The sequence below is a fragment of the Cavia porcellus genome, unplaced genomic scaffold, assembly GCF_034190915.1.
Source record: "Cavia porcellus strain 051 isolate PalLab524CR breed Dunkin Hartley unplaced genomic scaffold, mCavPor4.1 scaffold_19, whole genome shotgun sequence".
Classification (NCBI taxonomy): Eukaryota; Metazoa; Chordata; class Mammalia; order Rodentia; family Caviidae; genus Cavia; species Cavia porcellus.
In genome coordinates, this window is record NW_026947502.1 from 51,625,412 (window position 1) to 51,694,226 (window position 68,815).

The following is a 68,815-nucleotide window of genomic DNA, read 5'->3' on the forward strand; positions in this document are numbered from 1 at the left end:
AGCCCCCATTTTCCAGGTTCAGTGAGAAGTTCAGTCTTAGCCACGCGTGGGAGCTCCTATTCCTGTGACCAGTGTGATGCACCCAGGGTTTGCTCTGGAGCAGCCAAATGCTGAGCAACCACAGGCTCCCTTGGGATAGGGCTCTGCTGCCGGTGTCCCCAGGGTGGCTGACAGGACCTCTGTAGCCCTCCAGCTCTCCAAGATACCCAGGCTCTGCCTCACCCCTGCACAGGGCTTTCCTGTCTCCATCTTCATACTTTCTTCCTTTCTTTCTGATATTCTTGGTACAAATCTTTCAACAAATCTTTGTTTTCACCAGAACAAAAGTCAGCCAGGACCAGGTTTTGCTTTGGCTCAGTACCTGTGCTCTCTGGGTAAGGCTGCAGGGTCCCATTAAAAACAGCAAGAGTTCCACTGATGCAATCAAACATTATCCTTTTTCAGAGGGCTGCTCAGCCCCACATGGAGGATGCAGGGAGAGACCAAGACAAGACATTGATAGCGAAGGAACAGAGTCTTCCTGGGATCTGTGGCCATCAGCTCACCGTGTAGCCTCATTGAGAACTAAAATGGCAATATGGCTTTCCAAGAGCGTGTTATACACTTATCCCCCTTAATGTATCCACCTGAAAGATGGGAAAACTGAGGTCTCAAAAGGTTAGGCAGTGGGTCAACATCTCCTTGGACTCAACTCAGGTTTCTCTGTCTAGAAGCATCAGATCCTGAAGCCAGTATGGGAAGAGATGATGTCACTGAGCAGAATAGAGCAGAAGAAACAGCCAATTCCCTTTGAAAGTGGGAAGTTCCAAAGGCAAAAACACCAGCTCTTAGCCAGAAGATGAGTTCGGGTGAAAGGGCCTGGGGCCTGACTCATCAAGGTGGCTCCAGAAATCTAGAGACCAAACCAGCTTGTTTCTTAACATTGACCTAGCACTGAGCAACCACACCCCTTGGCTTCTATTAATAATCAGTCACAGGAAGCCTCCCACGGATGCACACTTAATGATTAAGCACATGACTTTGGAGAGTCCAGGCCCTCTGAGACCCACGGGGCAGGGAGGAGAGGAATCCACCTGTCTCCTTTTTAGGAGGTGTGTGTGAGCTGCATGGTAAGTAGAACAGGATTCCAGGTCATAAGACCTGAGAGGTATCAGGTAGGGCCAAGTGCACAGTGTATTGGTTCCGGGCATTTCCCTGCCAACACTGCCTGAGAGAATTGTGCTGAGAGCCTTTTGGCACATAGAAGATGTTACTAACCACAGTTCTGGAGAAAGAATGTGGCTTTGGGGTGAGGGATCATCTAGATGTAGCATATTGTAGGGGTGCAAATCGCATTTCTACACCATTATTAGGGTATCTTAAACAAATGATTTAGTTATTTCTTCAGCGTTAGTATTTCTGTTCACAAAGTGGAAATGACAAAAATAGTACCTACCTTTAGAGATAGGTAAAGACTTTTACGTGAAGGCAATTTCCCACCGTCCTCAGTACTCTGTGCTACCCAAGCCCTAATTATTCTCGTTAGCTAAGAACACAGCCCAGCACTTTCCCTGTCTACGGTTCCACATCCCCACCTACACAGTGGCAAATCACACTCCTTCTCCATATTGGGCTGCTGAGTGTAAGCCCATCAGATAGGGCTTCAAGGGTGAGTAAGGTTCAAGCTAAGAGAAGGAGACACAGAAGTGGTGACCACAGAAGGCCAAGACAAGAGAGGGCTGGGAAAAGAAGAGATGGGCATTGACCCATCTTGGTGAGCTTTACTAAAGTGGGCCCTGACCACGGGGAAGGTCTTCCAGAGTGGAATGGTCTCCTATCCTGGATGTGTGTATAAAACAGCAATAGCACCACCATGGGATAAGGAGTGTGCTGCTCCCAGAACATTTCTGGGATAATAATTTTTTCCTCTAGGCACCATTTAATGATAATTGCTCTATATGACCATCTGGAGATGCTGATGGCACTGGCTCGTTCCAAAAAAGGCAAGTTCCTGGGAACCAGCCGAGCTTGTCAGTCTTCTCAGCAGTAAACCCTTGAGCAAATCATCTCGTCTCTCTGACTGTTTTGTTATTGTTAAAATAGGGATCCTAATAGTTGCTTTGCAGAGTTTTTGCTTAAATCAGAAACAAAGTGTGTAAAAAGTGTCTGGCACAATAGTTGGCATATGCTGTATGGTAAACGACCAGTAGCTTTTAAAAAGGGGTCCACAATTCATTTCCACCATCATTACTCTTTCGTTAAGCCTTTGTCAGCAGAGGAATAGGAGGCTTAGAAAAGGGAGAAACTTAGTTCAGAACTCACGGCTCCTGAGTGGGAGAATCAAGGACTTGGCAATCATGCCACTTTTGGTTTTAAGCCTGGCAGCTGAGAAATAGCTCCAGACATTGAGTGGGAACAGGAGGGGTTGGGATGAGATTTTCCCTTCTTAGAGCTAGGACCAGCTCTTGAGATGAGATGTTTTGATAACAGGAGTTCTCAGTTGTAATCCTTAGAGGCCAGGTATAAACATATGAAATCAATGATGTCATTTAGCTTCACCAGCAAAAAACCCTGCAGAGGTTCCAAGACAATGCTGAGATTCTAGCTTTCACCTGTCAGGTGGGCAGGAAACACAGAGGTTGCACAAGCCCTGTGCATGCAGCGGGTCTATTGTGTTTTGGAAGGCAGCTTTCAGCACTGTTTCAGAAGCCTCTAAAGTGTGTCTGCCTTTCCACTCAGAGATTTCCCTTCCATGACCTTAACCAAGGGAGTTCTTGAAACCCATACACAATGGCTATGCGATAAGGGTATTTGCCCCCCTTGCAGAACTGGAACTGCTTGTCTTGTCCAACAATTTGAAATGCATTAAATCAACAGGTGCCTCAGTGTGGCGGAACATACGCTGTGTGTCCTCTGAAAAAACCCTATGGCCTCATGTGCGGTGGTGGAGGGAGTTTCAGTGGTAGTGTTGTACTGCAGGCAGGTGCTATGTGCTTGGATGTTCACTTTATAATTATTCCATTACACTGTACACTGAAGTGTTTTTCACTTTTGTTTTATGTATATTTTATAATAAGAAAGTGCAGGTATATGTTCTCTAAAAATTCAAAGACATTAATCATGTACACTTTTAGAAAAAAAGCATGCTTTACACAAGTCAATATAGAAGGCTATCATCAAAAGATATATTTTAATTCAATGGTATTTTAAGTTTTTAATATATACACATACATGCATACTCACAGGAAGGTGTCTAGAAGGGTAAGCACAAAAAATTAATAAAGATACTTTCTGGGCAGTGGTTTATTTTTCAGATGTATGTTGGTATTCATGTGTCCATGTGAACATTAAATTCTTATTTTGGCTTTCTACTACAGTAATCCTACATGCAGCGTTTTCTATAACTTTTCATATTTATTATGATGAATTTTTATGGCCTTTCCTGGTTTACAGTGTGCTAAGAATCCAATCACTCTTGGTTGGTGCTCTGTGCTCATTTACGGGACCAGGACAAACAGGAATCCTGACCCACAGTGGAGTGGAGAGTGTTTGTTGGCTTTTGGCTGATGGGGTCACTGACTCGGAGCCACCTGCTCCTTGGATGGCACAATGCTTCCCTGGCAGCCCGCTGGGAGGTGCCAGTCCAGGCTCCTCTCCTCTGCCTCTCTCTGGCTTTGCTTCTTCCTGCCTAGACACAGCCATTGACCATATGTCCTCATAAGGCCGATCCCATCACCAAATTCCTGCCCAGCAATTGTGAGGTCTGCAGGTCGTTACTGCCACCTTCTAGGTCTGGTCATAAGCCGGACTTCTCTGTGGCCTTGGTTTCTGCCTCTGTGTACCTTCTGCATAGTCTCTTGGGCAGTGCTTTTAAGGGAGAAGACCAGGTTCCACATCTGCCCCCAGGCAGGGAAACTTTGACCCTGGCTGCTTCAAAGGGAGGGGAGGGTGCACTGGATTCTTCTCTGCATCACCCCCTCTTGCCTGGGAACAGAGCCATTATGCTTTGGTCTGTGTCCTAATGTGAAAACCACATGAACTGCTGTGTGCCCCAGCCACTGCCTCTGGGCTGTACATATTTGTTGTCTGAGTCCTTGAGCTGGGTGACCACTCTGCCCCTGTGGCCTATGCTGCCCCTCCTCTGCCCTTGGTGCTTGTGGGAGTCTAAGGAGCTCTGCTTAGGATGCCCGGATGAGGGGCACCGCACTCTATCCAGAAGAAAGGGGAGCAGTGGTACGTACACAATCACAGTGGTCACCACGCTTTAGGTTAGGAAGCTCCTAGCAAGGGGCGAAGCTAAAAGTCATTTCGAGTTAGCTTCGGAAAGCGTGGCAAGTACAGAAAAGTGGGCACCTTAGACTTGTAACTCCAACAATACCAGGCAGAGCAACTTATTACTGAAAATGAGTTTACCACCAGGTCTAGCACAGGGCCTGAATGTCATAAAACATGAGGCATAAACAGTGGGAGACGTGCGCCCTGCAATCAGGCTGGAAAGGAAGTTTTAGGGTGGCTGTAAACTCTTTCTATACTTCTTGGGCCACGTCCCAGTGATGGTGGGTGGGGAGCCTTCAGCCAGGAACCAGGTGGGAAATCCAGTCCAGAAGGTCTTACTCCTCTGCCAGCAAAGACAACTCTTGTGTCTCTGAAAGTCAGCAAGCACCTCCATGCTACTAAAATGGGCAAAATCAGGGCTAACTCTTGGGAAGCATCAGAGTCATCCTATTTTCTCATCCTGGACCATGAGGGTAATTCTAAGAAGACCATCTGACCTTTTCTCCCTTCTATCCTCCCTTCCTCTTCTTCCTTTTCTCTCTCCTTCCTCCACCTCCTTTCTCTCCCTCATTCCTCTCTTCTTGTACTCCTTTCCTCCCACCTAACCACCATCAGACCACCCTGTGTGAAATGATACATTTCCAAGACGGAGGAGCCATGGCCCCTTGAGAAAGGCTCCATCCTGCAGAGGCCCAAGTCCAGCACAGAGGGATGAGGAGCCAGCCTGAGCTGGTGTCTCAGGCAGGCAGGTTTAACTGGAGTTTTTGGTGGAGGTGGTGGAGGCAGATGACCAGGTAAGGCAAAAAAGAAAGATGAGCAGAGAATAAAGGGCCAGTAATTTACAATGAGTGACTGCCAGTCATAAACAGCCTCCTCAAAGCTTACACAGCCTCTCAAAATAAAAAGAAAGAAAGAAAGAAAGAAAGAAAGAAAGAAAGAAAGAAAGAAAGAAAGAAACTTGCTAGGGCTCTGATTTCCACAGAGATAAAGAATTACCTATTTGACCAAAAATTACTAGACAGCTTTATGATTTTTTTTTTTTTTTTTTTTGTACCAGGGATTGAAATTCACGACCTCACGCTTGCCAGACAGGTGCTTGTGCTGCTGAGCCAAACCCTCAGCTTTATGATTTAATCTAGAAAGAATTTGCCTGAGAAAAAAGCCAATACCCAGTAAAACTGATCGGGAACTGGGGCAATGGAAGCCTGGTCATATAAAGCTTTGGTGGCAGCCATGCCTTGAGCCAACTCTCCTCTGATCTTTACTGGCACACAAACCAATAAACACCACCCTCTCTTTTTTGCTCAAGACATTTGAAGTTATATTTATACCATGTATACACTAAAGAATTCTAACTAATAGAAGAGAAAACAGGCCATGCTGGGGAGGGGAGGAGCTGGCTAGGCCATGCTCAGCCACGCTTACTTATCCACATGTGTCTCTGCATCAAGAATCATTTTTATGGCCAGGCGGGTGGCTCATACCTGTAATCCCTCCTCAGGAGGCTGAGGTGGGAGGATCGTTGTGAGTCCAAGACCAGCCTGGGTTACAAAGTGAGCTTAAGGCCAGCCTGAACTGCATAGCGAGACCTCATCTCAAAAAAAAAGACAAAAATAAGTATCATTTTTATCTGGCGAACTTTCCCCTGGCCCTCCAGAGTAGTTAGATCCTTGGCCATTCAGTCTTCTAAGATCCCTTAATCATACCTTAAAATACTTTCAACAATTAGAGTTGTACTACTTGTTACTTTTTGTGACTTTCACAAGCACACGAAATAGATTTTTTTGTTCATCTTACTATTGCTAGCGCCCCATACAGTGTGTGGTAGGCTGTAAGTTCTCAAAAAGGTGCATCAAAAGTTTTTAAAAGACTCTGGTCATTCACTAGAAGAGTGGGCATCATGTGAGGGCCTAGAGGACTGTGAATCAGAAGTGCTGGACTGTGTTAGGCTCATCTTAGTGCCATAAACCGGGCTCAGCTCGGTGGTTAGAGGGCTTGTCTAGTACGGGCAAGGCGCCCAGTTAAACCCTCAAACTGAAGACATAAATCTTAATCACACATAGCAACAGAGTTATTTCTTCCCTGCCTTAGTAGTTCAGGCTGCTGTAAGGAATCACCATGAGTGGACCAGCTTGCAAGCAACAGAAATGTACTGCTCATATAGCTGGAGGTTGAAAGTCTAAGATCAAGGTCCCAGAAAATGTGATACCTAGTAAGAGCCCAGGCCCTAGACAGCTGTCTTTTGTTGTGAAATCATGTGCTGACTCTCTGTTCTTTTTTAAATAATGTACCAATCCCATAGATACATACGGGGCAAGGTCCATCTGGGGGCTTTGCTGGAATCAGGGCCCTGCACCAACCCCATTCACCTCCAAAGGCCTTGACCCCTTCACATCATCACAGTGGAGACCAGGCTTTGACACATGAATTTGAGGATGGGGATTACCGACATTCAGATGACAGCATTCAGAACTATGTGACATTTCTGTGTCAGCAAGCACTCTACTGTGCCTCCTCCCTCCAGGTCCCGAAGAAGGAGCCTTCACTTTCAGATGCATTGCTAGCCTTTGTGTCAGGATTAAGGAGGAGCAGTGGACTGAGGATGCCTTTGTATGTGGGAGCGACACAGGTCATCCCCATGCACAAGTCAAGCCTGTGTGCCTAATGACTGGGGGCAGAAAGCAGTAGACTCCAAATGGTAGGAATGACTCTTGATGTTTCCCACAGCATGGTGCAGGGCACCAGCAGGACCCCTGGGGAGGGAGGGGACACAGTGTGGTGAAAAGTCAGGATAAACGTGAGAGTGGTATTTTCAAGGAAATCAAGCCCCGAGTAACTCAGTGGCAGGAGCAGACAGTGGGGAGGATGAGAAAAGCTGGGCCCCTGAATGGTGCCCCCAGTGTTACATCAAGGAGGTGGCAGCGACTTTTGCAGGTCACAGGAAATGTAAAAGTTTTGATGAGGCAGGACATAGGATTTAAGTTGCTCAGGGTCACAGCAGCACAGCATACAGTGGCCTGCGGGGGTACAACGCACAGTGGGGCAGTTGTAAGAAGTCCAGCAAGGGCCACTCTAGCCTCCCAAAACAGTACCATCACCAAGGCTCCCCTGACAGGTCACAGAGGAGGTCTCCCTGCAAAGGTACTGCAAGGATTTGCTAAGTTTGTGTTAGCCACGGCTGGGTTGAATGCCCTGTCCAATGTATGTCTACTTAGAACTTCAAAGTGTTACTGAGACTTGAGAATTATTTTTCTTTGCAAACGTAATAAGTGAGTCAAGATAGGGTCACAGAGGATTAGGGAGAGCCCTTACCGTATAGAACAGACAGCGTTTCAACTGGATTCTTCTTACCAGAAGATAAGGACACAGGATAGCACAGGCAGAGCCTGAAGCCCTGCATCTGCAAGCCGAGTGACACCAAGAACTGCCAAGTGGTGCCAGAGACCGGAGGAGGCAGGGTCAGGGTCTTTCTGGAGCCTTTCCTGGGATCAGGGCCCTATGGACTCCTTGATACTGGGCTTCTGGACTCCAGAGCTATGAGAGAATCAAGTCTATGGTTTTTGAGACAGCCAGCATGTAGGACTTTGTCACCGCTGTCCCAGCACATGAATGCAAATCAGGAGTAAGGAGAAACTGATTTCTTTTGGATTAAACATGGCCACCTCTTGGTTCCTGCTCAAAGGATTTTTGCATACTTTGTCTGAGTGTCAGCTCTTGCCTCACTTAAAACTGATCTCCCTCTAGTTTTTCCGTTGCTGGGATCATGTGCATTGGTTGGAATCTTCAGGTGAGAGCTACGGGGAGAGGCCTGAAAGTGGAGCTGGTCATAAAGCAAGCTGAAGGGTTTGTATCCCTACCCACAGGACTGCGTAGGGGACAATTGACAGAGAGAAACGTGCACTGGCTTGTAGCTCAGCCAACACTCCCTGAAGATGATGCACATAATGCTGTACAAGATACCAGAGGGATGGGGTTAAACGCTGCTACTGCCAATGGCCAAGTGGTGGCAGGGGATGGTGATGTGGCATGGACAGTATGGTGGTGAAAGCGGTGCTTTTCTCCTAATGATCCTGTAAGTAGCACTATTATTATGTATGCCTTGTAGATAAGAAGGTCAGGCAAGAAATTAAATAGCTCACGCAGGAACACGGAGACTGCAGGTGGCAGAAGCAAATCACAAGTGGATCTCAGGGAGCTGACAGCGATGCTGTCAGGGGCCAGGCTGGTGGGAGAGTGGGGGCTGAAGGCTGTTGTTTTCCTGACAAGTCTAAGAGGAACTGGCTAAATCTCCTGCAAAGGAAAGGACAGGGGATGAGGAAGTGGGTCTGAGTGTGCAGACACCTGCTCTGAGAAGTTTGGAGGAGAAAGGGTGGGAAGAGAGGGCCATGGTCACTGGAGGGGAGCTAGGCTTCACATAAGGTGATCTAGGATGAGTCGCTCATTGCAGTAAGCACTTTCGAGCCAACTGAAAGGATCTCAAGGAGACAGAGAGATGGATGGTACAGGACAGAGGGGACCCTGAACAGCTGGGTTTGGGAGTTGGACTTTTCAGGAATGGTTCTTCATTTTATCAGGAAGGAAAAGTATGTAAGACTGCGTTAGTTGGGTCACAAATTATAGTCAGAGCTCCTGATGATTTCTTGCACTGATAGCCTTCATGTATAAAGGAGTGTGGTAACTTGCCCAAGGCCCTATATCTCATAAGTGGTGACACTTGGTTTGGGGGCCATAGACCCATGGAACCAAAGTCCACCCCGAGTCTCTCTCAACCCCCTATTACCCACAGATTCCAAAAAAGAGCTACAGAGAGAGGAGTGATAATAGATTATTCCCATGGGTAATTTAAAATCTAAAATGTTACCAAATAGAAATTTCTAGTGGACATTAGTCCAGAAAAGTCTAATCTGTGTTCTGTTGATAGCTTTGCAGCGTATGTGCATTACTGAGCAAATCTAATTCTGCTGACCAGCGAGAAAGAAATAATTTCAACAGCTCATTGTGGCTGCACCCACTTTTAGCTCCAAGAGCTTCTGCTGCCTCAGCTGGAGGGGGCCAGGGACCCGAATGCACAGGCAGTGCTCCGTTCCTGGAGCCGGGGACTCCTTCATGTAGTGAGCAGCCTTCGTCTAGTCCCAGGAGGCATTGCATCCAGTGTGGGTACAAAGTTGGCCTTTTTCCTGTGGCCTCCTTAGGCAGACAAGAGGACTTCTTCATTCAGGGCTCAGTGAAAGCGAAAACAGCAGAGGGACCAGAACTCATGTTTCAAGGTTGAAGGTCATCTAGAAAGTTGACATAAGTAAACCCAGCCTCTCACAGGTGACATCACCAGTTGCAGTGCTGGTCTGTGTACCCTGCTCCTAGGAAGACTTCCCTAGAGGAATAGGAGCTGGCTTCCCCTGGCACTGTGCTTTCTCCAGCCCACATGCTAGGAGCTCTATTTGTAACTGCAGGGAACCATCCTCCTCTATACTTTTGAGCTGAATGTTCTGTATGTTTGACAGTAGCAAACTGTAGGTGCTCAGTATTTGCTGAAAGTCAAAATGAGAGATTATAGAAAAATGAATGCTTATAAGTGGGGTAACAGACTATTAGACCTGGGAAGTCTTTAGATAAATGGGTGGCTCTGAAGGATGCCAATTATTTACTCCCATTTCTCCATGGTGGAGAATGCTGCCCATACATGGTAGATATTGGAGACAACTGTGGAATCAATCAGCTAAAAACCTTGTTGCATGAATGGTGAGACTGAATCATAGAGCTCTACTCTGCTGTGCTCCTGGAAGAAAGGACTTGGCATTTTCAGTCCTTTTCCAGTTGCTGAGCAGAGACTCAGCTCAGCTCAGCTCACAGCAGTTGGTCAATGAATACCCTCGGCATAACAGAAAGGTCAGGGCCTTATGGAAGTAAACAAGATGCAGAGAAAAATGCTGAATCCTTCCCTTGAGGACACCCTGAACTGGTGTGGGAAAAGTCAATAGGACAGGGAGAGCATGTGAGATAGCCCTGGTTTGAGTGGTGAATTGAAGATGAGGGGGTAGCTTTGGGCGACCAGGGGGAGTGTTTCTCTAGTATAGTGGTTCTCTGCATGTCTGCACAATACAGCCAGCCTGGGACATGGGTCCCAGACCCAAATGCCCAGTCTGCACTGTCTGGGAACTGATGGACCTGCTCTAGCATGGGGCCTCCATCTTTTTTAAGCTTCCAGAATATTCACGGCTGCCTTATCTGGTCCTATGAGAACATGGAGGCAGAAGGCAGTTTCACGAAAAACAGCACCAAGGTTGGAAAGGGAGCTCTGTCCAAGTTCTGGAAACCAGAGGAAGCAGGCTGGTGACAACGAAGGGCCACCTTTTTAGTCAGTTCATGCACTCAGAACCAGGAAAACACACAGAACGGCAGCGCAGGTCATGAGCCAGAGAACAGAGTTCCAGAGGAGCACGGACTCCTGCAAAGACATGAGGCCTGTACAAGTTCCTGGAATGAGACTCTAAGGCAGAAGGCAATTGAGCCCGGCTGGGGAGCCCAGACGCTGAGCTGAGGAGTGGGGATGTGTGGGCCTGTGCTAGAGGCTAAGCAGGAGATGCTCCCAAGCAGAGATGAGGGCCACAGGGCACACGGAGACACAAGGACCTGCATGAGCTCTACCAAGAGCGCTCAAATTCACACGCGCAAACATACACACGCTTCTGCGCCCGCTGCGCCCCTGGCGGCCTCGGCCTCCTAGATATTGGCGGGGACAGCAGGGCTGAACCCCAAACCAACTAAGAGGCCCCTCCCCGCCGCGCCCCTACACAGACTTGCGCAACAGGCGGCGGCTCAGGCGGGTGCGGCGCGCCGGGCGGGGGAGCGGGAAGGGGTGTGTCCCTGCTGCGCGGCGGGCGCGGAGGGCCGGGGAGGGGCGAGGCTGGAGGCGGGGCCGCGGCGCTTATAAAGTGGCCCTCCGCGGGGTCATAAACAAAAGTCGCTCGGCTGCCAGCTGGAGCTGCGGAGCGCACGCCCATCCTCTGGGCTCTTCTTGGCTCCCGCAGGCGCTGCCGGCCTCTCTAGCCACCGACTCCTTTTGCATTCTCCCAGTGCTGTAGGTAAGCTCGTCCGACGCGCGACGCGGAGCAGCGGAAAGGGGTCGCCTGTGGGGTGCTGCCCTAGCGCCTGACTCACCCTTTGTGGCCCGGTGGGCTCTAGAAGTGACAGCCCCTCAACCGCCAGTGCGGGAGCCAGACGCTCAGTGGAGGGAGGGAACTTTGGGAAGCCAGCACCGCTGGATGGAGCCTGGGGTTCGAGTGGAGAAAAAGAAAGCGGAAAACAGGTCTCTGTTCATTTTCCTACCGGCTGGAAAGCCGGGCAGGGAGCAGGGGGCGGGACGATGAGCCTGCCCAGGAACACCTGAGGGCGCTTCCAGGCGCGCTCCTCCAGGAGTCACAGGTGGCGCCGCTGACCTGTGGGTGAGGAGGGCTGAGGGGTGTGCGTACGTGTGTGTGTGGGTGTGTGGATGTGTGGATGTGTGAAGCTCCTGGGGAGAGGGCCATCGCACTGCCGGTGTAGATGGGGGTGGGTAGGAGACGGCGACGTTGGTGATGAAGTGGGCGTGGGTGTGCTTGCCTTCTAGACTGGGCTAGGGCATGTGCTTGTCCAGCCTAGGAGTGGGGCGGTGTGTGCGTGCGTGTGTGTGTGTGCGTGTGAGTATGTGTACGTGTGCGCGCGCGCGTGCTAGGGGAGGACCCGGGGTGTGTCGCGCGGCATGCGCGGGAGGTCTTATGGCTACCGTATGGGTAGAGTGCGTCCCGAGGTGGCCTAGAGCTGGCGCTGTACAGCGACGTGCGAGAAGTGGCTTGGGGAAGAAGCATCTGGCAGGCCTTGCACTAGCTGGAGCGAGAGGTGGCGTCATTTTTGCCTCTGCCCGTCCACCCTCCTTTGCTTTGCTCTCAGCCTCTCATCTCCTAGACCAGCCTCTGGCTATTGGAGCAGCAGGCAAACAGCTGGAAAGGCTAGGACTTCCCAGGGGACCCACCGAGGTCTCTGATTCAGCCTGCCGGAGAGTCGAGATTCCGGCAGGGTGTACAGAATGCAGTGGCCAGGGGAAGCTCACTGTCACCGCCTCTGTCAGATTAATAGCTGAAGCTGGGGTTTAGCAATGGCTCCCTTACCCCAGCCACCTCCCCTATTCCCCCATCTGTCACAGGCTGGCTGTCAGCCTGGCTGTGGGTCCCAAGCTCCACCTCTCTGCCTTGAGCTGGGAGGTGCCTATCAGAGGCAGTGTAGGGAAGGGGGCCTTTCCTCCCAGGTGTCCCTGTTTTGGTTCCTTTTTGCAGAGGTGATCCAGTGGCCCGGCCCCTGGGAAGCGCTTAGACAACCTTGAGATGCCTGTCAGCCTTGCTTCTCCTCACTGACCCAGTGAACCTGACACCTATGTACCCAACCCCATCCTTGCTGTGAAGGCAAGGTTTCAAAGCAAAAATTTACCAGTCTCCTCCTGCAAGAGTACCCTGGAGGCGAGAATTTACAGATGTATATTGAAAGAAGTCCCCAGCAGGAGACCTCACACTGGCATGCATTCAAGGGTTGGCCACTTGTTGGGGCAGCAGCAGGAAACACACAGTCCCCTGACTATGAGGTGGCTCAGCTAAGTCCTGGTGGGGATGACACCCCGTGTGGGGATCAGGGAGAGTGGAGAGCCTCCTAAGGGGTGTGCGTTGGGATTAGCAGCCCCACTAGCAGCCCCACCCTGCCCTATACCTTCATAGTTTGTGGGGCCCGTCTCTGACAGAGGGGTAGACTAAATGGGTGAGGAGAAGAACTTTGCCTGCCTCACCCAGGAGTCTAGCTTCTGCCCCAGGACCTCTCCTGGAGGAGACACTTAAACATGTTCAGGGTGGCTTGAGCTTGAGCAACTCCTTGACTTCTGCCCCATCCCCTTCGGACCTGGTAGGCAAAGTCCCAAGGAGGTTTAGTTGGTAGAGGGTGCACGTGCTGGGTTTGGCTTCTGGATCCTGTGTTAGGATCTCCTTCCCTGACGGAGTTCCCTCAGAGTGACAGATAGCACTGAGATTGCTAACTGAGATTGGGGCCGCGTCGGCCCCATTGAGCGGATGAAGAAACTGAGCCAGGAGAGTTCCGGGGACTTGCCTAGAATCATGTAGCTAAAAGCAGAGCAGACAGTCAGACTCCAGTCCCGAAGAGTCAGACTTCAAAGCCTTTGTGCTTTTGCATGGTAGCAGTTTGAAGCGCACTGAGAAAGCAGGCCAGGCAGGAATCAAAATTGCGGAGACTCGACCAGGAACTCTAGGCCTCAGTTTCCTGTTGTGCAAAATGAGAATAACAGACATAGTTTCGTCAGGGTATGTGGGCATCAACGGAGCTAATCCATGTAAACTGAAAATAGTACCCAGCATGTGGGGAGCACCTGAAAGTGTTGGCACAAAATGCATTTTCCAACCACCTCCTTGGCAGTCAGTGTCTGGAACTCTGTCTGAAATCACCCCGGACTGTGAAAGCACCTGCAGATGCTGGGCCTACAGCTGTGAGCAGGAGAGGCCGAGAGTGCTGTACCTGTACCCTTCAGGGCTGGTAATTAATGAATGTTTACTGAGTAGCTTTCGTCTGTCTAGCATGCCTTGTGATTCAGTGTATCAGCTCAGCTAGTTGAAACAAGCTGCTCTTCTTATTCTCAGATTAGAAGACAGAGGCCCAGGCAGGAGACTTGCCTGTTTAGAGTTGAGATAGTAGGTTCAGTAAAGTGAGGCACTCACAGGTCCAGCAGGGCCCTATAAGGCTGTGCAGAGCCTTGGGGAGTGAGCTTGGGCTTCCTTCCTGGTGGTACCCACCTTCCTAGTTTGTGCTTTCTCTCCATCTCCATCCCCATCCAGGCTGAGCTGGGCTGGCTTGCAGTCTTCGCTATGGAACTTGGTGTCCTACCATGTGCAGGCGAAGCTTGGTGGAGGTGGCTCTGTAAAGGCTGGGGGCGGGGGGGACACTGGGTCCCCACAGGAAGGGGGCTGCACAAATGCAAGGGCACTGGTGGGCATTGGTGCAGTACTGAGTTCTCCATGGTTGATGCCAGTGGGAGGAGAAACCAGTCCCTGAGAAGAGGGTTGAGAAGTCTGCCTTGGCTCTGTGGAACAGGAACTGATTACAAAATGGGGTCCCCAAACAGCCTCTTTTGACCCAGAGTCTCTGCCTTTCCCATCTAACATTTATGGAAGACCTGCCTATCTGGGTGTCACCTCCAGGCCTTTTCGGTCTAGTGAAGTGTTCCTCCCTCTGAGAGGTAGGAAGTGAGGCTTGTTAGTGGTTGAGGGCACAGTCAGGGCCAAACTCATTTTCTGTCTTAGTGTATGTTTTAAACCCACAGAGCTGTGCTTTGTAGGAGGTGGTGTGGGTTTGTGGGACCTTGCCCTCATCCCTGTCTCCAGCATCCCTATCTTAGGGAGGGTGAGTGAGTCCCTCAGAGGTAGTTAATCACACACATCTCTCAGTTGGGAACCCCTGCCCTTCCAACTTTGTCCAGAAGCTTCTCTGGCTTCCCTTTCTGCTGGGCAGCTGGGTTGGATTCCCTCTGTGGTCCCATGTGTCCTGTCACACTGGACTGTCACTGTCTGCTTTTCCACGCCCTCTTGAGATCCAAGAACCTGGCCCTTGGCAGGCACGACATTCATGTGGCTCAATAGGAGATCTACCCTTAGGAGGGAGGCAACTTGGGCCACCTTGAGTGAGGCAGACGGAGGCCATTCCAGAGGGTGGGAGTGGCAAGGCCATTTTGGGAAAGAATCTCATTATTGTGGCCAGAGTCCGATCTCCAGGACAAAGAGCTCTGTATGAGGAATCCATTTCCGTGTCCTAGGCTAACACTGGCTCTGTTTGTGTGATTTCAACAAATTATCTCAGACCATTCAGGGCAGCTCCTCTGCGTATTCTGCAGATTTATAGAACAATTTCCAGTGTGATCGGTGTCCTCTTCTGGACTTTCAGTTACTGTTTGGCCCTTTGGACAGTCATCTTGCCATTCCAATGAGTCTGCCAAAACTCTACTGCCAAGATGCCACTGAGAACCTCCAGGAAAGTCCTGTGTGTTGCGGAGAAGAGGTTGGGTCATGGCTGGATCCCCACGCCTGCCTCTTCCTACTATTGTGTTCCAGCCACTCCCCAGTCCTCACACTTCTGTGCTAGGTTGAACACACAAAAGTTCCCTGTCAGCTGCTGCTGAGGGGACCCAGGAGGGCAGGCGGCTTTGATCATACGTGATGGAACCCAGGCTCGCCTCAGCTTAGGGACCCCTTTGCTGCTTTCTCTCTCTGTATTGAACAATTCAGTGATGCCCACTCAGTATCCAGGGTTGTGCAGAGCTCTGGAACACTTGAGAAGTTTCTGGTCCAGAAGGAAGATTAGGATATGTATTCCAACGTTTTTTTCTGATTTTTTTTTTGCACTATTTTCCCCCTAATTTTCATCATGCCGAGACTTTGAAAACACCTCTTCATGGCTCCCTACCCCTAAACTGGGCAACTTCCTTAAAAGTCCCATCAGTTTTCTGGTATGATTTGATATAAAACCCACTAAGAATCAAGCCACCCACCCTCTCACCCTCCTGTGCCTTGACCCTCAGAAGGTCTGGAAAACACCAAGAGTACAGCAAACTGCTTTGCAACTGGACCTCAGAGGCCCTTTGGCAGAGAACTGATGAAGAATCCCTTCCCCACAGCAAGGCAGGGCCCAGGGCGTATCCCAGGGCACTTTTCCTTGGGGTGAGCGTGGAAACTGGACATGCTCTGGCCTTGCTGGTGACTGATCTGCTGGGACAGTTGCTATGCGGAGCAGCAGCGGTGCACATTGACTTTCCCCCTCTACAGATCTGTTCTGTAAAGAACCCAGTGTGCTGGAAACAACGCTGGCTTTCATGTGCCTTTGGAACCAGGCGGTTATGGACGACAGGGCAGAATCTCGGCCAGTGCTGACAGTAATGGTCAGTGCGGAACTGGCTCGAGGTCCGCTCCTTCCTGCTCTCCCTGTCTCTGTGTTTCACTGAGGACTCTGGGATGTTGTCACCTGCCAACCCTGAAGCCCCACACTGGCCACATCAAAGGAGTCGCTTGACACGCTTCCCTTGACAAAGAGGACTCTGGACATGTGACCCTTGGGAAGACCCAAAGGCCTGGGATTTGGGGGCTCTGGTTGCCTGTCTGTAAAGTAGGCGTGGCCACACCCACCCTTCCCCAGGGACTCTTCAGGGAAATAAATGAAACAGTTCAGTGAATGCTTGTGAATGCAGTGAATGCTTGTGGAATTTAGCCTTTGCCAAATCAGGAAAGAGACCTAAAAACAGAGACCCTGCTGGGGATGCTGAAGGGAAAATAGAAACTGTTAAGATAAGGGGTTCTGCCCAAACCTGGGACTGCTCATGGTGACTGTGCAGGATGGAGGGGGAAAGCTGTGACCGCCCTGCTGACTGACATACTCCCAAAACCTCCTGGTCATGGGTGGCCATCCCGAGGACACTGTACGTAGATGAAAGGAGGCGGGCAGGTGTGGGTGTGTACGGCACGGTCACCTCTTCCCTCTGTGGTTTCTGTAGCCTGCATCAGCTTGTTGCTTTCTGACTCAGAACGCACATCCCAATCTCTCTCGGCCTCTGCTTCCCATCTGCTAACTGATGAACAGCTGGCCCCTCCCTCCCGGCATTGTCCTGAGGGTAAGGGAAAGCGGAACCGAGAGTATGGTGGAGCTGGAGAAGCAGATCGCTGTTGTGGGTCTCCCCAGGGCGTCCTGCTGCTGGGGTTGCTCTTCCTGGGCTGCTGGGCTTGGAACTCATGGATGAGTCTGCTGTGTACTTGCAGTCTTGCACCCTGGGAGTTCCAGGGGTCCCAGTAGAGTTTTCTCAAGAGGGTGGGAAGATGAATCCCATGAGGTGGCTTAAAAACAGGAGTGACAGGGTTGAACGGAGACTCCCAGAGAAATCAGAGGCCCGGTGACGGAGAGGGTGCAGAGCCAAGCTCTCCGGCCTCCACACAGCCCCCTCTTGCTCTGAGCTTGTTAGGCACCACCTGCTGCCCATTGAGCAGAGGCTGTATGCACTTTACAGATGGAGATACTGAGGCCAGGTGTGCTGGGGAGGGAATGGCTTGCTTAGTGCCATGAGGCAGGAAGGTGTGTCAGGGTGCCTACACCCCAGACTCCTAAGCCTGTCCTTCTGCCACTTCCCTCAGGCCTTACACAGGCTGTGTGTCCCCTCAGTCCCAGAGACTGCTTCACAGTTCTCAGATGGCCTCCTGCTACCTGAGCTCTTCTGCTCACTGCCCAGGGTCACATTCTTTGCTTTGCCTGCCAGCTCTTGTTCTCAGGTTGGCCTGGGATCTGTGAGTTCTCTAATCACTGTCTGTCTCCTGGGTCTTGTGACCCGGAGTGGTATGTGCTCAGCCTTATTGAATGTCACTCATTGACCACCATTGGCAGTGAAGAAGACCCTCAGTGGCAGTTGGATCTGAAGGCCCATGTGGCATTTGCTGGATATCATTTTGTGAGTCACTCAGACTAACAGTGTGTAAAACACGGGCTGTCTTCATAGAGGTCTCAGGGTCTCCATGGCAACCAGGGGAGAATTGTACACTGGTGGATTAAATAGCTGTTTGCCAGATTCAGTTTGCAATTACTGTGAACACTGGCGCTGCTTGCTGTGAGTAGAAGTCACGTCGCCCATTTTGCAGATGAGTAAACAGAGGCAGAGGGGTTAGGGAACTTGTTCAGGATCACAAGGCTGGTAAGTAGTGATGTTCAAGTCTCCTTGCAAGCCTTCTTCCAGCTGTAGGCTACCTCTTCTGTCTTCCACGTGGGTTTGCTGAATTCCTTGAGCAGGCAGCAGGGAAAGGGAGAAGTGAACCAGCAGCTGGGAGCTGATGCTGTGCCCTCGAGGCCTGGTTTTGGACTGGGTTTTAGCAGGGGAAGACCTAGTCCAACCTCATTTCCTGTCTGAGTGGGCCTTCGCTACTTCACAGCAGAGCCTTGGGGACACAGGTCAAAGTCCCTGCCACCCTGGGGCTGCATGGGGTCCTGCAATGTCATCTTGCCTCTGGCTGGTTCTGGTCCTGATATTCTGTGACCAGGATTCCCTAGGAGGTATTGGAGGGGCAGAGCCTAGGGTCAGCACAGGGCTCATACCTAGAAGAGGTGTGGCCTGTTCTTCCTGCTGAGCCAAATTGGCTTCCAGTTGCCTGGGGGCATAGGGACCTAGGCATTACCCCTGGTGGAGGACCCGGTGTTAGGGATTCATTGCTCCCAGATCGGGGCAGAAGATCAGGCCCTGCTCAGTGGTGTCCTCTGTTGGATCTGAGTCTTTAAATGCACTGTCTACTCTCCAGGCAGAGACCAAGTCCCAAGGGGAACAGTGTGCTGAGAAGTGAACAGAGCCATGGCTTGGAACCACTGGACAGCTCCTCCCGCTGGCCACGTCCTCAGGACAGTCATTAGACTGTGGCATCCCAATACTCGGCGAGGAGATGCTGATGGAATGGAGGGATCTGTGAGACTGTGGGTGACAGTGAGACTGCACGTGTGTGTGTGTGTGTGTGTGTGTGTGTGTGTGTGTGTGTGGAGAGAGAGAGAGAGAGAGAGAGAGAGAGAGAGAGAGAGAGAGAAAATGAGTTGCAAGTGTGTGTGGACTAGATAAGCAAGGTGGTGACTGACGGACCATTTTCTGGACACTGGTTTCTTCCCAGGAACCACTGAGAACCTCACTTCCCAGCCAGGGTGGATTTTGTACTGGGGGATTTCGCTGTTGTCTGTAGGTATTTTTCACGCTACCTACTCGAGAGTGCTTGCGGGCCGAGGTGCCCTCCTGAACAGTGCAGGGTGCTGCGGGCAGCAAGTGTGAGCCAGCAGCAGGAAGGAAATTACAGTGAGGCTTCACCATGGGCATCAAGGGGACCAGAGTCCACGGCTGCTGTCCTGTCCTGAGGAGGGAGCTGGGGGAGATCAACATCACATTCAAGTGTGATGACACTGAACTGAGCAGAGTGGGCTGTACTATAGCACGTGCGGGTCGTTATACATGTGGAAGGCACTTTGCTCTTGTGGTTAGTGCTTCTACAAAAGAATTTAAACAAATGCATTGGTCCTCTGATCAGGGAGTGAGCCACACTGGACTCTGCCCCTAGGGTGTGCCAGCAACTGGAGGGAAAGAAGGGAACAGGGGAGTGAGCCATCTGCCCTGGGAGCTCACCAGTGGGGCTGAGGAAGTCCAGCCTGACCCACCATCGAGACCGAGGGAGACCACAGCTGCATGTGTGGAAGCCTCTATGAACCACAGAGCCCAGGCACACAGGGTGCTGCCCAGGCACTGACTTCTGGAAGGCTCTCTAGTCTGTGTGGGTGCAGTGTCCCACAGCCAGGGTCTCGGGACCATGAACATGCTGAATTAGCAGGACACATAGACCCTGGCTTTTCATGCCTCCTGCCTCCGAGCGGGCAGCAGCCCAGGAATGCTCACAGAAATAAACCCGACTTTGTTTTCAGAATGTTCAGGAGCATAGACTGCAAAGGCTGCATAAAGGCATTCTTGTGGGGTGGTTATCTATGGGGGGGCCCCAGGCCAGAGTATCCAGGGGTAAGAGGGATCCACCCACAGAATGCCGAGAACTACATGGGGTGTGGTGCTGGTCGGGGGAGAAGGGGGGTTTTGTGGACTTGGGGAGCTGAGTTTAAAGAATAACCTGGGGGTGCAGCTTCGGAGATTCTTACTTTCTGTTTGCCCTGGTATCTGAAGGGCCATGGGAAGCTGGAATCCAGGCTCCACTCTGAAAGCAGCAATGTGACGGCCTTGACCAGCTGTTTCTCAGGAAACGTGTCCGCTCTAGAGGCTGAAATCTGTGAACCCAGCAGAGGCCTGGGCTCCCCCTCTGTCCTTCACCCTTCTCCCCAGGTTCCTTCTGTGCTGCCTGTAAGGGTTACCCTTCTGCTGGGACCCTTGGGCCTCAGCCCTGCTAGTGGTGAGCGTTTAATTTTTTCTACTTGGCTACTGCTCCATGAAAGAGAATGTTTAGCCCTCCAGCTCTCCTATTAAACTTGGGGAAGGTGTGCTCCGTGGATGTCACAGCCCTAAGTCCAAATCTGCCCAGTCTCCTTGCAGCAGCGTTTCCTAGCCCCTCTGTACATTCTGAGTTGAAGCGCGGGAGGAGAAAGGGACCCTCCTGCTTGTTCCTGGCTGTACCCAGCTCTGCTTTGTCTTACCATTACTCCTAGCCAGCGCTCAGTGCCTGTCAGATTTTTGGCATATGATTTTTCTTCTTCCCTGTCCATTGTCCCTCTCAGCAGGCAGCCTAGAGTCCTGCAGAGAGAAAAGTGTGTGTGTGTGTGTACAGGATGAGGTGTACACCATGCCCACACATGCTGGGCACCCAGGCAGTGACCTTTTGTTCCCTTTCATTGCCAGTGTGTGGCTGCCTGATTTGGGGACCAGGAATGTGGACCTGCTTCTGAAATGTAGAGAGAGAAGCATTGTGGGAATGGTGGGTGGGCCCAGACTTATCTTGGACTTGTTTTTGCATTTTATCCATCTGCTTTGTTGGAAAGGAAGTTGTGTCTGTGAGACTAGTTTCCTGTTCCAGGAAATTTACTGGCAGCCTCAGGAGGAAGACCAGGAAGAAGCTGTGGGGTCAGGGTCCTGTCTGTGCTACAATGCATGTGCAGAAGAGCTGTGGGCCCAGGGAGACCTGATCTTGTTGCCCATCTTATTATGCCCTGGCCTAAAATTTACTTCCATCAGGAAACATCTCTCAGCAGAAAGTGCTGACCTCTTGACATTTTTCCCCTTGCAGGCAGGTGATAGCAGCAATATGTCACGGGAGCTTCAGGACGTGGACCTGGCTGAGGTGAAGCCCCTGGTGGAGAAAGGGGAGGTAAGTGGAAATGCTCCTGGTTCCTCCTATCACATGCACAGGTGTGCACACAGCATGCACACATGAACACACACACACACGTGTGTACATAGCATTGTGTACCTGCAAACATGCACACCACTCATAAGTATGTGTACAAAGCATACACAAATGATGCACATGCATATCTGTACTATTTCCTTGAGGCCACAGGAATAAGAGTTATGGGTTCAAAACCCCACATGGCTACTAAGTGATTTAGCACCGTGTGCTGAGCCCTTGACTACCCATGCCTCCTTGCTTTCCTTGGTAGTAAGGACATCAGGCTTCTCTAAGCATGTCTGATATCCTGTGGTTCTAGAACATGCGACATAGAGTCCAGTGTGCATAGGGTCTACCTACCCCATTGCTTAATGGGTAAAGCTACCTATTTGGGTCTACCTACCCCATTGCTTAATGAGTAAAGCTACCTACCTGCATGGGTCAAGTCCTGGCTAGAGTGCTTTATAGCTATATCATGGCATGTGCCCCTGCTCTTCATGCTTTAGTCCTCTGTAAAGCTGAGACACTAGGGGCTTTGCAGGGGCTCATAAAGAGGAAGGGCACTGATTCACACAGAGCACCTGGAACTGACAGCTGTAGAGGAGATGAGCAAACTCATTAGCCACTGCTGTGGCCCCTCAGCTCTTCTTAGTGGAATCTTTTCTGTGAGCAGCAGACCTACTGCTGGGGGCAGGACCTGGTGCTATAGCCAGGCTGGCTGATGGCACGATGTGTACCAAAAATGCCTGTCCCTGTGCACCAGTGCCACTGCACTTGGAGGAGACGCTCTCAGGAGTGCCAAAGCTGAGCCCAAGGGTGCCTTCATTGGAAAACACATGTTTTTCAGGCTGCCACTCTATGTTTTATTTCTGAATCAGACATTTAAGAGCTTGTCAACTAGGTTATATGTTAGTCCACCTCTCACTGTGGATTTACCTTTACTTTCAAGGTTTGGGGGGGAAAAGAGCTTTACAATTCTATAGTTATATTCAACAAAAGTTTGTATCGAAAAGTTCTTCCATGTGTCTGTCTTCAACCTGGACTGTCCTTCTGGGAGCCAGTAGTGATCAGGCAGGGCTTGGTTTGCAGGGTGTTTCCATTTCTTCTGGATCAGGAGAATGCCAATAACATTTCTTGAAATGGTTGGAGAAATGAAGGGAGGTTTCATTTCTCCTCTGAGCCATCCTTCCACAGCTCTACTGGAGACGAGGACTTTTCCCTGCCTTTCTTAACTTTTTCTGCCACTGAAAGGTCTGGTGAAAGGTTTGGGTTGAAATTCATAATGTTTAAATGAAAGGAGATGCTTAGAGATTTCTGTTCTCATCTTCTACTCTTGAAAGATTGGACTTGAATCCAAAATCCAGGTGATGCCAGTCATAAAAACAGTTGAAGATGGACAGTGATGTGGTCAGGTCTGGGTTTTGAAAGTGAAGGACATGGGTGGAGACTGAGGGACTGGTTAGTAGCCATTCACACTCCTGTATCACTCAGGCCTGTGGTCAGTTTAGACCTTCAGTCTTTTCTCACAAAGATTATCATCAAAAAGATATCCAGCTAGTGTGTCTGTTCTTTCTGCTGAGCTGCTTTCATTTAAGATGAAAAGGAAGGAATATTCGCAAGGAATAAGAAAACCCTCGCAACCAGAGAGGAAAGTAAATATAGACCAGGTGCCAAGAGCACCCTTGTTCCAGTAAGATTTCTCTAAGAAACCTGACCATCTGTCCTTGTTTCTTTCCACAGACCATCACTGGGCTCCTGCATGAGTTCGATGTCCAGGCAAGTAGAAGACATGGCCTCCATCCCTGCTCCATGTCTTTGCTTTCTTCTGTTGGTTTGAAGTAGATCACCATTCAAACACGGGTGCTAGGGAAGGGGAGGAAGTGGGCTCAGTCAGGTCCCATACTGAGCCTGAATCCTGGTAGGAAGTGGTATGAGAGAAGCAATAGGCAGCCACATCCCAGGACAGCAGGGCAGACAAATAGTCCCTGGCCTTGCAGAGTGCGCAGCCCGGTGCAGGGGCTGTGGGGTAAAGGTGGGACACCAGGCAGGTTGCAGACCTTGGGATAGGAAGACTCTGGCCAGGAAAGTGAGATGAGCCCTCCCTGGGGTTTGCTGTCCTGGGACTGATGTATGGCCATCCCACTTGGGGTTGGCAGGAAAGTCAAGAGGAAGCTCTCAGGACAGTGGTCCGGCGTCCTGGACTGGACTCAGTGGCCCCATGCCTGAGCAACCCCATGCTGTGCTGAGCCCAAGGCAGAGTGGGGAAGTGAGGTGCAGAGAAGCCAGATTTGGGGAGATCCTGCATACCTAGAAGGGGAGCAAAGTACATATGGTTGGCCACAGGCAGCTGATGTGCACTGGCCTGAACCTCTGCCTGTCCCCACACAGGTGTCCTGGCTTCAGACCATTCCTCTCTGGTCCTCTTCCTCGGCACTGCCCTCCCCAGATAACTCTACTCCCTCCCGAGGTTCCTGCCCCATTGCCCACTTCCCCAGCTATCCACAGCCAGGGTCAGGCACTGTTTTTGGAGCAAAAAGGAAAACACAAGATGGAAGCCTTGGATAACATGACGTCATAGAGGCCCTGTGTCCCTTCCATGGGGCATGTGGGGCTTTCTGTGTTGGTGTATCAGCGTGGTGTGAGCTCGAGAGCTCCATGGAGCCACTGGGGAGGCAGGGACCAGCTCCGTGGGTGAATCTTTCTGTGCAGTGGCTGTCTGTCTGCAGTGACTCTCCTCAGGGTCAAAGCCAAATCCCAGAGCCAGAAAGAGAGGGCTGCGAGCCCGGGTGCCCTTTCTTAGTGACTGGCCCAGGGAACATTGCCTTGCCCTCATCCAGTCTGTTTCCTCAGGCAGGATGCTGGTGAGTGCTCCAGCTTGTCCAAGAGAGCATGGAGAGCACACCAGAGGTTTGACCTCTACATCAGCAAAGGGCCAAACACAGCACATGCGATCTGCTAACTCGTGTGGGCTCCCCTTCCCCCACTTTTTGTGACAAAAGACACATAACATGAAACGTGGTGTCATCATACACATGCACCATTCAGTGGAATTAAGTAGGTTCATCATACTGTTATGTGACTGTCACATGGTTCATCTCCAGGACTTCCTGTTGTGCAAAACTGAAACTCTGTACCCCTTGGACGGCAGCTCTGTACTTCCCTTTCTCATTCCCCAGGATGCACCATTCTGCTTTCTGACGATTCCAGAAGCCTCAGGAAAATGTGACAGCTGTGCCTTTGTCTCTGCCGCATTTCACTGAACTTCAAGTTCTCAGGGCCCACCCCTGTGGCGGCGTGCGGCAGGGCTTCCTTCCTTTTTAAGGCTGAGTCATATTCCCTGGCTGACGTACGGACCTCATCTTTGGCTTAGCCATTCATTCCTCTGTGGATTCTTGGGTGCCTTCCACCTTTTGGCTGCTGTGACTAATGCTGCTCTGCACATGAGTGTGCAGATAGCTAAGTGAGACTCCCCTCTATTCTTGGCGGGTCTATAAGTGGGAGTAGAGTTGTTGGAGCGTGTGGTTACTGTGGATATTTAAAATCTTTGATATTGGTTCTGGAAAACCTTGAAAGCATAGCCTGTCTTTTTCCTGCATTTTTCACTTTTGGGTTGCAAAGCTCCAGGGCTGGTGGAGCAGTGGGCAGGAGTGATGACCCTACCCGACAGAGGGCTCTGCAGGCCAGAGGGGCTGGGGAGCTGCACGCTTAGGATACTGATGGGGTGGGGACCACTAAGAGGAGGGGAGGCACTGTACAGGTCAGGACAGTGTCTAAAAAGTGCAGTGTGCCAGACCTGCTCTTGTCCCCTCTGTCACTCCACAATGCTCTCCTGTAGGGCAGTTTCCTATTGCAAAATCCTATATTCTTTGCACGCATGCCCACTCCATGCTCAGAGTGGTCTTCGGTTCTAGGAATACAGTGGCAAGGTGACAAGCATCACCCTTGTTTTCAGGGTGCACCCCATACTGAGCTCACCTGAGCAGTCCTGTCCAAATTGCTCAGATGCAGGATTGTGGCCCAGAGTGGTTCAGGAACCTGCTGGAAGCCTTGGGGTTGGGAAAGGAAGGGCCAGCTTTGAATTCAGGCCACATGCTGCCACAGCACAGGCTTGAAACTTCTGCTCTGCCTCCCCACCAAAGTGAGACTGACAGACTGGTGTTAAGAGCATGGGCAGGTCTCAAGCAGGTGAGGGGGTGGGGCACGATGGGCACTGTCTTGAGTGCCCTGAGAGGACACTGACCTAAGACCTGAAGGAGAGGTGGAGCCAGCCATCTGCCAAGCAGATGAGGGACTGGTCATTCTAAGGTGGAGGTGCCTGCACTCATGAGCCCCTGTGCTCTAATTCAGAGCATTCCAAGAACAGAGATGTGTCACTCCCATGAGCTATTGGCGGCTCTGCCTTACATGCATCAGGGAATCTGAACTGAATCCAACTAGTGAGCAACATTTTGTCAAGATTGTCACCCAAAGATTTTTATACAAAACTGCTCTTTTCAGATGTGGCTCCCAGACCTGGTGGCCATGTTTATGAAGACCACACAAGATTGTCAACACAGTTTCCATGAATGCTGTGAATCTCCAAACTCCTGGGGGTGGAGTCACTGTAAGATCACCTTCAAAATGTGTCACACTGTGTGATGAGATGGCCCTGATGGGTTTCTGCACCCAGGACCAGGAGCTGATCTGGACAGAGCCTCGGCAGTCTGGGTGGTCACAGGGTGTTCTCACCAGGGGCAGGCAGGTGTGCTGCGACTGCAGGATGCTTTTGGGGGCTCCAGCAAAGTGATGGTCACCTGCCAGTCACTGTTCTCTGATGAGCCACATTGGTTCCCCTGGCTCTCTCTGTTTTCTAACTCAGTTTTCTGGGCCCTGGACCCTCATCCTTGCTTTATAGGTAAGGAAAGCAGGGCTATGAGGTGACCCTGCTGGTCCCAGCTCTATCTGAAACCTCTTCACCTCCAGGGCCTTACTCATCCAGACCTGAAATGGCCAGGCCAGTTCTTAGGACTGGCTCCCATCCTGCTTTGCAATGGCTTTTTTTTTTTTTTTTTTAAGAAATCTGGCCAAGCTCACAGCCTATCAGTGCTTCACTGGAATTATGTGAAACCCAGGAGCATGGACTGGATCATCATGCCTCCCTGGCCAGCGTGTGTATCTCTTCTCCCAGCTGCTTAATTACCACAGTGGTCCAGCACAGCCCGTCTTTAGGAGTTGGGCCAAAGATTTCAGCTGTTTCTCTGTGTATCTGCAAGCACCCCAGCAGACCCTTATTTTTCCTATTACAGTTAAGCATTTGAGTTTTAAATGTAAACACATGCAATGTAGCCCAGAGCTCCACAGAGAAAAGCCACCAGAGGATCTGTTTCAAGTTGCACAACTGCCTGTCTCAGGAGATGGCTTGGCCACCAAAGAAGATGGCATTGTGTGTATGTCTCCCTGCTGACCTCACCTTAGGCTGATCTGTCTAGGCCTCTGCGATGTTTTGGGGCTGAGCAGTGAGTGATACCTGTATGAGGCTCTTCCAGCTGCTCCCAGGGTAGTGTGGACCCCTTCGTGGAGAGGCCCTCAGGACACAGGGTTGGGTCGCTCTTGGCCTAAGGTGCAGTGGTTGCCCAAGCTAGAAGGACAGTTTCATCTGGGCCTGCTGGGAAATTCTGCCATTAAGGTCCAAAAGTCATGTTTTTTAGATTGAATGGTTGGAAGGGTGGGAGCATCTTGGGTTCCAGCTTATGTTTCTTGGCTAGAATTCTAGTGTATAAGACTGTGAGAACTGGTAGATTCTTTTGAGATGGTCCAGCCATATCTGGTCTGCTGAATCTTCAGATGGGGAAGCTTTGAAAGAATGCTGCCTGGTCTCAGGGTTTCCCCACCAGGACGCCAGGTGTCATCTTTGTTGCAGATGATAGACCAGTTTGAAGCTGTAGAGGAACTTGCAAAAAGTGCTATTGAGATAGTTTTAAATTTAGGGCAGGCTGACACTACAAAGCTAACCATGAACCTATGGGGCTGCATTTTTTCAAATGTAGGCCCTGTGCTAGAAACTGCTGAGCACTTTTGCAAGTCTTACGTTTGATCCTTGCACTCACCTCATCCTTGCCCTTTTATTGTGCCCTTGAAGACTACCACGGGGGGTGGGGGGCATAAGGAATTCACCCAGAGTCACACAGTGATGAGATGGATCACAAACACTGCCTCCATTCCCATGTCTGGAGCCAAAGTCCATACAGGAAATTTTGGGGAGAGGGAGTTACGTCCACTACCTATAGTTCCTAGGTCCTGGGCTAGATAGATCTCTGTGCACCAAATGGCCTTTCCTGTTGGCTTTGCTGTTTCTAATTTTTTCCACCTGGATCTTTAGTTTATTTAGCTGGTTTGATTTGATTTGGTTTCCATGGGAATCTGTGTGTGTGTGTGTATGTGTGTATGTGTGTGTGTGCTTACCAGGGCTCTCTGGGAAATAGGTTGCTCTTCCCCACAGGGCCTCCTCCTGGGGTGGTAGGCGTGGCCGCCTGAAGTCTAGCTCCTGGGTCCAGAAGAGCAGGATCCCTCTCAGGGAGCTGACCTCTTTGGGGAGTATCAGGAATCAAACTCAGGACCTTGCACTTGCTAAGCAGGCACTGTGTACTGAGCTCTGTGTCTCTAGCCCAGGGATCTGACTCTTTTCCTGTGGCTTAGAAATCTCAGCTCCAGGGAAAATGAAAACGTGTGGACCCTTCCCTAATTCCTTTCTTTGCACCTAATCACTTCTTATTTTCCTGCCCCCTGACTGACAGATCCTCTACCCACCCTTCCCTGTCCTCACCCTTTCCCCTGTCCCCACCCCACTTCCTGGAAAAGCCACTGGCACTCAGAGCAAACAGTGTGACAGATTGCAGGGTGCTCATCGGTTCAATGCAGAAGAAACTGTGGGGTCTAACTGGCTGCCTTATCTCTTTCTCTCTTGGGCTCCTTAGGAGTTCCTGCCTGGATGCAGGAGACCTCACCACCTGGCACCAGAGTAGGGGCAGAGTGAGTGTGTCCAGGCCAGGCTCCAAAATACCCAACACAGACCTCACCTCCACGTGCCCCAGCAAGATGCAGTAGATAGAAGTAGGGCCAGGTCCAGCCTTCTCACTTGCCAGCCGTTGTCCTTGGTTGACCTTCCCGGGACTTAGTGTTCTGATCTGTAAAGAAGAAAAGTTTCCCAGTCCTGGCGGGTGTCTCAAAAGTTACACCTTCACAGCCTTGGATCAGTGTGCAGCCCTCTTCCCTCCTCCCTTGCTCCTTTCAGGCTGCTGGGTTTACATGCTGTTTCTCTTTTTCCCAGACCAAGAAAGACTTTCCTCCTCATTATTTTTCTGCAAGAATCACGGTCCCAGTGCAGGTCTCACTTGCACAGAGCAAGCCTCGTTCCTCAGCAGCCTGTTCCTGATTGTGCCTTCCCTTTGCCCTGCCCCTACTGTCCCTACTGTAACTTTGGGTAGATGAGGATGTGCTTCTGGAAACCAGTCTTGAGTCTTAGCATCCCCAGGTAGGTGTCCTCAGGCACCTGTGCTGTAGCAGAGGCCATCTGTCATGACCCAAGGCAGCTTGAATTTAGCACCTGGATTAACATCATCCTCTCAGGACCTGGGTGGGCAGTATCTTCCCAGGGCCTCTGGGAAGAGGGATTATAGAGAGGCACAGGAGCTGGTCTCCAGAGCACCTCCTCTACTGTTAACCCTCCAAACATCACTGGAAGCTGGTGGATGCAGTAATCACCTTTGGAGCAGTTGCCTGTGACCACTGCTATGGAAGGGAACAATTTCAGATCCATAAAATGGTTTACTATTGGGAACAGCTCTGGAGAATAGGCTGGCTCATTATTGGCCTCGATTGACAGTTGACAGTTTAGGGTAGAGAATCTCAGAGAAGGCTGATAATTTAACCAAGAGTACATGACAGACATATCACTCAACAATAAATTGTGCCCTAGGTGAGGAAATTGTCTTAGTTACTTTTTCCTTGTTGCTGAAATAAAATACTCAACACCTGCAAATTAAGAGGAAAGATTTATTTTGGGGCCCAATTTGTAGAGATTTCAGTCCATGGTCTACTGGCACTAAGACAGGACAGCATGGCAGGAGGGCCTGGCAGAGAAGAAACATCTCTTGGCATGGCACCGAGAAACAGAGAGAGATGGAGCTACGAGGGAGGTGATAGATTTTTCAGGTGACGCCCCCAGGAGCCCTCCAGCCAAGTCTTTCAACGTCATGTTTAACTATAAACTAATCAGGGAACCAATCCACCAATGACAATAGCACCCCTATGACCTAATCACTTCCCAAATCCCACCTCTGAGCTCTAGAGTATTTGGGGGGATATCTAGATATGGACCATCGGGCACATTCACCAATTTTTTTTCTAGCTGAAACACCTACTCCCGCTGGCAATGAATGTCACCCAGCCCCAGATCCCTTCTGGCTTCCTGCTCTGTCACTGTGAATGTGTAGTTTCTGTTGTTATAATTAGAAGAGGGGTACTGAGTCCATGGGCATCTCTTCTGTGCTCCAGGTGGGATGCAGGTGGAAGGGCTAAGGTAAAATAAAGTCAAAATTCCGTGTTGATCCTCAAAACAAACAAAAACAAAACACAATCCTCTCCATGAAAGCCTAGCAAATTCTGCTCACTTCACATAGGCCAAAACCAGTTCTCCTAATCAGCTTCAGTATAAGAGAGATGGCAAGAAGAGAGTTTTATCAGATACACAGATGCTTAGGAAAAAGAATTGGAATTTTATTGTAAGAAAAAAAATAGCGGTTTGGGAGACCAAAGCCCCCAAGCTAGGCAGAATGGGCAGCCACAGAGATGAAATCTTTGAGTAGTGTGTAGACCACAATGCCATTTCTCTACCTGTCAGGTTACAAGCAGTGTAGACTCAAGGTGGGAACCATGTTGACTACTTGCTGGCTTATAGGCAGAGTAGACTGTGTCAATCCCTAAGCCTTCCCTCTTGACCTGGTCTCATCTAAGACAGTCATCGTTTTTTTCTGGAGACTGGCAGTCTGGTGGGGGAAGCAGCCGCTAAGCGGACAATTCTAGTTGTGGCTGCTGTGTGTCACCGGAAGAAGAGGGCAGCGATGTGCTGTGTGTGTGGCATGTGGCAGGAAAGGCCTCTCCAAGAAGGGAATGCTTGGGCATCCGACACCCCCATCCCCTGCGTGCCTGAAGGCCCATCTCAGCAGGATGGGAGGAGCAGGCTCTGGTCTCTGTTCAGTGTGCAGCCCCATCTGCTGCATGGTTAGCAGTGCTGGGAGATAAACTGATCTGCAGCTGCGTGAGTGTGGGGACTTGACCTGATGTGTTTGTCTTTAGGGAAGTACAGCGCAGGTTGAGTAGCGTGTTTTGCTAAGCCCTTTCCTGTTGTGCCTGGCGTGTGGTGTACGATGGGCTTTGAGCTTGGACAGTCCAAATCCAAGAGTGCCTCACACCCTGCTCTAACATTGCACTTGTGTGAACTTGAGTGAGTTACGCAACCTCTCTCAGTCTGTTTCCTCATGTGTTCGATGCAGATGGGCATTCCCCAAAAGGGTCATTGTGCAGTCAGTGAGAGGACACCTTTAGGATGCTCGGGGTAGGGCTGCTGCAATGCCTGCCACCACCACCATGGCCATCTCTATTTACTCAGCGAAAGAAGCTTCTAAACTTCCAGAACAGGGTAGAGAAAAGCCAGTGGCCTTTGTTTTTGTTTTTGGTCTTTTTTGTCTCCCTGGCTAGATGATATCCCTGCAGGGGTCTTTTGCAGGCTGCTTCTGAGCTGTGATGGGGATGAGCAGAAGGTTCTGGGAGGTGGCAAAGCTAGGAAGAAGGTCTTCTCATTAGCCCTGATACAGGGAACCACCCTCCATCAGGCACAGAAACACACAGAGCACCAGGGGCTGTGAACCTCTCGGTTTCCAGTGCCCCGTCTTTGTGAACGTGAATATCTTAATATTTCCAGTGCCCTGTCTGAGAACAGGTCTGTTTTCCCAGGACACATGGTGATTCATCCCCATAGGGGTAAAAGGACAGAATGTTCCTTAGGGACTCAAACAACACAGTGGTATGTGTTTCTGTGGGTTAATTCTCCCATTCAGTCTCAGACAGTCTTCCTGACTTGGGCCAGTGGGGAGCGGGCACAGCAGCTGGTTTAGTTGTGTGTGTGTGTGTGTGTGTGTGTGTGTGTGTGTGTGTGTGTGTGTATGTGTGTATGCATGCATGCATTTCTTTTGCCCCCTCCTTCCTGGGCAGGCTGGTGGACCCGGAGCTCAGAGAGGACCTAGGGGGCCACAGACCCTGGCAGGAGGGCACAGGGACCCACAAGGCAGTTGCATGGCCTGTGGTCATGTCAGGTACCCTGCTTGGCTGGGTAGATGCTGAGCATGCCTTCTCCCTTCCCTCAGCCCACTCATGACGAGAGCAGCCTGCATCTGTGCGCCGTCGAGACATCTCCATCTCCTGACACTGGGGTCTTTGCCCCAGTAAGACAGGGCCAGGCAAATGCAAGGAGCTGCTCAGACTGAACATCTGGCCAGGGCCAGGTACAGGCCGTGGGGAGACTCCCACATGCTGTTAGGAGAGTGAGCCGGTCCTGGGAGATGTCGCCAGGAGGAGCCTCCTGGGGTGAATCTGGAGTTGTTCAGTGCATGGTGGCGAATGTGCTGTCTGGGGAGGTCACGTGTCCATGCCCTGAAAGTCTAAAGCTTTGAGTGCTGGTGTGTAGTCAGGTCTGGGTGGAATATTCAGACACCCAGGTGGCCTTTCTATTTGGACTGAGGGGTGGACCATTCAAATTACAAAATTTATTTTGTTAGGTAGCCAAGGAGATGGGTGAAAGAGATGAGACATCTCATTCCTGTGCCTCCCAGGGACATTGTAGGTACAGGCAGGCTGGGTATCCAGCTTCTGCCACAGGTTAAAACCCTGTGTCACATGGGCTGAGCATACCTTCCTGCCTGGGACCCATTCCGATTCACACAGTCACCTTGCTGCTTGGGGGCTGATAAATTTTAGCTGTTCTAACTCAGCAGCCAGGACCTGCAGGCCTGGGCTAGCAGTGTGCCCTTGAACCTGAGTGTGTGGGCAGAGGGGACACTGCCTGGCTTGGCCTATTTTTAGAGGGAGCCATGTGGGTCAGACAATAAAGATTGTGACCCCACAATGGGCCATTGTAGCTTCAGGGCCCAGCAGATGACCAGTGGCCCCATGGGGGCTGGGCTTGGTCATTGATGAAGTTGGCTGTGGATTTTTCCAGTCCATGGTATGACCAGGGAAGAAATGGTCCCAGAGGGCAGGAGGGCAGGGAAGGGCGTACTGGTAAGCTCTGTGTTCCAGGAGACTGAGTTTTGGGGGGTCTCAGATGACCCTGTGCTTGGGCAAGGGTTTTCTCTGAGCTGTGCCTGTGTGTGTCTGCACCCTCATTCTGGAGATACGTCATGGGCCCAGGTCTTCTTCTGTTCCACAGAGGTGCAACATGGCCCTGGCTTTGTTAGCTTCAGGGGTTTCTGGATTTAGGGCCAGGATCCCCACTTCTTTCCGCCCAGCATGGGGAAAGATAGTTCTTGCTAAATATGAATGATTTTTTCTTCTTGGGGAAGGCTCTGACTTGGGAGTCCCTGGCTTGGTGGGATCTGAGAGCCTTATCTGGTCCTTCCTGCAGCCCCCACCATAGTGAATCCTCCCAGAGAGCCCACCCTTTGTGGGGCCTCCTGCCTCTGTTCGCTGGCTTGCAAGTTTTTATCTACACGTCTCTTTGGGAAATTAGAGAGCCTGGCATATAATAAGTGCCTCATAAATGTTCTTTTGGGTGAAATAGAAGTGGCCTAAGTGTCAGAGGGAGGAAATACTAGCAGAGGGGGGATCTGACCCTCAACCTGTGTAGACTATGAGGGTGTGGCCAGTCATGCCACCTGACAAGACAGTGGCCAGGGGTCCTGGTGCAGTCACCTGCTGTGTCCCACAGGTCCCCAGCATTTTCAGGAGATGGACAGGCACCAGGCTGCTCCTGAGTTACAGATGGGGTGGCTGGCTCAAGCCCGCAGGGTTCCTGACCGGGTGTCACCTGTCCCTTCTCATGAGAGGCGGCTGTGGGGAGTGGGTTCCTGGCACCTGTGTGTTCCCTGTTGCACTCCGATCTGCATCTACTCTCAAACACTAACCCGAGAGGAACAGCCCCTTGAGGCAAGAGTGTATGGGTTGACATTTTGGTTCCCCCACTGTATGAGGAATTGAGAAGTGTGTGGATGCTGAGGCCAGCTGTCTGGGAGAAACACTGCTGTCACCTGCCTGTAGCTCTGACTGCAACTTTATGGCCCTGAGCCAGAGGGGGTTGCATGGTTTTTTTGCCTCTTGGGAGGTTGAAGAGCTGGGAAAAAGTGGCTCAGTGTTGTGTAAAGTCTTTGTGTTGCTTATCAAGTGGTAGCATGTTGGAGGGATGGACATCACTGCTCTCAGAAATGGGGCCACTCCAGGAAGGCTGTGACTAGGGTCTTCAGGAGCTCCTGAGTGACTCTTGGGGGACAGGAGCCCAAGATTGGAGGGTCCAAGGTTGAGGAAAGGGACTGATTAGGAAGGAACCATGACTGTCATTATTGTGGGCAGTTTCGGAATGAGCTGAGGTAGCTAGAACCAAGTCCCCAAGATGGGGACTTCTTTCTTTCAAGATGGGAAAAGAGTGAGTGTGGCTTCTGCCCTTAGGGAGCCCCCAAGGGGCTTCTGTACCAGGTCATGGGGCTGCCTGGCTGAGTGAGGATGCAGGCTGGGGGATTGTCATTGGCCTATGCCTGGAGGACACTCCAAGTACACATGATGCCTGAGAGAAAGTAGCTAATTCTTCTGCTCATACTTTGAAAATATTGCTTTGGGAATGGTTTATTGCAGAGAGGGGCCTGGGGCTGCTCTTGACCCCCTGGCTTCATGCAGTGATGGTGCCATCCACTCCAGGCCTCCCCCTGCCTCTTGATGGAGCCTTTCCCCATTTCCTCCCTCCTGCCTCTTGCTGTGTGTCCTTTCTGGCTAGAGAGACCTGCTGCCTAGAACTCCAGGCATCATGTGTACTTGGAGTGTTCTCCACCCATTGTTGGTAACATGTTAGATGCCTGTGGTTGGTGCATACAGCCCACGTGACGGCTCTCTGTGTGCTGTCTTTCCCCAGGAGCAGGACATCGAGACCTTACATGGCTCCCTGCATATCACCCTGTGTGGGACCCCCAAGGGAAACCGGCCTGTCATCCTCACATACCATGACATCGGCATGAACCGTAAGTTTCCCAGGGCCCCAGGTCCCAGAGGTAGTGGGAAAAGTGAGCTGGAAAGGGCTGGTCCCTTTTGGGACTTCTTGGAACTGTCCCGGTGGGGACTCTGGCTGTGACCTGAAGAAGACAGAAATGAGTAACATTGGGGTACAGTGGTATGTAGCACCAGCATGGAGTTGTGCATCCACCAAAATAGACTATTTTAGAGTATTTCCATCACATGAAAAGAAACGGTGTGCTTTCTGTTTATCACTCTTAATCTTCTGTACTCCCCAACTGTCTCATCAATTTCCACCTCTGTGGATTTGTGTATTGCAGAATCGTAAGTAACATGTAGGCTTTTATGTTTGGCTTCCATGACAGCTTTCAGTCTCTCTCCATGCTGTAGTCCGCATTGGTCCTTCTAGCCCTGTTACACAGTGCTGTTCTTTTGAAGGATCCCCTGCACTTCATTCATCCATTCTTCAGTGGATGCGTGCTCGGGCCATTTCCACCTTTTGGCTATTAAGAACAGTGCTATGTAGAGACTTAGACTTTGGCTTCTTAATTACTGGATGCTTTGGTTTTTACAAGGGATGTGGAATAGAGTACAGAGGGTCTTCCTTATGAATGTGAGCGTTGCCGCGTTGGAGGCCTGCATGATTTGGCCTGATCACCTGCCTTATTTACATTTTCCTACAGCTTATTAATACCTAAAGGTGGGTGACATCAGTGACTGGAAACCACTTTCCTTTCACTCTCAACTTCTTTTACATCACATTTTGCCTTCTGTCCCTCATGTCAGTTACATACCAGGTCCCATGTAGGTGCTTTCTAGACTTTGTCCTATGTCATTGGGCTCTGGTGAGGAGCTGGAATCAGTCACATAAGGTGGCTCCTTATTATTTTAGAAAGGGCCACTGTGAGTTACAGCAGACTAAATGCTGTATCAAAAGACCCCAGGACCACCTTGGCTTACATGCTTTCTCTCACTTGTGCAAATTCAGTGAGAGTTGAGTGGTATGTGTTCAACATGGTTATTCAGAGACCCTGCAACTTCTGCCATTTCCTGGATCCTCAGAGACTTCTGGTTTCTCTTCTTGGAGAAGAGAGAAATATAGAAGGTTGGCTGCAGATATGTGGAGAACATGGCAGCATCACATACTATTGGGTCACAACCCAATCATATGACTGCCACTAGTTAGATGGGATCCTGGGAAAGGTAGTCTAGCAGTTCGCCTAGGAAGAAAAAGTGAAAGGTTTGATGCCCAACAACTGGCCATGGTTACCTCAGGCTCTCTATAAATGGCAGATTCATCTAGGATACCTTAGGCGGTTCATGTTTTATCTTCTAGGCTCCTTTCAATGCTCTGGCCAGTACCTCAGATGTGATGGCCTAAGGGATGGAAAGAGAGAGAGAGAGAGAGAGAGAGAGAGAGAGAGAGAGAGAGAGAGAGACAGACAGACAGAGACGGAGAGGGAGAGGGAGAGGGAGAGGGAGAGGGAGAGGGAGGGAGAAAGAAAGAAAGAGAAAGAAAGAATATGAATGAGAATATGAATGAGTGTGAGTGAGTAGGGCCAGACCCCTTCATCCACGTGTGGCAGCTGTGGCTGGGTAGGGGCAGGAGCTGGACTGGGAGCCCTCCCAAAACCAGTGCCAAACGGTTGTGTGTGGCCACACAGCCATTCTGCAACCACTGTTTCCTCTCCTGACATCTCTCTCACCTGCACCCGGTCTGTTCTGCAGACAAAACCTGCTACAACCCGCTCTTCAACTCCGAGGACATGCAGGAGATCACACAGCACTTTGCCGTGTGCCATGTGGATGCACCTGGGCAGCAGGACGGGGCTCCCTCCTTCCCAGCAGGGTGAGAGTGGCCGGGTCTTTAGTGTCCCAGGGGTCATGCAAGGGGAGGCAATGGGTGGGGAGGCATCAAGATCACATTACAAAGCTTTTCTTAATCAGGGTCAAATGTAAAATTTACTATTTCGTGTGAGTTAGCATCTTAACCATTTTGAAATGCATGGTTCTGTGGCTTTGAGTTCAGACCTTGCTGCGTAGCCACCTCCAGAAAGGCTTCCTTACCATCCTCCCCACCCCTAAACTGCACTCTTTAAACTCTCCCCATTGCTGAGGATGCTGGCTTTGTGACAAGCGGGCTCCACCTGCGCAGGAGCCATGGGAGAGAGGGCCTTGGAGGGGAAAACCTTGGAAGCTGAGAAAGAGAGGAGATAGAAAGAGATAACACCTCTATTGCTGTTGGTACAGACCAGGCTGTGGGATTTTTATTTCTCAATGCCATTGTCGTCAACCTGATAGCTGAGGTTGCTGGCTCTACTTTCTGGATGAAGAAACTGAGCTAGGAGGGGTTCACTGTCTTGTACAAGGGCATACAGCTGGAAGTGGGGGAGGCAGGCTTTTGGTTACATTGGCTGCTGACCATAAGACAGAGGTCCCTTTGGAGCCTAAACCTGAGGTGTTTTTCCCTGGTCCTCAATGTGGAGGTGGGGTTTCCATTTCCCACACACAGCTTACAGATCCCCAGCAGCATCCCCTGGGGGAGCAGCCCTCAGCAATGCCCCCACCTCTCTGCATGCCCACACTGCAGTGCCCCAGGCCTGGTGGGTTATCTCTGGATGTACAGGTTTTCTGGAGTGGTCTTGGGTCTTTTCCAGCTAGATAATGTATTTTTAAAAAGTTTTTAGACTTATTTTTAATTATCAATCTTTATCAGTGAAAGTGGGGGGGATACTCAGCCCCAGGAGGCCAGAACCCGAGGTAATGAGCTTATTAAAACAGTGAGATAGGGTTAACTGTTAACCAGAAGATAAAGCCCTGAATGTTCATCAGGAAGTTAGTCTTGGTTGGGACCAAATGCATGAAAGACTTGGAGTGGAACAGAGGCTCTTAGTTCCCCCTGCCTGCCCTCAGGAATTTTAATTTACTTTATCTAGAGACCAAGATGCTGGCTTCCTCCCCTAAGGCAACCAGGTGACCCATGTTGCAGTGGCAGGAGCCAGTGATGGAGGGCGCTTGCCTGGCTGGTTCCTGCCCTGGATCAGGCTTGAAGATCTCCCAGGTGGACATCCCTCCCTCAATCCTGAAGCCAGTCAGCAGGACCCCTGGCTTGTGCTCTGTAGTCTACTTCCTGCACAAGAATTGATTCTCCCTCACCATGCAACTGGCCTTGTGGGGTGGGGAGGGCAGAGGAGCCCCTGAAGTAGGGGGCTCCCCAGTACTGTGCCTGAGGAGCTGCTGGCTGCACACTGAGCCCTGTGCACTTGGAAGGAGCCTGACATTTTGGCTGCTTTTCTCCTCAGACCCTCTTTAGATTGGTAGTCGCAACACCCAGCTCTTCTTGCATGTTCCCAAGGCTTCTGTGTCACTTCTCCTAGAAGCCCTTCCTGACTCCTTGAGGAGAACCATCTCCCTTTTGTGGTGTCCCTTCTCAGTCCCCTGGTGTCACCTCCTTGCCTCTGTCATAGTTATGTTGGATTATTTCCACTGACTTAACCTGCCTGCTCCTGAGCTGAGACCCTTCTGCAGGGCCACTTGGTTTCCTCTTTAAGGACTTGGCTAGCAGGTGGCCCCAGTGTCCATGTTTATGTAATTCAGGGTTTACTTCCTGTCTCTGAGGTCAGATTATAAAATGCATCCAGGTCTGGAGTCTGGGCTTAAGTGTCTCCCAGGCCCTGCAAGGGTGACATCTCTCAATCCCAAGACTGATTCAGCAGAGCACGAATCAGTACCCCAGGCTCCTGCCTCTGACTCTGCCTCTGCCCTTGCCATCCTAGCCCTGCAACCAGAGAGGACAGCCACACCATCTGCTGAGGGCTCCTGTAGCCATGTGACTTGTGTTCAGCCTCAGGGATGTTTATAAACTTGGTGCCAAGGAGCCCTAGCAGCCTGGCAGAGTCAGTGTGAGCCTTGAATGAGCTTTTAACCCTTTCGTGGGGCCTGGAGCAGTGGCAGCAGTGGATCCAGAGTCACTTTACCCATGAAGGGCGGGGGGGGGGGGTGGGATTCGGCTGGGGCAGCCTCAGCAGCAGGTGAGCTCACAGGTTTCTGTGTCCACAAGTGTGTGATATGGTGTCAGGCACAGAGCATCTCTGTCTGCATCGCCTGTTTGGTGGGGAGCCGACGTCTTACTGGCTGCCTTTCCTTGTCTTCCCAGGTACATGTACCCCTCCATGGATCAGCTGGCCGAGATGCTTCCTGGAGTCCTGCGCCAGTTTGGGTAAGTGTACAGGAGGGGGCACACCTGGCTCTCTGCCTCCTGGCTGTGACCTAGCCTGGCCCCTGGCATGCAGATTAGGGTTTAAGGATGAGATGAGAGGACGTTACTTCTGCATGCACCCCTAGCCTTTCTAGCTCTCTTCCCCTACTTCAGCTTTCTTCTTGAGTGGCCACATCATGTAATGGCAGCCAGCCCTATCCTGTCTTCACCTACTTCCTTCCCATGGAATGTTCTGGAATAGAGCTGCCAAGACCTCTGCTCCTCTCTTCAGACCCTCAGTTTGCCGACACGCCCCACACCCCAGTATTCCAGAGTGAACTCAGAGCCTTTGCACTAAATTACATCCCCAGCCCGATTTTATTTTTTATTTTGATAAAGCGTCTCTCAGATTTCCTAAGCTGCCCAGGCTGGGCTCAGACCTGCTCCTCCTGTCTCAGTTCCATTGAGCCTTTCCTATTAGGCAAATAATACCTCATGGTTCTGGCCTGGTTGATTTCATTCCAAGACTGAAAATCCAAAATAAAGCCTGAGAGTTGGAAGAAGCAAGACCTTAGTGGGCCTTCCTGTAAATGGCAGGACTTAGGAGCCCTGGCAGAGAGGTGGGGAGAGTGAGGAGAAGGACAGGTTCTCCAAAATCAAGGTCTCTGGTCCATGCAGAGACACAGAGCTTGATTCCCCACAGGGCATCCAGGGTGTGAGCAGCTTCCTGTTCCTCTTAGTTTAGCTTGTCACCTGCTCAGGGGAGGAGCAAGACAGCACCGAGAGGACTGCGGTGCTGAGGGTCAAGGCAAGGTGGGGGGTTTTGTGCCTCATTTCCTCCCGTGACTTGACTTCTTGATTCCTTTCCAGGCTGAAAAGTGTCATTGGCATGGGCACAGGCGCTGGCGCCTACATCCTTACCCGCTTTGCTGTGAGTTCTTCGGAGTTTTTTAAAATTGCGTTTAGAAACCTGTAAAAGCATCTAGAAGCCCAAAAGAGAAAAACTAAGAAGCCTCACTTCCATTTCCTGAGGGAGAGTAAACTGGGAACCCCAGTGATGTGCCCTCAGCAGCGTGCCCTCAGCAGCGTGCGGGAGTTGCACAAGTGTGGGTAGATATGTGTGGCATGCGTTCTCACACACGTGTGCCCATGTCTTTGCCCTCTGCCTCACTAAAATGCAGCACTGGAAGCACTGCCTGGCCCAGCCTGGCCCGTGGTAGTCAGGTGGACGGCTTTGTCCAGCTGGTTTTGATGGCCTTGGACACTAATTGATTCCAAATTCAACTTAGAAACTAATATTGTCTGATGATGCTGTGGTTACTGCCCTCACAGTGGCCCCAGGTCATTTGTGTTCTTGCCAAACTTGTCCCCCAAATACAGAGCATTCGCTGTATTCGCTGTGGTGTTCTCAGCGTCAGTCAGGTCTGAGCTTTGCTGCAGGTTAGAGATACCAAATGCACACCTGGCCCAGCATCTCAGCTCTGAGCAGATGGATAAAAGGCTGCTGGTGGTCCCAGGTGTCTGTGTGTTTCCTGGAAGTAACAAAGTAGCATAGAGCTTGTGTGCACCCATCTGATTGCCCAGTGCCTGAGGCGTGAGACCCATGGGACAGCTAGGGAGGACAGCTAGGAGGGTTGCCCTGCAGGTCTCCAGCGTGTGCACTTCCCTCTGCTCCTGTGCCTCCTCCCCCCACTCTCTGGAGCAGCTATTCAGTTTTGAAGAGTCTGCAGCCTAGTATTGCATGGTGGCATTCAGTGGCCTTTGTGACCCTAAGTGTGGTGACCCCACAGTGGCCAGAACCTGGCCCTCTTCCTGTTCTTCTCCCAAGCTTCCCTGTGACAAGAAACTCCTAGGGTTTTAGATTCCTGTCTGTCTGTCCATCTGATCTTGTATCTCCACTCCCAGCTGAACAACCCGGAGATGGTAGAGGGCCTCGTCCTCATCAACGTGAACCCTTGTGCAGAAGGCTGGATGGACTGGGCTGCTTCCAAGGTGAGTCTGGGGAGGGGCTCCCTACATGCAGAAGCAGATTGAAGGACAAAGCATTGGCCTGGAGCTCCCCTTGGCCCCACTCCTCCTCTCCTCCTACTGCCCAGCCAGGCACACAAAGCATCTTTCCTCTACTCCAAATAGGCCACTCAGAATATTGAAGGGAGACTTCGCTGTCTACACCAGCGATGTCCCAGGGACGTGGGTTCCCGAGCCAGGTTCCTAGATTCCTAGATTAAAGGGAGACTTCGCTGTCTACACCAGCGATGTCCCAGGGACATGGGTTCCCGAGCATCACCTAGATTCCTGAGTATTTGCTAGGTGTCTACCATGGGCTGGACTCATCTCACAGTACCAATGATCTTGTTGAACAAAATCCCCTTGAAATGAATAGGACAAAAGTCTGTCAGGAATCCTCATATGACTGAAGAGAAACAAGTATGTTTTCAGTGCTGTGATGCTGGGTTACATGGTAACTAGCTCCCATGTTTGGGAGTTGCCTCCTCTGCCCTAGTTCTGGGCCACATTATGCCACTCATCTTTATGGTCAGTTCAGGCAGTGAGGTTTTTTGTTGCCTTTACACAGAGGAGGAAACTGAGGCAAATGAAGCTTCCAGGGTCACACAAAGGTGGGCAGCAAAACTGGACTGGACATACATCTCTTTGACTCCAAGGTCCATGGGCCCAGCGTCCTTAGGTCTGGATGACTGTTCTGGGGCTGGAGACAGGCTATGGGGTAAAGAGCCTAGCTGCTGGGAGGTGCTGCCCAGCTGGGCTCCTGGGACTACTAATGTTTCTCTTTATAAATGATTATTTCTGTTTTAACTTTTTCCCCACCAAGGCCCCAGTGTTAACCAAGGGAGCGGGAATCATCCCAGTGGTAACAGGCTGAATCCCTTGCGAATATATTTTCTCCTCTTTGAAATGACTGTGAGGGTGAAGGGCTTGGAACCCCAGCCCACCCCCTTCTGTCCCTGTTGTGGCCACTCTGATGTGCTCCTCCCTGGAGCGTTCTTCCCAGAATCTGGGAGCTCTGCCCTCCCACCTGCATGACATTCAGGAGCAGAGCACACTCCCCATTTTTATTTGCTTTTCCAGCAAATGAAGTGACATTCCAATCGGCCTGAAAGGCTGCTCTGAGCCAGTGTGGAAGGCTGGGCACACCAGCCTCTGGAAGAGAGCCTGAGGCCTGCTGGGTTCATATCTGTGCCATGTCCTTGCCGTCCAACCCAGCTGTGGAGAAAGTCACCTGGGTGTCAGGCACAGCCTCAGATTCTGTGACACTGGTAGCATCCTCATGTAATCATCACCATGGTCTTGTGACTCGGAAATTCTTGTCACCTGTGATTATGAATGAGCGGTCTGAGGCCCAGATGTCTCCTCTTACCCAGTGCTACTAGATGGGAGGTGGCAGGCAGGGGCCAGCCCAAGGCCCTTTGCCAAGATCTTCTCCTGCAGCAGTGCACATTTGATGCTGAAGTCAATCAGCACATATTTCTGGAGCTTGTGCCAGAAAGAGCTCCTTTAATGCATTTATGGAGCGCTTGATATGTGTTAGCATTTATGGTGCTCCTGCTGCATACGTAGCCTTGCTGGGGAGAGTGGGAGGACAATAGGGTAATCAGTGAATTTCTTGACTGCATAGCTATGTAGAGAAGAAACTGGCTTGAAGGGAGAAAGCTGCATGAGGCGTGTTGGGGGCTAAGCAGTCCCTGTGTCCACTGGGGGAGCTGAGGGCATTTAGAAGAGGTGCGCAGGGCCTCTCTGCTGAGGAGCCAGGAGCTGGAGGAGCCAGGGATAAGGTGGGTCTTGGTGCAGCCCCACCTGCTATGCACCTCGTGGGCAGGAGCTCTGAGGATGCAGACTTGGGCTGAGACCCAGGCTGACCTTGCAGGTACAGTTCCTGTGGAGGCAGAGGCAGGAGTGAGTTCCCATGGAGGCAGGTCAGGTCTGCAGCTTTCTAGCACCGCAGCTGATATCTGAGATCACTACCTTTCAATGAGAAAGTGTTATTTTAACTCACACTTCCATGGGTTCCCGTCCCTGCTCAGTTGGCTATGCATTTTGGGCCTGCAGTGAGTCGGCTCATCATGACAGGAGTATGTGGCAGGCCAGAGCCACTTACCTCACAGCAGGGCAGCAAACTAGAGAAAGAGAAGTGGCCAGGGTCTCGCAGTCCCCTTGAAGGACCCTGGGTGGCCTGAAGACCTCCTGCTAGGCCTCTTCTTCTAAGGTGTCCACTGTCCCAAAAGCATCAAGCCGAGAATCCAGGATTTGACATGTGGGGCCCTTTGGGACATTCTAGATGCAAGCTCCAGCTAGATGCCCTCCAGAATGAAAGCTGGGGGTCCAGAACACTACTCTGTCTCCGGGTGGTGGGGGTTGACTGAGTTTGGCTCCCTGTCGTGGATCCTGCTTTCTGATGTGCTTGCTGTCTTCCCCGCAGATCTCTGGATGGACCCAGGCCCTGCCGGACATGGTGATGTCACACCTCTTCGGGAAGGTGAGTAGCCGGCCTGGCACTGGGGGTGTTCAGATGGTGTGGTTAAGGATGGTGCTCAGCAGCGGATCGTGTGAATGGGGGAGATGAACAAGACAGAGCCAAGTGGGCCCCTGTGCTGATGCCTGTGATACTGTGACAGGTTAGCAAGCCATTCATTCCACCTGCCCTTAAATATGGTTCGTCTCATTGAAGCCCAGTACTCTGCATGTCTTTTGGCAAACTTTGGTATCTGTACGACCATCTGTACGACCTCAAATCAAGATAATGGACACTCCCACACCCCAAATGCTTCCATGTACCCCTTGATAGTGCTCCTCTTTCTCCTTCCCAGATACCTTCCTCTCTTCTTTCTGCCAATGACAATCAGTTTTTAAATTTGAGCTTGCAATAAGGGCACTGTGATGTATTCCTGTCTTTGGTCTGGCTTCTCCAACTCAGCCTCACATTGTTGAGTGTCAGCCTTCACACACACTGTTTCAGAGCTAAGCAGTGCTCGGGGGGTCCTGCATTATTTCTTGTTCAGCTGTTCATGGAGCTTGGGCTGTTCTCTCTGTGGAGTATCACAGATATCTGTCCACTTCTCCCTGGTGTTAGCTGTGTGCTGGGCGCTGTCCTAGTGGAGTGTGCTCGGTTGTGTGACCTGTGTGTAAGCACTATTTCCATTCCCACTCTTGCATGAGGAAATGGGGCCGGGGCAGGCTGAGTGACTGGTGTGAGGTCACTGCAGGGAGAAGGTGGTGGGGATTTGCACCAAACCTGCCACCAGAGCCCATGCTGGTAGCTACTGCAGGATGCTGGCACCTAGGCCTCGGCTCTCACCTGACTCCAAGGTGAGCTGTGCTGTCCCTACCCTAGGGCCCTCCACCAGCTGCAGGGCCAGGACTCTCACAGCATGCTGGTGACGAGCCCTGGACATTTTCTCTGCCTGTTGCATATCACTTGGTCGGAGAGACTTTTGCAAAAGTTCAGAGTCTGTTTCCTTGAAGATGTCAGGCATGGCCTTGAAAGTCTGACCTGACTATACCCCAAGTTCTTGGAGTTTAGGTGGACAGGCAGTGAGGACCTCTGATGCCCCCCAACTTTCTGCAATTTACTCTGGTTAGAAATCCCAGAATGATTCCTCAGACTATTTTTCCTAGCTTTTTTCTTGTTAGCCAGTTGGCCTCTGTGGTGCTTTGGTGACCTTGGGCTGTTTTGATACAGCTCACACTTGACGTTGGCTCTCTTGGCTGCCTCCACCTCTGTCTGCTCTGTTTGTCCCTGATCACGTCAGATCTTTTGTGGAAACCGCAGCATCTGCTGCTGCACAGAGGAGAGACAAAGCAAGCTGGAATCACATTCAGAAAGGCCCCCTGAGAGCAGGCAGGCTGAGGTCAGCCTCCCCACAAAGGCACTGGGAGCCCTCTGGGAACTGAGATCTCCACTTTCCAGCAACTTCCTGTTGCTTAAGTCGGTTTTGGCTTTCAAGCATGACAAACCTCAACTTTCTCCATTAAAAAAATAACCGCTGACATTCCTATCTGATTTGGGCTGTTTGCAAAGGGTTTTTGTGCGCATAGCCTCCTTAAAGCCTGTAAACATCCTCTTTGTGTGAGGGACCTGGAGCCCAGAGAGGATTAATCCACAGAAGAGGTGGCCTTGAGGCAGGGCCGTCCAACCAGCAGCCCTTATCCTCCTATGACACTGACCTGAGCCCAGGAGACAGAGTGGTGCCCTCTGGGTGGGGTTCCTTCCCACCTCCCACTGACCGGCATATGCCAGTCTGCCTTGGGCACTACCATGGAACCATCCCCAAACCTTCCTCATGCTCCGTGACTGATTGTCTTTACTTCATAGCCAGGTGACCTGGAGCTGGAGGCTCTGGGGACAGCCAGGTCCCAGCACCATAAAGAGCGTTCTCTCTGTCCGCAGGAGGAAATGCAGAATAACGTGGAGGTGGTGCACACCTACCGCCAGCACATCCTCAACGACATGAACCCGGGCAACCTGCACCTGTTCATCAATGCTTACAACAGGTACTAGAGGTCCGGGGCTGGGGCAGGCTGGACGGTGGCGGGCGGAGGAGGTACAGGCCCTGGGTCTGAGCAGAGGGCTGGTGGGGCAGTACCTGGCAGGGACACCCATATGTCAGTGGCTCCTAGTGTTTTGTGAGCACAGGACTGGACAGGAATGGCTGAAGCCGGGCTCTGTGACCTCAAGTGACAGCTGCAGTCAGCAGTGCAGCACTGGGCAGTAGGAAGGGTCTCAGGGAGCTGCCTGGAAGCCAGTCTGTCCTTCTGAATTCAGAAAGGGACAGGACTGGCGGCCAACCCAAGGTTTGGGGGTCTATCGGTGAGCTCACCCAGCTTGCCAGGCAGTTCTTTCATGCTCACCAGAAGGGAGAGGCGTGTCCTCGGAGGCCTGGCCATGGTAATAATGTGACATTGCCAACCATGCCAGTGTACAGTGCAGAGTCTGGCAGCTGTGTCCCTCCATGTCCTGTGGTCTTGGCACGGGCAGCGCTGCTGAGGTTCTCGCTGGTTCTCACTGGTGCCGAAGAAGCAGATTTTGTAGTTCCTTTACTCCCAAGAACAGGAAGGAGTCCCAGGCTGGCAAGTAAGGGTGCCATGAAATCCAGCAGTGACCTCGAGCCTTACGCTGTGTCACCTCATGGAGGGCACAGAGCAGTGTCCTGGGAGGAGGTGCTTTTGCCACTGTGGTCATTTCCTGCAGAGGCAGCAAAGCCTCACAGATGCTTAATGATCTCCCCAAAGTCACGAAGCCAGGTTAGAGTCCTGTTTGTTGGCTGCAGTGTGTGTGCAAAGGTGTCTGGCTGTTAGCAGCTCACACACAGTGGAGGCGGTTGTGCAGGTGTGTAGGGCAGGGTGGTCTGCTCTGGGCCCCATGCTGTGCAGTGGAACCACTGGATTCTGCACCGGGGCTGGGGAATCTCAGGTCAGAGTTTGCAGGAGATTGTCAGCTGCTTCGTAGAGACCAGGGGTGGAGGGCATTAAGGGTGGACTGAGGTCAAGAATGGATACCCTGAGGTCAGTGCACAGGGGGGGTATCTTTGTCACACAAGGGTGACATATGAAGACCAGGGAGATAGAAGCACCCTCTGTAGTAAAAGACAGTTTGTATCCCTGCAATAAAACAGCAACAATAATTCATTTGGGACAAAATGAGGCAGGTTCTGCTGGAAATGCATGAGTCTTGCTTTACCTCAAGCTTGCAGGGTGGACAAGGGGAAGTCGTGGTGCCCTGGGAACCGTGAGAGCTGGCATGAATCATGGGTGGGGTGGTTCTCCAGCGTGGCCAGTGGTGGACCTCTGGGGTGGGCTCGATGGGAGAAGAGGCTTCTCAGGGCTGACACCAATACTTGTGACCTGCAGCCGCCGGGACCTGGAGATCGAGCGGCCCATGCCTGGAGTCCACACCGTGACACTGCAGTGAGTTTCTTGTCCCTCCCCACCCCACTGTCTGTGGCCTGCCGAGTGTCACCAGTGGCGGCACCCTGTGGACACTGAGAACTGGCTGTCTGCTGCCTGGTTGGCACCATCTGTGCCTCGGCATCCCCTACCCTGTGCAGACTGTGCCCTTGCCCAGCTGTAGCCCTGGATCTGGGAGACGTGGGAGCAGGTGTGCGGACCGCACCCCACAACCCTTTCCTCAGCTCCAGTGTCTGGAGCGGCATGAGGCCTCACTGCACAAAGTCTGGCCATGATTCCTCTAGGAGGAAAAGGCAGTTGCACACACATAGCTGAGAGTCTGCCAGCAGTGACCGAGTCTTGTGCTGCCTCTCAGGTACCCTGTACTCTGTGACCCTGGTGAATTTGGCAGGCCGTGCTTCCTTTGCTGTTCATGTCACTTTTAGTTACCAGCAAAGTCCTGCTCATGCTATCCAGATGCAGGAGAGGCTTTTAAATAAAAGCATCTGGCCCAGAAATTCTCTGACTGAAATTTAGACTAGGGTATCAGTGACTACCAACCCATTCATCCCAAGAGCAAAGCGGATGAGGAAGGGGAGTGCTGTAAAAGAAGCCAGAACAGCTTTGCTGGGGTCCTGGGCCAGCCTGGTGACAGCCTTGGAATGAGCCCCATGCTTTCTTGCCCACCAGATGCCCTGCTCTGTTGGTGGTTGGGGACAGTTCTCCTGCTGTGGACACCGTGGTAAGTGGAGGTGAAGGTCTGGGCCTCCCTACCCCATCTGTGTGGAAGATACTGTCAAACACTGTGCTGGCCCTGGCCAAGCCCAGCTGCCCATCTCTCTCCCGGCTGCCTCTGCCCTGGGGCTGCCCTGGTCACACTCAGCGCCTTCCTGGCCAGGAGACACTGGTCCTCCTCTCCGGGAGCCAGCTTTGTCTTCCGAACTGGACTGGTACCCCTTTGACTGACAGGGAGCGAGGCCTTGGCCTTGGGAGGCAGAGGTCTGTGACTCATCTCCCTGCTGAGTCCCCAGCCATGTATAGTGGGAGCAGAGAGAGCCCTCTGCCTTTCTGGTCTTCCCATGTTTGGGTGGATAGATAACTAGGGATCACTGATTAGAGCCCCAAATTGGGCTACGGAGTAGAATTTGCAAATGGTCATGTAGTAAAGACCTGTAGTGTCTTATAGAACCATCGTGAGTTTCTTGTGTGATTCTTTGAGATAAGTAGGATATATCAATTGAGGTATACTGTTCATGCCAAGGGAGGTGGTAGTTCTATTCTAGGCATTTGAAGCATCACAGGTGACTCTGGGTGCCACTTTTCAGAGGGTCTCTGCAAAATGAAGACAGAGACCACTTTAGTGAGAGTGATTTTATACAAACAACAGTTGTTGGAATTACAGTTGTTAAATCAGTACAATTTCTGACAGCAGCTGATAAAATAAGGCCATTCATTCAGCAGATAATTCTGAGGCACCCTCACCTTCCAGCTAGTCTATAGGACAACTTTTGGAAAAGAAGTTATGTCCCCATTTAACACACAGGGAAACTGAGGCTCAGAGAAGTTAAGTAACTTGCCCAAGGTCACACAGCTGGTCCCAGAAGACCTGGGATCTAAAGCCACCTTTGCCTGGCCAGGAGCTCAGGTCCTTTGTTCTATGCCAAGGGCACATTGGGGTTTCTGGTGCCAGAGCAGAGCAGGAGGAAAGGGTGCAGGTGGAAGGACTAACAGAGCTCTGCCCTTGTCCAGGTGGAGTGCAACTCGAAACTGGACCCCACGAAGACCACTCTGCTCAAGGTATGGGGAAGCGTGGGGAGCAGAGGGCGTTAGTTGGCAGAGATGCTGGAGAGTTCTGCAAAACTGAGCAGCTTCCAGTGAGGGCAGACCTAGTGGTCAGAGCAGGTGGAAGTTGAGAGTTTAGCATTGCTGTTTGCAAACCCTGGCTAGGCCCTGGCTGGGGCTGGAGGCCGCAGAGAGGAGTGGTTCCCTCTGCAGGGCACAGGAGCTATGAATTGCTGTAGGGTTCAGGGAGGGCTGCACAGCACAGGAGCTATGAGCTGCTGTAGGGTTCAGGGAGGGCTGCACAGTAGTGCTTGGCAGAGGCTCTGTGTCCCTAGGCTGCGGCCAGTGTGCCCGTCAAGGGGCTATGGTTGTCCATAGCAGCAAGTGCCATGGCAGAGACCAGAGCACTGAGGGGACATGGTGTCTGCAGAGCTGGAACAGCCAGCACTGAGCTTTTGGACTTTTGGCCTCCAGCACCAGGACAGAGTGAAGTCTGTTGCCGGAGCCACTAAGTCTGTTGGACTTTGTTATGACGCATCCTAAAGTTCAGCTTTAACGAGGCCCAAAGCCAAACATCTTCCAGTCTCTCAATTGCCTTTTGGAAGAATCAGAAAATGCATAACCTCCCCTCCAAGGCTGTGGGCAGCCTGGGATCCACCAGGATTCCCTCAATTGCATCATGGCAATGTGTCCCTCTATGCCTCCAGTCTGTGTCCAGATTTCTTTCTTTTCTTTTTTCAGCAGTTTTGGGGATTGAAAACTGAACTGTATCCCCAACCATTTTTATTTATTATTTTTTATTTTGAGAGAGGGTCCCACTAAGTTTGGGCAGTTGTCCTGCCTCAGCCTCCAAGAGTGCTGGGATTTCAGGTATGGCCACCATGCCTTGCTTCCCTTTTCCTGTATGGAAGTCAGTTATTATATTCTGGGCCCATATTCATCTAGAAGGATTCTATCTGGACTGTATTTATAAGGATCCTCTTTATTTCCAAAGACGGTCTCGTTCAGGGTGCTTGGAGTAGGAGCCATAGTATGCTTGTTAGGGGCACAGTTCAGCCCACAGCCAAGATTAGGCGGCCTCAGGTGGTCAGGCAGCTGGTTTGATATCATCCCCAGTTCCTACGGGCACTGCCCAGCCCTGCTGAGTTGCTTCCATGCCTAAAGTTTCGCCAGCATCCTCACAGAGCTGGAGGGTGGCCCAAACTCTCACAGCCCTGTGGCTAGTGCTGAGGAGGTGGCCTTGAGATCCTTGGGGCTGCATGCTCCCCGCCTTCTCCCTGGATCTGCAGCCCCGTGTCCTTGCAGAACTCCTGTCCTCCCGGTATTACTCTGTCCCCTTCAGGATAAGCACATGCATGTGCCTACTTCGACTCCAGCTGGATGGCAATGGCTTTTAGTTTCATGATTTAATAAAAACTTTGAAAGTCCCCACATTTACCAACAACAGCCAGTCAGGAGCCCTCTCGGGCCTGGTCTCTCCAATCCACCATTTACTTCTTGAAGGATTTCCAAACAGTAAGCAGACTGGGCCTCCGATGTGGACCCTTTGCAGGTCAGATAGAAACTGGCCACAATCTTACAGGTCGCTCTGGCCCTGTCTGGCCCAGTTTCTGCCTCCCAAACAGGACACTTGCATGTTCTTGGGGGAGGGCATGACATGGTCTGTAGGGCCCAGTGGTGGGGTGGCATTGTAGAAAACTATGAGCAGAGGCTAACAAGGAAATGCCCAGCAGCCATCTTGCTAGGCGGGGGTGGGGTGTGCCCCACCCACAATCCACCTGTCGCAGAACAGGTTGTTGTGGCCTGGTGTGGGCATTAACCAGCTTCCTTCCCTTCTAGATGGCGGACTGTGGCGGCCTTCCACAGATCTCTCAGGTGAGTGCCATGTGTCACCATGCCCCAGTGATGCCCTTCTGTGTGAGACTGGCATGTGCCACATTCCTCTCTGCCACGCTGTGACATCAGATGATCATGTGTGGATTGTGCTGATTTCCAAAATGTAGTTTCCCACCGAGGCACACTTGCATCCCAGAAAGGTGGCTCTAAAGGAAAGTGCCCTGTGGACATAACTGGTCACTGTAAGTCAGAACACAGGTCTCCCTAGGGACTGCAGGCTTCTGCTGGGGCCAGGGTCCCAGGCCCTCAAGCTGGGATCAGAGGGACACAGAAGACATGGGACCCAACTGTGTATGCATGTATATGTGAGTCCATGCATGTGTCTGTCTTGTCTGTCAGCATGTTGGCTGCACCGTCATAACTGACCTTCCGATTGCTCCCCATAAACTACCCCATCCACCTATCAAATGGACCTTTCCTCTATTTTCTTACCATTTTATATCAGGACAGCTGTTGTAGTCAATGGTTTGCAAGGAGAACAAGACAATACAGGACACATGATTTCTAGTATTACTTATAATGGTCACTCAAAGGGTCAAATAGAAGAAGTTCAAGAAATCTGTCCACACATTAAAGACCTAGAGAATCCTGCTGTGGGCCTGGATCCCATGGTGGTATTCTGCGTGAGTCCAGCTGCAGACCTCAAGCCCTTGACAATATCTCCCAGTGTCTAACTGAAGGCCTAGAGCCCACAACGATGACTCATGCAATGGAAAGGCCCAAGGTCAGTGGTGGAAGCTAGAAAGTCTATGCCAGCAGGATGAAGGATGTGTGCAAGCAGGTGAGCTTCTACACTGGAGCCAGGAAGCAACACTCAAGAACCAGAGCTCCCCCAAAAGTATCACAGCCATCCTCAGTGACAGTGAGGTCCCAAGCTCCTCCAAAGATGAAAACATATCTGGAAGCCAGTGTGACAAACTTCTCCTGGAGATTGAACCACTACACACTTCCCCTCTGGAACCAGGAAGCAGTGCTCAAAGGATGGACCAGAGCTCTCCAAAGTGAACCACAGCCATCCTTAGCAGCAATAAGGTCCTGAGTTCCTCTAATGATAAGGACGGCCTTTCATATCAGGAAAGAAGCTCAATAAGCTCCTCCAGGAGAACCCATGGCAACAAGAGAAAGCACCAAACAACACCACGTAGGAGACCCAACACCACTTCTTTTTCCTCTCCAGGTCTCCTTTTTATGCTGACAACAGTCCTCAGTGGGCCAACCATGCTCAGAACCACACTGATTCAGTTCAGCTGCTGTTTGACCACAAATACCCATCCACTACCAGAGCTTTGAATGCTGTCTTGAAATGGAATGTTCCATGAAGCTTTGTCATCTTTTTCCCTCTGACCCTGTCCCACCCCACTGCTCCCTTTCTCTGCTTGAAATTGGAGCAGACCTCACACTGCCTGCAGTTGAGGCTTTTTCTAAATACTGCAACAGGAGTGAGCTGGCCAGGTTTCCAGGAAACCAGCTGGGAGGACCAATTCCTGCATATGGTGTTCCTTCCTCCTTGGGCCCTTACACACTGGGGATGTGTCCACAAATAATTGTCCCATCCTCGATTACATTAGACCCTCACAATTACTCTCAGAGGGAAGAAGAGCCAGGATTTGATCTCACTGTCACAGAAGAGGACGCCAAGACTAGAATATGGGAGAGTTGGCCCACGATCAACCAGGAAAGCCTCATCGGGCCCATGTGACCCATTTTCGAGCCTGTTTTGTTGCTTCTGTCCCTTCTCTCTGAAGCCCTGATATGTCCTGCTTGTCATTTTTTTCACTGTCACGCAAGTCCCAGAGGGAAATTTTTACATAGCCAAATGTCATTTGCCTTCTCATAGATTAGTGGCAGGAGTCGGGGCTGTGCAGGGAGGGGCCTTCAGCCACTGACTTGTCTCTGTAGGAGAGCAAGACCCAGGGTTGTAAGCTTTGCAATTGATGGAGGACAGCAGATATGCATGAGTGCCCTTCCTAGTTCAGATTAAACTGACCATTTCAGAAGAAATGATCGACCCAAGTATGGTCTCACCATTCAGTCTGTCTGTCCACCCAAGCATCTAACTCTCAGTACTTTCCATATTTTTCTCCTTTTATTTTCCTTTCCTCGCTCACCTTTCCTTCCTTTCTTCTGCCTATTGGTCCTGTTTTTCTTTTTCTTTTTCAGGTACCTGGAAATAAAGTCATAATCTAGCACTTGCTAGGCAGATGCTGTGCCACTGAGCTATATCCCTGGCCCTGTTGTATTTTTAGCCATCTGTGTATCTATGCAGAGCCTCTTTCCTTCCTGCCTGCCACCTATCTTTTTTTCCCTTCTTTCTTGCTTCCTTCTTTCCTTCCTTCCTCTCATCCATTCATCCTTCCATTGAGACCTGGTGAATTTCCTTGAGCACATGGGTTCTGGGTTTGGAGGCCTTGGAGCAAATATCCAGGAAGCACTTCTTACTGAAGATCTTGGATGGGTAATTTTCCTCTCCAATTCTGTCTGCTGTGTCATGATACACAGTAGCGTAAATTTCCCATGGTGCTTGGTGGAAGGAGATGAAATGGTGCTGTGCTGTGGAGCCCTAGTAGCCTGAGCAGCTCCAGCTCTTAATGCTTATAATGCTGCTGCTGTGCAGATGTGGGGAGCAGTGCTACACCCAGCATGGTTCCCAGAAACGTTCAGCAGTTAGTGTGACACTGCTCTGTGTTACAGGTCAGGAAACTAGTTCATATGGTCATGTGATTATCCCAGTACCTACAGCTCTGAAGTGACTTTGAACTCTTTCTCCCTGGCCAAAGCTAATGTTTTAGTCCTATAATGAGATCATAATTTTACTTGTCTTAGTTACTTTTCTCTCATTGCTAATACAAAATAGCTGGTGCCCAAAGTTACATAGGGATACGTTTATGTGGCTCAAAGTTTATAGCGGTTTCAGTCCATAAGTGGCTGGCTCCAAGGCAGAGAAAAACGTTCATGGAAGGCAGAATGTAGTAAAGGAACAGGGGACTGTAGTTTAGTAATCACAAACCCTTATTGCCAGCATCATACACTCTAGATTCAACCACCTCTGAAAAATCCCTACCTATGACCACATGAGGCTTTGAGGGGAGGTCTAGACACAAGCTGTAACATTCCCTTTGCTTTTATGTCTTCTCCTGTTAACACATGGCCTTTGTTCATCTTGGGCAAAGCTCTGACATGCAGGTAACCACAGCACCTGCTGAGGTGGCCTTTGGCAATCTAGATGTCCCACTGCTGATTCTATTTTCTTTCTCTCCTCTCTCACAGCCAGCCAAGCTCGCCGAGGCCTTCAAATACTTCGTGCAGGGCATGGGATACAGTGAGTATGGCGTCTTCTGGCATGTGGTGGGCTGGAGAGGAGTGGGATGGCAGATGCTATGCCTTAGCTGGGTTTGGGTGAGAATTCTGTGTCACACAGGCTGCTGTCTAAGTTCCAAACACTGAACAGAAATGTTGCCCTGATGGATTACTTGAGTGATGGCAAGTGTCTGAGAAATGCTTCTGTAGTTAGTTTCATAGCTAGGTGAGCATGATACAGTATACTTACAAGCCGTAGGCAGTGGTGAGGTCACGAGGCATCACTAAGCAATATAATCATTTTTTTATGGAAAAAAAGAAAATTTCATAGCAAAATAATAGAATAATAATTAAATACATTGCATATTTTGATCTTTAAAAGTAGTCACTCAGGGTACAAGATATGGGTATAAAAATTTTAAATTGATATTAGCGCCAACCTTCCCTTTCAGTGAACTAAGAGACACTGATAGTGTAACTGCCTTGCATTTTTCTCTTTTCCCTTCCATTCTTTCTCCTTTCCCCCATCCTAGTTCCTTTTACCTTTTGAATAATTGCTTCCCATTGTATGATATCTATTATACATTTTAGCCTCATTTACTCTTTTAGTTTCTCACAGCAGGGAAACAATATGATGTTTACATGTGTGTGTGTGATTTGTGTCACTTCGAGTGTGGTCTCAAGTTGCGTCCATTGATGTCTAAAAGTGTCCAGTTTATCCTTTATGGCTGAGCAGTACCCCATTGTATAAAAATACCACCTCTGTTTTATCTGTTCATCAGTTGATGGGCATTTAGTGTGTTTCCAGTCTTTAGCTATTATAAGCTGTGTTAAGCAGTAAAATCTCACAGTGCCACTGTCCATACGAGTGCTCAGTCATTGAGCGAAACATCACTGTACAGCACGCGCAGTGGTCGGTTGAGCAGAAGTTGCTTCACACTTAGAATTGTTTTAGGGTTAGGTGAGGACCATCCCTCCAAGCACTAAGAAGATGATAGACAATAGGCAATGAATGCCTTTTTAATTGTGACCGCACGCTTGCTTGAGAGCCTTAGCAGCTGAACTGAAGATGCTGAGGTTAGTGAGGGATGATTGATAAATCCTTTATTTCTTCACATTTAACCACCATAGTAGTCCTGCAGGAGATTCTTGGCCGTGGTGGACAAATGAGGAAGTTGTAACTTAGAGAGGGTAAGCAAGCAGAGAGAGGCGATCTGTGGAAGTGATAAGCTCTGTGTGAGCAGGCGATAGAGCCACTTAGATTCACGATTGAGCCGATCTTTCTGACTCATTCGGTTCTGGAACAGATGGACAGATAAAAGTTTAATTCAAGAACTTGCTGCTCTGCTTTATTTTTAGCTTTTGGGTGGTCAACCGCATATAGCCACACTCTGAATAGGACACACACAGGAGAGACAGTATAAGCTCCTATCCCAGGGGAGCCCTGGTCAAGGCTGGTGCCTGATCAATGTGGCCCCCTCTCAGCTCTTTTTGCGCATGCTTAGAATTATGCTTCATGTGCCCTTCTTAGCCAGGAAGGCCTTGAACTTCTAATCTATTTTTCCTTAAACCCTTCACTTGTGTAAGAGTAGCAGTGTATTTGACAAACCTGTGCAATTTTAAGCTCAGCCTCAGCCACAATTGGCTTCTAGGAGGACCAGGAGTGAGGGAGTGTAATTTCCCTGTCTCCAGATGCTCTCCAGCAACAAGACACCTCTGCTCTCAGACCTCCTGCCTGTCCACCTGCTTCCCCTAAGGAGAGGGAGCAGGCAAAGGTCAAAAGCAGAAGCAGGCTGCTCGGGCCTTGTTTACCTTGCAGGGTGTGAATCACGCCTAGGCTCCCTTGTCTTGGATTTCACATGGATTTGGATTTCTGCTTGCATGGTGTATTCTAAGGGAGAAGGGAGTGAAAACAAGGCCTTGCTTTTTCCCTCAAATCAGTCTCTGTTTCAGTTTTCTTCACCCAATTCAGCTGCTAGCCACAAAGCATCCTGCAGGTTAGAGAAGCAGAAGCTAGAGTTCAGGTTTCAGAAGCATTGCCTAAATGGGCAGAAGGGAGCCATTCATCACCACCTTGCCATGGTGGCCAGGTGACCAGGCCTGAGTGTGTACCTGGCGTCGCTGGACAGTCTCTGTAGCCCAGGCAGGGGAGGGACTCCAACATTTGGAGTCTATAAGTAAAAACTCAGGAACAATATGTGAACTGCAGATGTGGGATTGATATATAGGGTTTTTTTTTCTGGATTCAAAACTAGCCTTTCAAGGAGGGACTTACTGTGTGTGAATATCTGCCATAGAAAACCAACCATATGACATCGAGTGACCATGGTCACCCCTCTGTGGACTCATCCCTGTCCTCTGCTTTGGTGGCTGATGTGTGTTACTTTGTGAAGCCTCTGTAGACTGCTTTAGTTGGATGTAGTCTCATTGTACATCCATGACAAACTGCCACAAATGAGGTGGTTCAAGACAAGAGGAATGCATTGTTGTGTAGTTTAGGAGGCTGGCGGTGCAGCATCAAGGTTCAGCTGGTGCTGAGCCCTCCAAAGGCTATAGGAAGATGCTTTCCCTGTCACTTCTTGGCCTCTCCTGGTGGCAGCAATCAATCACTGGCCTCCCAAGCCTTGCTCCAGCCTCTGCCTCTGTCTGCCCACTGCCCATTGCCCTGTGTCTGTATCTCTGTCTTTTGATTAAGGTTGCTGTCCATGGGACTAGGGGTCATCCTAATCCATAGCATCTTCTCTTAATCTCTGTACAAACCCTGTTTCTCAGCAAGGTCACATTCTGAGATTCCACGTGGGCATGCATTTGGGAAGGGACAGTGTAATCCGCAGGAGTGGGGAGGATTGTTGGTCAGTCTATTCATCAACCACATGACTTCTGGGCATGAAGTCTCGGAGAAGACTTCAAAGGATAGCATGATGTAGTAGGCATGATTATATGAGGGGTTGTGGTAATGTCCCCATTTTATAGATGGGAATATGGGGACTCAGACACTCTCCTAAAGTTACATGGCTATTAAGGAAGTGGCAGAATTGAGCGTCACACCACAATTCAGGCTCAGATCACTTGCTATAAGTCCTTCTCCTATCTGAGCCTCAGTGTCCCCTATGAGTGGACAGAAACAGGAACCCGGGTCCGATTGCTGCAGGACTGAGCTGGGGTAGAAAGGAAGGAAGGCTTGGTGACTGGTGGTCAGGTGCATGTGGTGTGTTCCCAGTAGCCATCTCGCATCCCTTAACCAGCCATCTTCTGTTCTTCCAGTGCCTTCTGCCAGCATGACCCGCCTGATGAGGTCCCGCACAGCCTCTGGCTCCAGTGTTACATCCCAGGAAGGTTCCCGCAGCCGCTCCCACACCAGTGAGGGCCCCCGCAGCCGCTCCCACACCAGTGAAGGTCCCCGAAGCCGCTCCCACACCAGCGAGGGAGCCCACCTGGACATCACCCCCAACTCGGGAGCCAGTGGGAACAGCACTGGGCCCAAGTCCATGGAGGTGTCCTGCTAGGCAGGCTGTGCCAGCCACCCTGGACTCAGGGCTCTGTAGCAGCCTCCCGTCCCATCCTCCCTGCCCAGGCCTGCCACCCTGTGCTAACTCGATATTAATCCAAAGCTTATTTTGAGAGTGAGCTCTGGCCGTGACAGATTGGGTCTTTCCAGGGCCCCTTGTTGAACGAGGGTGAGATGGCAGGGGGACAAAGGACAGAAGCAGCTCAGTGTCCTGTTTTCATTAACCAGTGGCCTGGTTGCCACTCTCGTACCTGCCCTCAGACGCCAAACTGCCGAAACCAAGCAACGCAGAGCAGCGAATGCTTCCCCGTCCTGGCCCAAGCATCCTGGCGGCTGCGGTTTAGCAGCCCACCTACTACTTCCTCTCCAGCTGAAGCCAAGACGCCTGGGGTCCTGGAAATGAATCCATCTCTGACCAGGGAGGGCCAGACCAGTGAATTATAGGGCCGTCTTTTAAGTACATAAAACAGGAAATGGGGAGAAATTCTACTTTAAGTGGAAGCTAGATGCATTTGGAAACACCCATGAAGTTCGCTTTCTTCAAATCAGTTTTTAAAATTGGTGCATATATGAACTTTTGAGTGCCGGAGCACATGTGCCTGTTTTTCTGACCTCTTTTAATGTACGGTAAAATCAGGCAGCATACTCTGCCAGCTTTACAAAGAAACAGCTCTGGTGAACTTCGGCACTGTGGTGTTCTAAGGCTTTAATTCTGCTGTCATCTCTCCCACGGCTCCTTCCTCCTGCCCTAGTCCTGAGTGATTAGCTTTGGTCATGTGGAGGGTCTTTAGATCTATGGTTGCTTTCTTTGAAATGGAGGCAAATATTCCGGCCAGCTGTTTCAGGCTTTGAGTCTCTGTTCAGGAGAGCAGGCAAGAGGCCCGGAGACTAAGAGTTAAGTGTTTTCCATGGAATCCAGTGTCATGATTTCAGCGGGCCCAGCCTTTACCCCAGGAATCTTGTGTGAATGAGTGAAATCCTATCTCCCCTTGTTCACTTCTGAGGTTAACTTTGAACCTGATTGCTGACTGTCTCTGACCCAGGACTGTTAGGTATCTTCAGAGAGAACTTTCTGCTCGTATACGGGATGGGAATTTATGTGGGTCTTGGGCTGAGAAAATGTGGGTTCCGGGATCTCTGTTCCATGGAGATGCCTTTCCCTGTGCCCCTTTCTGCCTCTTTAACCTCCTGCTGCCCGGGCTGCACCACTGACACTCCGAAAGATGCCTCCTGGCTGTGCACTGTCCATACTGCTGCCTTGTGACTTCCACTTCGGCTAACCTTGGATTTTCTTAGAGCAAGTTTGATCAGAGTGAATCGAACATTGTGCATCAGCCACTGTGATTTGGGGACTCCCAGGACCCTAGAGTTGGTAGAAGGAAGTAGTCACATCTTTTAAGTGGCTGAGAGGTAATAATTCAGTTTAGCTGCCAGCCACCACCTTGGAGGCTTCCCTGACTGCAGAAACGATCTGGGACCTGGGAGAGAGTGGCTGAGTGCAGACCGGAAACTATCGTACAAGTCTTTTCAGAGGAGTTTCTTAACGAGATATTTGTATTTATTTCCAGACCAATAAATTTGTAACTTTGCAATGTCTTGTGTCTTTTTCTTCTCTATGTGAGAGATCGTGTGTGGACACTGAGGTATGAGAATGGCTCTTGGAGTGAGGGCATTGCTTGTCCTGGACACCCAGGCCCCATCACGTGACCCTCTTCCCTGGAATACTTTGTTTTAGAGCAGCAGCATCCACTGGAAATCAACTGCCAGCCACATGGACAACTAAATTTTCTAGTAGTCACATTTTAAAACATAGAAATAGGTAAAATTAATTTCAAAAATGCATTTCATTTAAGCCAAGAAATCCAAAATATTGCCATTTCTAGGAAACATCAGACATTTGACCTTTTTCTCTTTTGTTTTCTTTTTTCTTTCCTTCTCCATTTCTTTTGAGACATCTCACTATAGTGATCACATTTGACCTTGCTTTCTCTCTCTCTCTCTTTCTTTCTTTCTTTTTCTTTCTCTTACTCTTTCTTTCAGGAAATCTCACTATAAGGGTCCCTTTTCCTGTCCTTGGTTCAGTCCAGGAAGTTTATATTTGTAATCCCATGAATTCTAGCAAGGTAATTCCAAGCTACCACTTCCAGTATAACTCACAGCAAGAATAAGGACACTAAGACATAGTTACGGGAGCCACAAGGGTCCTAAGTTGTGGGAAGCCCTGTAATTGGCTGCCACCTTATATCTACAGGCAGCACCACCTTAACCCCCTCTAGGAGTTAAGTTTGGTAGTTAAGCAGCTCCTTGCCTACCCTGTTTGGCCCATTCAGAGATTATACCAATCAGCCCACCTTATGAGCCGTACAGGAAATTTGAAAATTTGAATTAACCTATAACCCTCGGTCTTGCCACTGTTGCTAAGTTACCTGCTGACATCTCAGAACCCAAGTCCCTCCTCCCCCAATACCCTATATATTTGTTAATCTTTCCTTGAATATATGAGACTTGATCAGATTTCTGTCTTGTCTCCTTTCTTTGCAACTCTTGTCCCTTCTCATCTCCACTCCCCCTCTAGGGTCTCCGTAGATTTACCCACAGGCAGGGACACTAAGTCAGACCCTCATGGCTCCCCATAACCAAGGCTCATTGGAGCAAAGGCCTTACCCCAGGGCCTAACCTAGATTTTATTAATTCTTGAAGAAGGGAGTGGTTTAAGGATGAGAGACAATGAATTCTAGGAGTACTGTGAGCTGGGGTAGGTAGGAGGCTTGAAAGGCTCCCTGCACTATGCAGAGAACGATATGCAGGAAGACAAATCTATGCAACACAATTGAGGTAACATTTAATGTTTAGGGTGTGGTGCTTCAGCTCTGGTGTGCAAACTTTTCTGCCCTGAGAAGTCACAGTCTCTTGTCACGAAGCTGGAACCCAGTTGATGCCCTGGCATGTTGGCTCTGTATCCCACCTGGCTCAACCATGTTTTGATGGGAGTCACAAGGCAGGTGGGGAAACAGCAGCCTAGCTTCAAAGATTAGGCATCAGCACCTTAGTTAGCGCTGTTTACATTGCTTAGAGCCAATTAGGAAATGGCTTGGCCAGGTTTGTAGGTAGCAGTACATAGAGATAGGGCTAGGTTTAGAAAATAGAGATAATTGCTTTGTTCAAAGAGTCATCCAGGTGGTCCTCTGCATCTCACTATATAATGCAAGCTGACCTTGACCTTGCACTTGCTTATGTAGTCCAGGCTGGCCCCAAACTCATAATGATCTTCCTGTCTCAGCCTGCCAAGTACTGGAATTACAGGCATGTACCGCCACAGTTGGATAACATCATTCTTTTTTCTCTCCTAAGAAACCCAGTGTGTTTGTCACCTTCACAGCAAATCTCAAATGCAACCTGCCATATGTCAAGTGTCCAGCACCTTGATCAGTACAGTGACAAGAGAATAAAGTCTTTCAACCTAAAATTAGAGGGAAATATATTTTTAAAGTTTTATTTTTATTACAGGAAGATGTGAGTGATCATGGCTGTGCTCATGCTCACTGATAGCCGCTGTAGTGCTTGTTTTCAGTACATTTTAAAAAAATGTAAACAGGCTTTAATTATTTCAGATTTTTATTTAAGGTCAGCTTACAATTTTCACAGCAGTTGCCATGATAGTAATAGGGTCCCTCTATCTCTACTGTACATCTCCCTGTTTTCCACATCTTATGTTATAGGATGTGGGAGATAACTCTAGTGACTTCCTTTGAATGTAAAACAATTACTGTGACTTTGATTATTTGGAGGCTCATTTTTTAATACTGATGTAAAAAGCTGGCTAGGGGATTTTTTTTAAATTGGCTCTAAGCATTGTAAATAAGGCTAGGGGAGGTGCTAATATGTAATCTCTAAAGCCAACAGACAGTCCTGTTTCCTTGCATAGTGTTCTCCATACAGGATATGTACAGGATATGAGCACAGGAGATGTTCCTGCCAATAGCTCCAGGAATGTCAACTGGGTATGAGCCTCAAGATAAAGAGTCTTTGACTTCCCAGGGCACAAAAGTTTGCATATTAGAAACCAAAGCACAGCCTCCCAAAACAATTCCATTGCTACCTTAATTACATTATGTAAACTGATCCTTCTGCATATCTTTATCTCTGCAATTTACAGAGATGTCAATCTTACACCTGGCCAGCCAGCTCAAGTTACATAATTCCCACCATCCTCACTATCACTTATCCCTGAGCCACCCCCTTCTTCACAAGATAATAAATTCTGGGAGAGGCCTAGGATCAAGGCCTTTGTCCGCATGAGAATTAGACTTAAGAACCATTGGCTGCCCTTAGCTTAGAATATGTCTTGTTGTCTTTACTCTCACCATGAGTTGTATTGGTGGTGGTAGATTAAAATTAACTTGCTGGGATTCTAATAATGTCTCAGTGGGATTACAAATATAACTTTCTGGATTGTGAAAAAAACTAAAAAGAAGATTACAATACTTAGATGACTAAACTTGATATTTGGGATTACAATAATAGGGGGGGCATTTGCCACAGCTCAGGGGCCATGCTCAGATGCTGTGTTCGCCTAACTCCATATTTTCTTGGGATTTCACTTGTTCTGCTTGATTGTTGTTTTTTTTTTTTTTTTTTTTTTTTTTTCCCTGTCCAGAATCCCTTGCAGGAGATCCCAGCAAATCTAGTTCTGTATCTCCACACTTCCTCATGCCTTTTCTCAGATTTCCCTTATATTTGGACTCCATGGAGGAGCACTCGTTGGGCATTTTGGAGAAAGCCCCTCAGTGAGGGTCAATGCAGGGTTTTTCTCATTGTTCAGCTGTCCTGAGACTCACAGAGGTGAAGCCCTTGTCACGTCATATGGAGGACATAGTATTAGCATGCTATATCACAGGTGTGGTTGTCCCACACCTGCCACATGGTATTTCTGAGTAACTTTGCTTTTCCAGCCAGTCACTAAGCATCACCACACTCAACACCCCCTATTAGGTAAGGTAAGTTGGTTTTGCCCAACTCTATGCGATGATGTGTGTTATGGATTAAGAACTGGTGGTCAACTTAACGCCAGCTGGATTACATCATCATGGCATTGAGCGAAGATGCTCCACCTGAAGAAAGTTGCCAGGATAAATAGGTGGAGAAGAAGAGAGGGTTGAGGTGTTAATGCATTGTTGCGTGGAGGCATTGTGGGTTGTTTTTTTTTTTTTTTTTTTTTTTTTTTTTTTTTTTTTTTATGAGTTGCTGTTTGAGCTGTTGGTTTTCCTGGAGAAGCTTTGGTTCTCACATCGAGCATTGCCTCCTGGCTCCAGAGGGGAAGACATGTGCTGCTTGGTCTTCAGGATGAACTCATGCTGCTTCCTGGCATGTACCCAACTGTGCTTGTTGTCAGAGGAGCTCGGAGCCTCCGTGTCACTGAGGATGGCTGTGTTGCCTTTTAGGATAGCCCTGGTTTTTATTGTAAGTGTGACTTCTCAGCTCCAGTATAGAATCCTCATCCCACTAGCACAGCTCCTTCATCCTGCTGGCATAGAGTTTCTGGCTTCCACCGCTGACCCTTGGGTCTTCCCGTCACGGATCCGTAAAAGAGACTGGCATGAGTCCTTCTTGTGGGCTCTGGGCCTCCGGTTGGACTCATGGAAGGCATTGTCCTGAGCTCTGTGTTTTTATCTGGACTCATGTGGGACATTGCTGTGTGATTTAGGCTCTTGATTAAATAATCTATGTCTTTGGTGTTGCAGATAGATTTCCTGCATTTTCCTGTGTTAAATCCCGGTGACCATTATAAAAAATAATATTATAAACTATATGTCTTGATCCTAATTGTTCTCTGTGTACAAACCCTGACTACAACAATGTGTAAGCATTTCTGCCATCTGCATCTTGGGACAGTGGGTGGATCTGTCATAATCCATGGGCCCTGCTGTCCAGGAAATATGCTTGGAACACCCCAGGGTATCAACCTGACAGCAAAGAGTGAGGAGGTGCCCCACACACATGTGCTCAGAGGGTGGATGAGATGTGCATGTGTGAGGAGCCTGCATGTAGACCTGAGCAGATAATCAGGTATGCTATACGGGGCAGAAAGTGAGGCTGGTGAGATAATTGGGAGAAGGGCTGGCCGTCCACAGTATTGACTGCTGTTTCAACTGAGTCTAAGAGGAACACACCCTTTTTTGGGCCCTCTTTGTAAATAGGAGAAGCCTTCTTATACCCTTCAAAAGAATTTTCAATGAGTGATATGAAGTCCATAAAATCATCATTAAAAACTCAAATCGGTCACATTTCTGTGTGATTAACCAAATGTTAAGATTGTGCGATGCCGTCACACTTACTTCCTCTGCAATAAGTTAAAGAGAGGGTTGAGGCAGATCCCAACATGACTGCTGTTTCGAAGTAACAGTGAGCGTTCTTGGAGACAGTCGCCTCAGCTGTGACCAGACCCAGCCTGTGATCACAGCTGCCAGTTCGTTGGGGTTTGTTGCCTATGTTCATGGAGAAGTGAATGCTAAATTGCAATTAGAGCTTAGTGAAAACAAAGATGTATTTTGTGTCATTAGAGGACAGGGCAATTAGAGTCTATGCATGGATCCCTGGAGGATCCAAAGAGCTCCCATGGAGGAGTCCTGTGTCACAGGCTGGGCAGGAAGCACACTGGTTCACAGATAGAATTGCCCTTCTTTCCTGCAGCGCTTGGCCCCCTAGAGGGCAGTGGGCTGTCTTAATGCACCTTGGGGATGGGGTGGCACAGAGACCATTGACTTGCTGGGTCAGGCTTGGAAACCCAGGAACAGCTTGGATGCTTGCCAGGCTGGATGCTCCTGGGAGCTGGTGCCCACAGGCTGTTTTGCCAGCTGAGGATCTATTTCTGCTCTAGCTGCTGCTTTCAGTTTCAGATCCCCAGCCTTACATTTTAGTAGCAGTTGGGAAACCAAGCATGCAGCAGGCTCAGCACAAGTAGGGTCTGAAGAGACATCCAGTCTCCTCCTACAGCCTCACAGCTCCCTCTCAGACATGGCTCACAGTGAGCTGCTATGCTGACCCCTAGGTGGAAGTCCATTTGGTCACGTGTTTGTCCTGGGCTCTGTAAGCTACCTGGGAGCCTTTCCATGGGTCCACTGGAAACTCAGGAGCTGAAGCTTTGGGTTGGAAATGGGAGCAGGGGAGGATTCTATGCATCCCTTCTTGGATCAGATTTCTCCACAGCTCTGAAACGTAAAATGTGAGCCCAAACTGAAGGACTATCTGACCTTCGATTGTTGTACCCAAAATCAATCAAAGCTTTGTATCTTTTAAGGAGAGGAGCTGACAGGTCCAGTTTGGTTCAGAAGTCCAATCAGCAATGACTGTGCTCACATCCTGCCACCCTCCCCCCATCCCGGGCAGCAGGGGCTCTGAGCAGTGGGTGCTGTTGTGGCAGTGGAGTTGATGTTTCCTTTATACACAAGCACATTTGCTGCCAGCTAGGCTCACTACGACCGAGCATCGCTTCCTCCTCTGAGCTCTGAGAAGCATTTCCTGAATGCCCTCTCTTTCCCAGAAGGCAAGAGGAGCAATGACACCTCCTTTGGCCTGCCCAGCCATTTCTAAATTGGGTCCTGTCCCTCGCTGCCTGTGAAACCCTTCCACTGGGCACACTCGTGAATCCTGCCAACACCAGTGGAGCACCCAGAGAGGTCCCCAGGCAAAGATATGGCTGCCCACAGGGTATTGAGGCCTGCAGTGTGCCTGCTCCTCCATGAACAATCTACTCTCATACAGTCAGCATGCTTTTGTGATGAGTTTCATCTGCTTTTTAATCTTTTCCCCTTCTTGGTAGCAAGCTGACATCGATTTTCTCACTGCTGTCCGTAATGGTTCTTCTTGCAGCTCCCTCTCCCCGCTTATGGAATGAGCTGATAAGTTCACATTGTCGGGATTGTGTGAAAACCAAGAGAAAGGAGGCTCAGCATGGAGACCCAGAGACGTTCTATACAGATTGTTCAGGACAACTTGTGCTTTGCATGCTGTTTTCTCTTCTCGTTACAAGTCTCTTTCACTCAGTTCTACATTTAGAGAAAGCCCACACTCAGGTAGAAGTTGGATCTCTGATAACAGAGGAGGTCTCTACATTCTTGTTTCATGAGGGTAGACAATGAGAAAAACTTCATTATATACCTTTTTAAAGAGATGGAGTCTTAACTATGTTGCCTAGGAAGGCCTCATTCCTCAGTTTAAGAAATCCTCTTGCCTCAGCCTCCTGAGTATCTAGGACTACAGGTGTGTGCCACTGCACCCAGCAAGCACCCTGTACTTTTTATAATATAATCCTCTGGCTATTTTCTTGAAATCCCATTTTCCCAAAACTTCAAACACCTGCTATCCTTGGAAATTTCTCTCAACATCTGCACATTTATCTTAATCTGAGGCGTCCATATCATTCCATGATCCAACTTCCAGTTTTGAAAATAATTACCCTTCAGGATAGAAGTATTCTTGGAAATAGCTCAGAAGATAAACCTTGTTAGTGGTATCAAGTCTCCCCTTGACTTTTGTTGTGATACCATTGTGTTTTGGGGAGTAGGAGATGAAGGATCTGGTCTGAGGGAATCAAAAGAGTCATCTGCTCCAGCCATCTGCACATCTACTCACACAGCTGGGCACTGCTGTGTGCTGGGCTGGGTGTGGGAGACACAGAGAAGATTAGCTTGCTCTTTCTGCCTTAGTGAAGCTGATATGTAAAGAAAGTAACACAATGAACACACACACACACACACACACACACACACACACACACACACACACAGATATCTTACCCCAAAGTCTTGTGTGTTTAGAGGTGGAGATTTTGGAAGATACAGTGAGCCCTTCACTTACAAACTTAATTCATTCCCAAGGATCTGGTTATAACTTGAGGTGGCAGTTGAAGGCCCAGGCTCCTCTACACAGCCCTCAAAACCTCTCTCCTGTACATGGGCAGATCTCAGTGTCCTGTGAGTCCCATCTCTGAACACATGAGATTCTGAGGAAAGATTTTAAGTATAAACCCACAAACAACAATTAAAAACAATTTTAAAATGTTCATGTAGGTTAACTGAGAAATCCTGGGTCAGGGTCTCTCAAAGGACACTGAAATCTGCCTGTGTACAGAACAGAGACATTGGCCCAGGATTTCCCAATGAGCCCTGTACTGGAAAGGATGTTCTAATGTTTCTTCAAGAACCCTTTAAGGGTTAAATCTGAGACCATCTGGAAGCATAAACAGTTGGCACTCAGGTCATTTATGACTGAAGACTTTGGTCATAAATTAAAATTAAAATTAAAATTTTAGTCATAACCCAAGTGTTCATATGGAGGCCAGTTGTGACTGGAGGGTCCACTGTGATTGAATTGTGGGAGCAAAAGTTCATCGGCAGATTGATACACTAGTGAGCTCATAGCTGAATATGTTGCTAAGAGACTGGGCCTGGTTGAAAGAGATATATCACTGTGGGTGCCACTGGTGGATGCATCTCTTCTCTCTCTGCTTTCTAGCTATGAGATAAGCAACGTTGCTTTGCAAGGCCCACCCACCATGATGTTTCTATGCTGGAGCCAAGTAACCGTCAATCAGGTCCCCTGAACAAGGAGCCAAATTTACCCTCTGCTCCTTTAAGTTGTAGGGTTGGGGATTATGTCCCAGCAGTGGGAAAGCTGGCTAATCCAGTGACTCAGTGGCCTGTGACTAGAATAAAGGAGCATTCAACAGGATATTGGTGATGCTCTGTATCTAAAAGATAAAAAAGTTAAATCTGCAGACATATACATTGATGCTAATTCTGATTATAGCTTGGTTGGTTACCCCAAGTTTATGATGAAACAGTCAGCTAATTATATATATATATATATGGGTTTCTATGTTTTAAGCTCTATTTTAAAGTTTTGTGAGCAATGTACACCCTGCTAAGAGGTAGATGCAATAATTTTGTGCATTTCACATGGAAGAGACTGAGGCTCAGATGACTTAGTGAGGAATGCAAATCAGGGTAAAGTATATTCAGTGGTGCTGTCCTCTTTCACTTCCTCCTGGGTTCCCCAGGCAGCTGGGGAGACACAGTCTGTCCCTGCTTCCTCAAACCCAGCATGCACCATGCAACTATGCATAGGGCCCCTGACGCGAAGGTACACTAGACCAGAATAGCACTGAATAAATTGATCGGGAACCATAAACATTGCCTCTTACATTGAAGACGGGTCTCTGAGCCTGGATACACTGGCAGCTCTGGTCTTCCCTGACTTCCAGAATTTGTATTCCTCAATGCATCTCCAAGCTATTAAACTATGTTTATCTATAGGAAATATCTGAAACCCATTTCCCACCCTTGAAGCATTGACTGAATGTGTTCAGTGCCCTGCCATTGCCTCGTAGAAAGTGAATGCACAAAAAAATCCATCTAATCCACTCATTTACACTGCTGATGATTTATTGCTTCCAAAAGAAAAGCTATAAACAGAATTGAGCAATAAAAATTCTTCATGTTGAGCCATGTGTTCTATGCTACACAAATCATGAGAAAAATGAGGCATACTGTATAACAGGACAGATTGTCCAAAGCTGTCTTCCCTCTACTGGGAAAATCTAAGGCATATCTTCATGTGAATCATTTGGTCACTTACAAAAATGGCAGTGGGAATATTTAAATATTAAATCACATTTTGAAAATAGATACATACATACATACACATACACACGTATGGAGGTGTGGTGGTACTGACTTAATGGTTGTTACTATCATGATTCCCATCTATTCTGGGCTATCATAGTTGTACTTTGCACCATAAGTTCTTAAAAAAGAGAGGCGCCATTTAACATAAGAGCCTCAGGGTGTGTGGCTTCTCCTTCACTCCCTGAATCACGTTCAGTTATTGTCAATGAGACATTCCCAGTAAAATCTTCTTGGGATTCAGGAGCAGGATAACTAGATTCATCCCAGGAGAAATGGCTCAGATGTCAGGTGGGTTTGCCATCCTGGTCAGCTGCTCTCTGACTGGTAAGATTTTAAGCAAATTATTTAACCCTATGAGATGCAGCTATCTTATATCAAAGGGCAGTGTTAGTAATGTCACATCTGGGTTCACCGTGAGGGTGAAGTGAGATACGGCAGGAAAGCACCTCACAGCTGGCCTGGCCTGTGCCAACGGCTTCCCAAGCCCTGGTCATAGGGTAAACCCCGGCTTCCCTCTCTCACAACTGAGCACACCAGGGAAATTCACTGAAGGCGTGAACATGAGATTTTTTTTCCCCTTTGAAGATTAAATAATCCATAGTGAGCCTGTCTTTCCTTTTGGAACAGAGTCCCAAAGGACCAGAGAAGGGCTATCTTTGGTCTTTTTGAAACCTTGCTAGTGGCAGTCTCGCAGGAATCATCCGGGTTCTACCTGGGGGCCACCTGAAGGACAAGGTAGAAAAAATTAAGCTTGGGTTCAAGTCTCAAATTCTCAGCCCCTTTGAATCTCATTTTCCATATCAAATGCAATTGAAGGGTATGCTCAGCATCACTATGATAAATGATGAAACAACTTGACACAGCATGCTGGTTGCACCATGAAAGGCTCAGTAAGTGGAAACAAGCTCTTGTATTGGGGCACACATCTTTGTAGCACAACTCTAATAGAGTTTATTTGAAGAAGGGCATAAGTATCCTTCCATATGACTTCAACTCACTGACCGAAGATGTTCTGTTTGGATCTGCACAGGCCAGATCCACTGCTCAAAACCAGCAGTAACTGAGCGACACTGGCCATCAATCCCCCTACTCCAAGATAACCCTGACCCCTCCAACCAGGTGTCCTGGGATCTTGGAAGCTGAGCTC

The 68,815-nt window shown here is 49.8% G+C and overlaps 1 protein-coding gene across 1 annotated transcript; it reads left to right on the forward strand.

Annotated features, from left to right (window-relative positions):
* The first annotated feature begins 11,171 nt into the window (after nucleotides 1–11,171).
* On the forward strand, nucleotides 11,172–58,575 carry Ndrg1 (N-myc downstream regulated 1). Its single transcript, XM_003467368.5, has 16 exons — nucleotides 11,172–11,336; nucleotides 21,054–21,134; nucleotides 22,896–22,931; nucleotides 34,306–34,411; nucleotides 36,132–36,252; nucleotides 38,560–38,622; nucleotides 39,472–39,532; nucleotides 40,507–40,593; nucleotides 43,037–43,093; nucleotides 45,005–45,108; nucleotides 46,465–46,521; nucleotides 47,191–47,242; nucleotides 48,250–48,297; nucleotides 50,122–50,157; nucleotides 53,446–53,497; nucleotides 56,740–58,575. The coding sequence occupies exons 2-16, from the start codon at nucleotides 21,072–21,074 to the stop codon at nucleotides 56,979–56,981; spliced, it is 1,185 nt and encodes a 394-aa protein (XP_003467416.2). The 5' UTR covers nucleotides 11,172–11,336; nucleotides 21,054–21,071; the 3' UTR covers nucleotides 56,982–58,575.
* The last annotated feature ends 10,240 nt before the right edge of the window (nucleotides 58,576–68,815 follow it).

Excerpts from the sequence above, each read along its gene's own strand:
- Ndrg1 (XM_003467368.5), top strand. The coding sequence starts at position 21,072 with ATGTCACGGGAGCTTCAGGACGTGGACCTGGCTGAGGTGAAGCCCCTG. Across the intron at positions 48,298-50,121 it reads CGAAGACCACTCTGCTCAAG|ATGGCGGACTGTGGCGGCCT; the intron begins GTATGGGGAAGC and ends CTTCCCTTCTAG. Across the intron at positions 50,158-53,445 it reads GCCTTCCACAGATCTCTCAG|CCAGCCAAGCTCGCCGAGGC; the intron begins GTGAGTGCCATG and ends CCTCTCTCACAG.